This window comes from Ambystoma mexicanum, chromosome 11, assembly GCF_040938575.1.
Source record: "Ambystoma mexicanum isolate Mex_15411 chromosome 11, UKY_AmexF1_1, whole genome shotgun sequence".
In the NCBI taxonomy this organism is placed as follows: Eukaryota; Metazoa; Chordata; class Amphibia; order Caudata; family Ambystomatidae; genus Ambystoma; species Ambystoma mexicanum.
In genome coordinates, this window is record NC_090934.1 from 1,304,668,586 (window position 1) to 1,304,740,674 (window position 72,089).

Consider the following 72,089-nt stretch of genomic DNA (forward strand, 5'->3'; position numbering starts at 1 on the left):
AACTTTATGTTACGGAGTTGCACACATCAGGATCACATTTTCAAAATATGACAGCTACACAATTATTACAAAAAAGATGAGGTTTTACAAGCAAATCTTACTAATCTATTAGCAAATATGCATGGTACTAAAGAGTACTGGTTTCGACGTCATGGAGATGTACGTTGTATGATCAGAAACCTTGGCCCACCCACTTGGTTTGTTACATTAAGTTGTACAGAATATGCATGGGAAGATTTACATGCTTTCCTACGCATAGCAAACGAAAACAAAGCAAACATAGATATACTAACACCTGGAGAACTTTGTTCTCAGGATCCTGTTAATGTTTCAAGATATTTTCACCATTGCTTCATTGCAATGCTACATTTTATTTGTAATACAACTGTTCCTCCCCTTGGAGAAGTGCAACACTTCTTTTGGAGAAAAGAATACCAAGCCAGAGGAGCACCACATATCCACATGCTTTTATGGATTAAAGATGCTCCTAAATTTGGTCAAGACAGTGATGCCACTGTTTTACAGTTTATTAAAAAAATATGTCACTTGTGAAATGTCATCAGAATCCACAAATAGTGATCTTCATGCAAAAATTGTACAATTCCAAAGACACAAATGTGGCAAATATTGTCGCCGCAAATACAAAAACAAAGGGAAATACTACACCAAATGCTGATTTGGTTTCCCTAGACCAGTTACAAATACAGGTCAAGTGAACAACCTCATGTCTTCAGTTAGACATAGTGTTAAAGGTAAGTCACCTAAAAATACATATTGCATAAAAAGAAAAGAAGAAGAAAAATATATCAATGATTACAATGCAATCATTGCCCACTTGTGGAATGCACTTATGGAATACAAACATAGATGTGCAGTACATTGCAGACAATTCTACTGCAGTTGCACGATATGCCACAGCATACTTAACCAAATCAGAAAAGACAGAGCTCCAAGACCTCTGGAATGACCTGTCATCAGATAAAACAGTGTCTCAGAAATTAAACAGATTGGGCATAAAAATGCTGTCCCATAGAGAATGTGTATCCTATGAAGCAGCTGATCGATTAACTGGTACTGCACTGTATGGTAAATCTGCAAATATAGTATGGCTAAGTCTTCGTCCAGCTAAATCTAGAAAAAGAGTTCTAAAATCATACGAAGATATAGAAACAATAGCCAAACATGATCCCAACAGCCAAGACATTTTAAAAAACAATTTATTGTATACATACTACCCAAACAGGAGTACCACTTTGGAAACCATGTGTTTATACCACATAGCCCAAAACTACACATACAAAAATAATATAAAACCTGATTAACAAAACCGTAAATACAAAGTGACAAACTGTGAAGGCAGCTTAGTAAACTCACCAAACCAAATGTAATTAATCATATCAAATTGTCATTAAAGACTCCTCAACATAAAGAAGTATATTACATGTCCCTGCTACAACTCTTTAAACCATGGAGAAAAGAAGAAGAAATACTAGATAACTATTACTCATATGAAGACGCTTTCAAAGCAAATGAAAGCAGTATAACTGATGTAAACTTTGCACAGTACAATGAACAGCACCACGAAGAAGAACTCCAGGCCCAAATAGATAAGGACACTCCTGACAGTAGTCAACCTTCTGTCACAGGAAGTCAAGAACCACTGGGAGACCCACTAATAACAAATGAGGCAGAATTAGCTATGATAGAAGTAGAAAACACGATGTGTCAGTATGAAGATAAAGAAGACTTAACTATACTACAATCAAAGCTAAACAATGAGCAAAGTAACATTTTTCAAGAAGTAACAAAAGAAATTGCACATGGTGTACAACATGAAAACAAAGAATGCACCTGTCAAAATTACAAACCTATACTATTGTATGTCAGTGGTGAAGCTGGTTCTGGCAAAACATTCCTAATCAAAATCATCAGTAAGTTCCTTCAACAATTGACAAACAACAAACTGTCAGCTGTTGTCACTGCCCCCACAGGTTTAGCTGCCTACAACATAGGTGGTGTCACTTTACACCGATTACTACTCCTGCCAGTAGAACACCAAAACAAATTAGATTATAACAAACTTTCTGCAGAAGCTGCAATGGAACTGCACAGAGTATTGAAACAAATGAAAATGCTACTAATAGATGAAGTGAGCATGGTGTCCAACCTAATGTTGGCTTTGATTCACCTCAGATTACAAGAAGTACTCAAAACAAACTATGAAGAGCTCTTTGCAGGAAAACACATTATTGTTTTCGGAGATCTTCTTCAATTGACACCAGTAAAAGGTGAGCCTATTTTTAAAATATTAGGACACAAACTCTGCCGTAAAACTGTTGGCAGCATAGGAAATGTCAACCTTTGGCAACATTTCCAATACAGAGAATTAACAGAAAACATGCGCCAATCTGCAGATCTCACTTATGCCAACATCTTAAAAAGTATCAGAGTTGGTATACTTTCTAAAGAAGCAGAAGCAATATTCAAAACCCGGCACATTCATGCACTTTATGGTGATAATGCATGTGCACTATTATCAAACGGCCTGAACCGTGTAATGGGGGATCATACGCTTCTTACCACACGGTTAAGCTATATTTTCTTCAAGAAAGAAGGTATGCTGATATGTGTCTGAAACCCGACGAATTCCTATGACAAAGGGTATATCTGTTACCCCAAAATTCTCTTATAAACCTTAAAACATCTTTTTATTAAACACATAGATAATAATACTCATAAAATGATCACATTACATAAAACTCCATGAAAAAACATGTAAAACAGATTTTACACAAAACAAAGACACAAGAATATACACATGCTGTGGGTTAAATCTCTTAATCACTCGATCAACACCAAAAAAAACAGCAGTACAAATGAATCCTATGAAGATGGGGCTAACAAATTAATTTTGAAACTAACCGAGCGAGGCTATCCCAAACGTCTAGTGAAGGATGCAGCTAAAAGGGCATTTAACAAAAACAGGGAGGCCCTTTTAGACCAACAACTTCACAGAAATCGAGATAACAAGGAAACTCTGCTGGTATTTGTGAACACCTTCAGTAACCTATCATATAAGATCAAGGGTATTATAAACAAGAACTGGAAGAAAGTGATGACTAAAGAATGTGCAAAACCCCTCATAGCGTTCAAAAAAAGCACCACAATACGCAACCTAGTGATGAGAAACGATATAGGCAGCACTAAAATAAGGGAATCCCAACAGACAAGATTATGGGATCTCCCACCAGTAACAGGGCACCATCCGTGTGGTAATTGCACTATGAGCGCACAGACCAGGAAAACAACAACAGTAGATTTAGGTCTTGAAAGGGAATGGAAGATTACTGAACATACCAATTGTAATACAGAAAATGTAGTATATGTTATCAGATGCCCATGCCGACTTATTTACATTGGCCAAACAATGAGAAAATGTAAAACGAGAATGATCGAGCACAAAAGCTGCATTAAAAATAAGGTGGATCAAGCACCACTAGTTAAACACTTTGTGGAAAACAATCACAAATATAGTGATTTTAATTGGACCATCTTAAAGCACATAAAAGGCAAAACACAAGAACAAGTAAATAAAAAATTACTAAGCCTTGAACAGAAACTTATTTTTTTGACCCAGAGCCATATTCATGGACTCAACGACAATATCGAATGGCACAATGCCTAGATGGGATGCATGTTTTTGTTGCTCAATCTACCCGTTAATGTCACCTCATGTAATAGGCAAGAAAACATTTTTTTGGAGATAATGCAGGCAATACAAGAAAAAAGGACGAGACTGGCTTTAAGAAAGACCTGTGCTTTCACTGGGGCGAAATAAGGTAGTATCCAAATTGTTATATGATAAAGATGTTTCTCTAAAGAAAGACATATGGAAGCTGTGTACCTGTAGTTGTCCACCAACTATCTGAATAAGGGGATAGAGTTGTAATGTGAGTTGTGATATTTTTAAGATGCCACATGAAATTTGTTACAGCCTTCTTTAATGACCTATATTAGATTTAGTAACAATTGCTAATGATAATCATATTGAAACAGTTATAACTGGGGAACACATCTGCAATTCAGATTCTGCGATATTGCATTAAGTGTCCCACGACGATGAAATATGTGGAATGGGCGATTATGTAACTGCCCTGAATCTCGCCCGAATCTGGGGGATAATGACAGCACACAATACCATAAGGCCTCTCCTTCTTATACATAGCCCAATTGTGATATTGGAATTGTACAATGGCAGCATACAACACCATAAGGGTTTTTCTTATTTACATGGCCCATTGGTGGTTATGGTTTATTTTACGGCTCTTACGCGAGCAGTGAGGCCACGACGGCACGCGTCGCGGCGTGATGACGTCGTCGCGTATGTAACGCAATGACGTCATCGCGCACGCGCATACGACCATATTTAAAAGAGAGCGGCCACCCTGCTGTCGCTGTTGGCGAGCAGGGAAATTCAGGATTCATGGAGGTGGCCAAATTTGAGGTAAGCCATAGAAATGAGACTCAACACTATTTAATGGTGTTCAAAAGGCGTTTTTTTGCCTGAGTGAGACTAGTGAGCGAAGTAGCCCTAATACTAAAATGGAATACATTTTTGATGTTTTTAGATCTACACCGGGACAGATACGTGCATTTTCAATACAAGCTTTGCAGAAACTGTAGAAGATCAGTTACAGAATACAGACTAAATAAGCAGCCTAATAGTAAGTGAAGGGATTCTTATTACATCTTATTACATCTTTCATGAGTAGGACTTGTGATACAGAGTGGTTTTTGAATCACACACTGACTGGAGTTTTTTTGGTTTTTCTCATTTCTTTCTTTTAGCTGCCTTCTGATCTATCCTTGAGCCATTTTTTTCCCGTCTTAAGGGCACAGTGGAAACATTGAAGGAAACTTAATTTTTTACCTCTATCCAACGCAGGTAAGAGGACCGTGTTGGTGGTGATAAAAGAATTCTCTGGACTCAATATATAGTCTCCTTTTCTAAAACAGTATCCTTTGTATTTACCCAATTTTGCAGAATAGAAGACATTTGGAGAGATATTCCCAAAGAAAAGGAAATCTTTTTCCCCCTTTATTTACCATTTGGTGGTAATTTCGCTGTCTGTGGAACTTTGCCACCACAGTTTGGAAGGTATGTAAGAGATAAGCATACTTATCCCCCTAGGTGGATCGGGGGTGTCACTATCTTAGTCTATTTATAAGATTTCAATGATAGTAGATATGTGCTAATAAAAATAAAAAAAAGCCTAATAGGTTGTCTTTAACCCACAGGGTTCGCAAATCACTGAACATACCTGACAAAGAAAAAAAGTGATAGGAAAGAAGACTCTATCACCACCATAGAACACAAGTAACAAAATACCCCTGATGAATGTCCTACATCTATATGTGTGTTTAGGGACAGAAACTTGTGCAAGTTGGGTCTAGGAAACAATTAAAATATCAGTGTGTAAAAAAAGAAATACAACTCCAATGTGAAGTTTCACATGGTGTTGATCGAGTGGTTAAGAGATTTAACCCACAGCATGTGTATATTCTTGTGTCTTTGTTTTGTGTAAAATCTGTTTTACATGTTTTTTCATGGAGTTTTATGTAATGTGATCATTTTATGAGTATTATTATCTATGTGTTTAATAAAAAGATGTTTTAAGGTTTATAAGAGAATTTTGGGGTAACAGATATACCCTTTGTCATAGGAATTCGTCGGGTTTCAGACACATATCAGCATACCTTCTTTTTTGAAGAAAAGATAATGCATGTGCTACAGATGTTATGGAACAATTAGCCCACAAAAATGTCAATTGTATGGCCTTAATGCCAACTCTTGCAAGCTGTTTCAAATTCAATGAAATAATGTTAAGTAAAGAAATGCAACCAATAATGGAAATTAGCGCCACAGACAAACTAGATGTACATAGAATGACACTACCCATGTGTGACCAAACCACAACAAGACTAAATATTTTAGAAAAATCAATCTCAAACACAGCAGGCTTGGAAAAGATATTAAAATTATCCTTAAATTGCAGAGTAATGCTGAAACGTAACCTTGGCGTGGACCAAGGACTAGTTAATGGAGTACTGGGTACAGTTGTTGGCTTTCAAACATACCCACGTGACAACAAAATTCAGTTTGTCAATATTCTCTTTGACAAACTTTCATAAGTAAAAGGAATAGGACGCTCAACAGCTCGATTCCTTCTCTTCAAAGACATGTATGTACGCAGAGAAAATTTTTCTCTAACTCTTGCATACGCAGTCACCATTCATAAATCACAAGGTCTTACCCTAGACAAAGCAATGATAGACATTGGTAACACAGGGCCTCATTCCGAGTAGAGCGGTAAGTATAGGCGATTACCGGCATGGCGTAAAGAGCATTTCCGTGCTGGCACAAGACCGTAAAAATCGGCCTATTCCGACTTTGCGTGCATGCGCTTTGCGCCATGCCGGTAATGCACCTCAGTGCCATGCCGTAAAAGGGCCCCAAAAGCCCTTACCGGCAACAAGCGCACCGTACATAACACTACCGACATAGAGAAATTAGCGGTAACCGTAAATAGCGGTCCCCGCTATTTACGGTCACTGTTAAAAAACGAAACCGGAAAAAACGTCATTGCACAGGAACGGGAAGGAGCACGGCGGCCATCTTTAAAATCACAATCCATTGCCATCCTCTCCATACATGACCCGGAGGCATATAGTGATCAGAGAAATAGGCATTGGAGACCAGCATCATGCCCAAAGCATTAGAAAAGTGTGCTGCACGCATAAGAAAGGAGCGCTTTACCCAGGATGAGCTCCAGGTACTGGTCGACACTCTGCACGAACATGCAGACACTGTATTCAGCAGTGATATGCGGAGGCCCCCCGTCGTCAGGAAGAAAGAGATCTGGGCCTTGGTGGTACAGAGGGTGAGCGCCGTGGGAAACACCCCCCGCACCACCAAGGACTGCAGGATAAATTGGAATGACCTCCGTCTCAGGGTGCGGGCCATCCTCTCGGCAAACCGAAGTCAGGCCCTGGAGACAGGAGGAGGGCCAGGTTCCCCAATCAAAATGATGCTGTGGGAGGAAACGTGTGCGGCCATGATGGGCACAGAAGCTATAGAAGGTGTTGGAGAAATGGAGTGCGGTGCAGCGTCATCCGCTGATGGAGGTGAGTGTCATGAGTCAAGACAGAACATGCATTCCTAATGTAAGTCACTGCCAAGGGCTGGGCAAGGTGTCATGTCATGGTTGGGCAACCCCCCCACCAATGAAATCATGCTGTAACAAGTGCGACCCAGGATGATGTCAGGTGCAAGGCTGTAACCCATATGGGCCATACCACACAAAGAGGCTGAATCTGTGAGGCACACGGGGCAGTGATTGTAAACATTGTGAATGTGAGTCATCACAGTACTCCGCCAACATGAGTGACCCGGACATCTGCATGCATTGACCATCCAAGCCCAGATCAATGTCCCACTCACCACCCAAATGTCAACAAACCGCTGCAATCCCATTGTGATACCGTAGGCATGTAGAAATGCTGACCCCCAAATCATTGCTCATGCTGTCTCTCTCTTCCCCCCCACAGGCATGTGCATCGTATATGCATTCAGCAGTGTTGGACTGCATTCATTGATGTGTTGTGCGAGTTTTGGTGACAGGGGGGGTTGGCTGTAGTTAGTAGCATACTCATCATTCTTCACTGATCTGTGCCATGGTGACTTGCAGCAATCCTATGGGTGTGCAGGACCAGTCACATGCTGTGGGATCCCTGTTAGACTCACTTCTATGCACTCCCAGGGATGACTGTCCTGTGTGGTGAGATGCAGGAGTCTGCGACATGGTGCTATTGCACTGTATGGCGCAGGATGCCCTTACGGTGTGTAAGGGCCGCCGATGATTGGTGCATGTGTTTTGGTATTTGGGCAGGTTTCTTGTTAGTCATGTTGTGTTAGGTGCCGGCTCTAATTCATCACTGTGTGATTAGGTAGTCATGTGCCGTGTCACTTGCCTTGAGGCACAGTGTTCTGTGAGGTGCACATCGTGCACTGGCGTGAACATTCCCACACAGGTGAAGCAGGCATCCCCCCCCCTTTCCCACCCAGGTGAAGTAGGCATCCCCCCCCTTTCCCACCCAGGTGAAGTAGGCATCTCCCCTCCTTTCCCACCCAGGTCCAGTAGGCATCCCCCCCTTTCCCATCCAGGTGAAGTAGGCATCTCCCCCCCTTTCCCACCCAAGTGCAGTAGGCCTCTCCCCTCCCCTTTCCCACCCAGGTGCAGTAGGCATCTCCCCCGTCCGGCATGTCGCTCCATGTAGCGTGGTAGTGTGGAGTTCCGCAGGACCAAGGAGTCATGAGTTGATCCGGGGTATCGGGCACTGCAATGTGTGATGGCTTTACTGGCATTACACACCATCTGGACGTTGATGGAGTGGTATTGCTTGCGGTTGCGATACGGCACCTCCATGGCATGCGGGACCACCAATTCAACGTGGGTGCAGTCGAGGGCACCTCTGCAATTTGGAATGCCTGCCAGTGCATGGAAGGCAACTTTTGTATCATATATCTCCTGGGGAGTCCGGGGTAGGGATATGTAGTCCCTTGTGTGGTTGAGGAGGGCATCCAGCACTTGGTTGAGTATCCGGGAAAATATGGGCTGTGAAATGCCATGCACCCAACATTCTATACCCTGGCCACAACCACCGCAGCATATCACACCCATAGATTCAAGCATTGCAACCATTTTAATGTCCGTGGACAAAGGAAGTTCCTAGAACACATTCAACTTGCCAGAGGACGATACGGACAGTGTCCTCAGGACACCCCCATTTTCTTTATGTACGAACATTTCAGGACACCGCGAGTGTTCTTAGAACACTTTCAGCTTGACAACGAATGCATTCTGCTTATTTACGAACATTTCAGAACAGCCGTGTTGTCCGCAGACAAATCGAACACAACAAAAGTGTCTAGCACATAAAAAAAATACAACATTGCACCTATCTCATACTCCCCCACCCTCCCCAAACACTCTTACACACCAACACACTCCACTAAATACAATTTTTAAACCAAGTTTCACCTCGCTGTCCGCGGTCGTCCGTGAATGCAAAATGTCGGGCGCCACCAAAAATCTGACACGCTCCATGCCCCACGCCGTCCAATCAGCGAACACGTCGGATGTCCGCAGACATCGTGCAAGCTGCTCGGCCAATCAGGGCACTGTCCGCAGAGCAAACCGGGAAGTCCGTCCGCGAAGCGAACGGAGATATCACTATTTTTTTTGCCTTACATTTTGGTCATTTAAAAAAAAAACTACTGGATGGATTTACACCAAATTTGCAAAAGCACGCTTTCGGGACCAAGCCCCCGCTCCTGCCACAAATTTGGTGTAAATCCATCCAGCAGTTTGGGCTGTAGGCGTGCGCAACGTTTTTTCCCATTATGTCTATGGGAAAAAACAAAAGTTTTGGGACCCCCCCTCTAACTTTGCCCCCCATGGACCAAACCTCTCCAAAATTCAGAGTGGGCCATATACTTTTTTTGCAAAGTTTGGTGAGGATTAGTCCAGAGGGAGCAAAGTTATAAGCCGCCCAAAAAATGCTCTTCCTATGGAAACACCAACTTAACCATAACTACATGGACGCTACCGCGTCCAAGTAATAAGATGGTCAGATCTGGAACACTCTAAGGAAAGGACACTAGATCCTACACCATATCCTGAGCTTCTCTGAAGATGATTGAGTAGTGAGAAAGAAGAGTCTCCACCTTATGTGAGTAGGCTAAGGTTGTTACCAGCATGAAGACGAATAGGGATGATTACTCCTGCATTAGATAAATGAATAGTGGGATCCGACTATGGAATGGGTTTCTCACAGTTCCCCTTGCTAGAGAAGGGGCAAGCAAGACAGCAATATATTCCATGGCCCCAGATGGATAAGGATAACTTAAAATGCAAGCTCCCTAGTTTGACTTCTTGGGCTGGGAAATGGATATACAAATTAGAGAAAATAACAGGTGGAAACATGCTGGCCATAGGAGACATAAAAGGTCTATTGGCAGCTATTCTTGGGGAGAGAGCTGACGATATTTGGAAATGAGCGGGCTCTGCGGGTGTGACAGCACAAAACACATTTTATGATGGAGCACCATTTAATAATTGCAGGGTAGATGTTTGGAGAGCTCTCAGGGAGCAGTATCCCGATATATCAGATATGGGTGAAATTATGACACATAAAATTAAAGAAGATGAAGACCCTATTTTTTTATTTTTTTATTGTTGTTTTGATCAATAATATTTGATCTTTCAACATAAAACAATTTTTCAAAACATTTAAACTTTTTTTTTTTTTTTTTTTTTAAAAGTACATTAAACATAGAAAATTACAGTCACTAGAAGAACAAGTGAAAGTAAGTCTATACCTTTGTTAAGAACGCTATTTACGTAATACAATAGTTCTTAGCTCAGCTACATCAATAATCATAATCATTCCAAGGCAAAAAAACAGATAGTCATCACAGCTAAGCTGTTATAGTAACATCAATTTCTGGTAACTTAATTTCTAAAACATTGAGAAAGTTAACCAGTGCATACCGTAATTGTTTAGAATGACCTTGGAATATCATTAGCCAAAATTCATCATGCATCACTATAGGTTTGCTAATCAAATTCTTAAAATACATTATTCTAAGGGGTAAAAGGGTAACACATTCAACCACTAGGTGTTTCAATGTTTCAGCCTGCTGATGACAAAATCGACAGATTTGAGCTGAGGTGTTCTTCCATCTGAACAAGATTTCTCTGGTAGGCCAGAGATTCAATCTAAAACGCAAAAAGTCAGAACGATGTTTAGGGTGTGGTGACTGATTGAGATACTTTTCCAAATACCCCTGTTTTTTTATGGCAAAAGGATTCGACTCAAATTTAATTATTTTTAGGCATGCTTCACGGGTTTTAATCCAATCTGATTCCCATAGTTTGCTCTTTGCTTTATTAGGGTTTTCGATGAGTAAGGTTTCTGAAATATCAGCACCTGACAGAATTTTCAAGATGTTAACACGCCATTTTCTTGGGAAATGGTCGCTAGCCGCCAGTAAATAGTTGGACATAATATTAAGTAAACCATTAGAACTCTCCTTCATAATACATTTTCTGAATAAGAGACACAGCTTCCATTTAAATGTAGCATAGAGTGATGTAATACCCAATTCATGTCTAATGATTGATATGGACTCTGAGCTGGGAAGCATGAGCGCTCTCTTCCAAGCCCAGTATTTATATGTTAGACCTATCTCAACTTCAGAACCATATAAGATAGTAGGCACACATTTTTGCTTATAATAAATGATCAAAGGTTTAATACTGAATTTGCAATATTTTGCCCAAATTATTCGAAGTTGAGATAGGGCATTCTGAAGCTTCATTAATAAATGATGTTCTTGTGTTTTATCCGATAGTCTACTAGAAACACAAATTCCCAAATAAATATAGGACTTTACAACCAGCAAATTGGTGCCCTGTGCTTGCCAACGACACGAAGAACGCCCTTTGGTATTGCCAAATTGCATTACCTGAGTTCTTTTAGTATTAATGGTAATGCAATTTCGTTCTGCATATATGTCCAATGCACTTAACAGATTACATAAACCGGAGGGTGTCTTAGATACTAACACCATGTCATCGGCATACAAGAGCCATGGAATAGGAACACCTTGTAATCTGCATGAATCAACAGTTACACTCGTAATACATGCACCAAAATCTAGAAGGAAGAAGTTAAACAAGGCCGACGCCAAAAGACAGCCTTGCTTCAAACCCCTGGTGGTTTGTATGGGATCAGATAAAAGACCCTCATTATTCAAACGAATTGAGATCGATGTATTCGAGTGCAGCTGGATGATCCATTTAAGTATATACCAGGGACATCCTGCATCCATCAATTTTTTAAACAATAATTCCCTCGGGACTAGATCAAAAGCTGCCTTAAAATCAACAAAAGCCATATAAATTGTCTGTTTGCACTGCATGTTCAAATGGATAATGGCTTTTAAAGTTATCAAATTGACGGCAGTACCCAAACCCCGAACAAAACCCGTTTGAAAGGGATCTCGAAGGTGAGATTGATCCAGCCAGTTATTGAACGCTCCTAAGACAAGACGGGCGAATATTTTTCCAGGACAGTCCAGCAACGCAATTGGTCTATACGATGCTGGATCCATTCTGTCTCCCTTCTTAAAAATTGGTAAAATGATTGATGTATGCCAATTCACAGGAACCAAACCAGTGATCATGATGTGATTAAACATATCAAATAGAATATCTGCCCATAGATGTTTATGCTGTTTAATCATGACATTATGTAACCCATCTGGACCTGCTGCACGAGACACACTCAATTTGGATATGAGAAATAATATATCCTCACAATCAAAATTAATAATGTGATTAGACGCACGGCTGTCCCAGATTACACCAAGATCAGGAAAGGGTGAAGTGTAGATGGTGCCATAGAAATCATTCCAGGATTCATGAGTAATAGAGTTGACCTGTAATGAATGTTGTCTCTTTAATCCAGTGTTGTTTAATAAGGCCCATATACCAGCCGATGACTTAAGAATGATTTGACTTAGCATGGCCTCTCCATCTAATTGATATTGGATCGCACGTCGGGACCTAATCCAGTTCTTATACGTCCTTTTTAGTTGATTAATCTGATCTTGGATGACACCTGGGACTTCAACATGCCTATTTAACAATGCTTTAACCTTACTTCTCAATTCACATTTCTTATGTTTTATTTCTGGGTCAAAAGCATGCTGATGTAGCTGAGTATGACCCTTGAAACGAGATTTATGAGGAGCTATATGCCGAATAGCATGCACATAACAACCACTAAGGCAATCGGCATCATCATCATATTGTGCCAGCAGGGTGTTTCTAAGCTGGGACAATTTCCATTTAGACAAATGAACACGATTACCAACATTATTGAGTCGTAAGTTAGCTACATTCCTGTTTAAGGGAAGTTGAACTGTTTTAGGCCACTCGTATGTTAATTGTAGCCAGCTGTGGTCACTAAAATGGGAATCCTTAATTGATAAGTCAGAAATATTGTTTAAAAAGTTGGCATTAACAAAAATGTAATCCAGCGTGGCAAGGCCGTAAGCATTGTGCCTGGTAGGTTTGGGGGGAAGATCACTAGGTAATGAGCCATTGACCACAATAAAATTACGGTCAGCCATTAAGGTTAACCAACAATACTCATCTGATAAGGGGCACCATTGTTTTGGACCAAATAGATGCAAATTTAGATCCCCCATTATGAGTGTGTTTGTGATGGTAACATCTAAAGAAAGCTGGTCAAGGATCCTTCTAAGTGTTTCAAAAAAATCTTTTGAAGAAAGATGTTTTTTTTCCTCAATAGATGTTTATCAAGGCACAAAAGCTATTTGCAACACAAATCTTTACATATTGAAAACATGGTGAAGGAGTCTTATGCCAAATGATTTCAATATTGTTATCCTTACGGAAGGCCATAAAAAGCCCTACCATTGGGCGACCTCTAAATGCCTCCACAGCTGGGACCATCAAAATATTGTACTCGTCCCAAGTTGGAACATTGCGTAGCCAAGTTTCCTGAAACACTAAGATATCAAATTGTAAGAGGTCTTTAATTCCATTATTAAGGAAATGCTTATGCCCTCTTGTGTTCCAGGAAAGTAGTCTAACTGAGGCATACTTCCGAACTAGTTATGAATTCGCATGATCATTACCACGAGACCCAGCATGATGCGCGTACCCTTTCTCTGTTGTATTAACGGTCACCTTTGCACCATATATACGGTTTTTAACAAGATCATCGTATACTGGTGACAGAACTTCTTGCTGTACATCTTGTGTCACTATAAAACCCAGATGGTAAAAGGCAGTACGCGCCAGCCATAATGTGTTTAATACCACTCTTGACTGCACAAATATACGGGCTTCTGTAAGATCTTGATCATTGATAAATTCGACCAAGCTAATGTCCGCCGATGTAATGTCTTCAAGAGCAGGAATATCGGCACAAATATTCAAAATGCTCGCTCGATTAAGATCATATTTGGAAAAAGGTTGGCCACGACATCTTATAAGGAGACGGAAATGATTTTTATATTGGGCATGACCAAAATGCCTAGATGATCTTATTAGGGTCTCACTCTGTTGACTCACACTGGAAGCTGTGGAACTCCTAGTTCTTGCCTCCAAGGACTCGCATGGAGGAACATTTTGCGATTTCATTGGTCCCTTTAATAAGGGGGTAATATTTGGAAACCCTTTTTGGCAGTTCTGACTATTTAAATCAGTTTTATCCAAAAGCCCCAATTGAAATGACTTGGTAGCTTCACTTTCACTCATATACCTTTCAAAGGATGCACAAATCTCTTCCCGTAGATCCTGTAAAAGGTCAATGGAGTGCTGCGGCTGTGGTGTTTCCTTCTCCTCCTGTCGCACGATAGAATTAATTTGTTTGACCTTGTTCACATTAGGTAAAGCGCTATAGCGTTGTAGAAGTTCCTCATTCGCTTTGATTTGCTGGTCAAAGGAAGCTCTCAATTCAGCTCGCACTTCCTGGATAATATCCAAGGCTATTCTTGATGGATTGACAGCCACCTTAGCAGCAGAGACGTTGTCACTATCTGTGACCGAGCCCTGCAGACCTTGTTTGATGATTAATGGTTGAGGATCTTCACTGGACCCGGTTTGGAGGTCACGCTCCACTCGTGACAACTGGGTGCTGTGATGCGCATTATTAGTGGTTACAGAGTCTACTACGTCCACCAAGTCATCTAATGGCTGATATTTTAGGTTGTTCTGACCAATAGTCTGGGATTCAGTGTTGCCATGTAATTTTCGCTTTTTTCTGGCCGATACTGCTAATTTAATGATCTTCTTCGCTTTAACTTGTGTGTTTGAAGAAGCGGTAGGTTGAGATTTTTTTGATTCCAAATCATCTAGCACCCGGCCCGACGTCACTATATTCGAAGATTTAGGGTTAGTAAATAATGGGGCAAAAGTTACACCTGAAACTTTTGGGGTTATCCCATTAATCATTACAGAGGGTAGAGGTACGGAAGGTTCAGGAACTTTGGGCAATGTAATAAATCCATCTGATGTGGACTCAGATCTAATATCATTCAGATGAATGGATTTAGCATCATGAATGGATATTACAGATTCCGAACGTGATCTTGTCTGTGTGGATTGACTCGTCATCTTCTAAGTGCTAGGCTTGACTAACAAAAAGCGTGCCTTTTGTTCTTTCTTTAAGTGCAAGTGTAACATATGCAGTTCACTATTCTGCCTGCGCATCTTATTATCGAGTGTCTCATACAGTTTAGCCAGAGATAGGAGAGCGGTGTTCATGGCATTCAGTGTGTTATTTAGTGCCGGTGCCTCTGGAAAGGAGAATCTATTATCTTTGTATGGCATTTGACTATCGCGGATAAAATATGGATGACTAGGATCGGGTTCAGAAAATCTGGTACGCCTAGGAGTGGGAGCAACAAATGAGGTATTGGACATGGGAGATGGAGATTTATCAAATAAAGCCGGGGATTCGTATAAGTCAGGATTTTTGGACCCAAATGATGGGGAAGAGTTTGACTTATGATTTGGATCAATACAGTCGCCTATTTGAGGCTGAAAGTTGTCACTTGATTGATTCAAATCCCCCGTATTTGAGCAGATATAGAGTACATCATGTATTTCAGATCCATGGGGGCTAGAGGCCATAATGGAGGCCAGTGTAACCTCTCCAAACTCCCCCGTTGTTGTTAAATTCTCATGCTCTGCACGTGGTGCGTGCTGAGCTGCAACGGAGCACAGGGGAATGAGGGGGGGGGGTGTAGGGGACCGAACGTTCGCAGATACCACAGCCGGCCTAGAGGGTTGAGTGGTTTCTATTTCACCCGTGGCATAGGCCGAGGCAATCGAGGCGTCTGCTACCTCAATTCCCACAGAGGGAGGGCAACCAAGTGCAAAATCAACAACACAGGCCGGCACAATTAATTGAGAACAAGCTGGATTTGCAATCTGGTTGCGCTCACTGTCGTATGAGGCTATATCCACAGGTAAAATGCCTTTGTCGGCCGCTATTGAACCCTCTACCACCTCATCCATAATATCACCATTGGAATGATGAACCAGGTCCAAGTCGACCACCGGAATGGTACGATTCAGCGGCTGGATGCTATTCCCCAAGGCACTAGTCTCTGTTATACAGAAGGACCGAATGTCCACATGAAGTGAGGATGATCGGATTCTTTCTTTTTGTGCCTTGGAGCACTTACTTAAGAGGACCTTGTTTGTTCGAGGAGGCAATGTATTGTAGGTATTAACAAGGGAAGCAGGCATACCTGATGTCAATGAGTTGATCTGGCATGCCATGGGAGTATTGACAGAATAACAAGTAATAACTTACGAATCAACACACACCCGCTCTCTCACTAGGCAGCGAGACAGAGAACACTTTAGCGAATCACTATTTGCTAGTTAATCTGGATTTGAATAACTTATGTTAGTAGCTGTAGCGGCATATAAATGTACCTCAGGCAGTGTGGATAGGTACCACCTTCCGCCAAACAGCTGCACAACAGCCAGCGCCCTTTACCCCTGACGGGCTTAACGCCGCGAGGGTGCTTGTGTCTGCCTTTTGAAGATGCAAGGGAAGTCACGTGCGTTGTCACGTGCCCGCAATTCGGCTCCACCTCCTCCAGGGAGTAAGCACACCCAGCAAGAGCCTCTTGGCAGCTCGCAGTGCTGGGATGGGGCTAGCAGCAGGTAACGTTCGTTTTTCACACAAAAGTAATTTCCTCAGTAAAAAGGCAGTCGCCCCTCGGGCGCTTGTGTCTGCCTTTTGAAGATGCAAGGGAAGTCACGTGCGTTGTCACGTGCCCGCAATTCGGCTCCACCTCCTCCAGGAAGTAAGCACACCCAGCAAGAGCCTCTTGGCAGCTCGCAGTGCTGGGATGGAGCTAGCAGCAGGTAACGTTCGTTTTTCACACAAAAGTATTTTCCTCAGTAAAAGGCAGTCGCCCCTCGGGCGCTTGTGTCTGCCTTTTGAAGATGCAAGGGAAGTCACGTGCGTTGTCACGTGCCCGCAATTCGGCTCCACCTCCTCCAGGAAGTAAGCACACCCAGCAAGAGCCTCTTGGCAGCTCGCAGTGCTGGGATGGGGCTAGCAGCAGGTAACGTTCGTTTTTCACACAAAAGTAATTTCCTCAGTAAAAAGGCAGTCCCTATTGCTTATATTCAGGATATTCAGGAGAAATGGCAGCTTGAAACAAACGCGTGAACCATGGGAAAAAAAGTGGCACTATTTTATCATATTTTGTGTCAGGGATTGCCAGAACTGGTACAGAGACAGATGAAAATAAATGTAGGGATGGAAGCGAAATCATGGGCTGAGAGACAATTAACTAACAATTATCTGTTATTACAAGAGAAGAACACAAAGATGAGAACAGAAAGATTAGGAAGCCAAGTTAGTTCAGAAGAAATTGTCAACATTTGCTATAGAAGGGGCAGTATTGACAAGTGAAGAAGAAGTAGGAATGCAAGAGGTGATGGGTACATCAGAGGTGAATAATGCACACCCAATAGATCAAAGTGGGTATGGGCTTTGGCCATGAGGTAGAAGTATAGGCTTCAGAGGGAGAGGAGGTGGAACGCCCAAGGTGGATTTCAAAATGCCCAGAATGGAAGTCAGAATACCCAAGGAGGGTTTGCCAGCGAGCCACCTCAAGTATGTTGCAAATATGGGATGACAGGGCATATTGGGCATGTATGTAGAAGCCGAGCAAATGTCCAACAAAATGGACAACCTTTAAGAGGGGGACAGCACACAAACACAAGAGGGCTTCACCCAGGATCACACATCCTATCAGGCACAGGTGCAGCAAGCACAGCAGGCACAACCAAATGGGTCGTTGCAGATGTACCCACCGCAAGGACAATTGCAACAAGCACCTTTGCAAATGCAACAGAATGCAAACACAGGGAAAATACTAACGCCTAGGATAGGGGGTGTCAGTGTGGTAGGAGGAAACCCGTTCACAGGACCAGGGATGAATTTGAACCCTCGTAGGACAGCTCACAGTGTGACTTGATGTGTTCCCCAAGAGGAACCCAGGGTCGATGTGACAATAGGAGGCAAATCGTTTTCTTTTCATGAAGACACTGGCCGACTCGCTCTTGTATAAGCGAGGGGAAATATCCAATGTCAGGTATTGCCATGAATGTAGAAGGGTTCTCTGGAGCTATCAATTTCATTCCTTTTACTGAAGAATTACCTGTTTCTATAGGGGAATGTGACATGTCTGTCCCCTTGCTATATTCAAGACAATCACCAGTTAACATTGTGGGAAGAGATTTAATGATGAAACTTAACATGAAAATGTTATTCGCTGATCAAAGAATAGTGGCTCCACTCCACGAATAAACTATTTAAATGTAGGAGAGTTTATATTGGCCTTTACACGGCAAGTGGCTCTACGTGGAGTCCCGGTAGATCTGGAAGTCTTCATGTATGGGGTGAGCATTTTATTGGCTGCGCTACCTGGATTAGTAGGGAAGGTTGTGAGGATACCTGACAATTTCTTGTTTAGAAGACAGGTACCTATGGATGAGGAAGAGGGAAAGACTATTCCTATAGAATTGGTAGCATCTATAGTACGAGGACCAATAGCAATGCTTGAAGAAGTAGATGATGAAGGCAGAGCATGGAGGACAGTGATAGCTCTTGAGGAGGGATACAGATTGACTGACATAACAGATGACGATATGTTCAGACATGAATGTATAGACAATGAGATAGTGTTTTTTATAAGCATTACGTACTGGAAAAAGATTGAGAAAAGGGGAGTCCCACAGTGAATGGCAATAATGCAACAATGACCAGCATTCTTTCAAGAAGCCCTAGAAAAAGTGCCAAGTGTCCTCTGGACTATGGGCCCATATGTTGTAGGCTTATTAAAGGGAATATGAGAGGTTAGTCAGGAGCAATTTTTCCACAAGCAAATCAGTACCCTTTGTCTAGAGAAGCTGATGAAGGTATATTTATTTCCTAATTCAGCACTGATGAATCAGGGAATTCTAGTATCATCGGAATCCTCATGCAATACTGCAGTGTATCCGATTACAAAATCTAAAGAAGGGTCATGCAGATTTATCCTGACGTGTGACCTCTCAATCAGATTGTAGAAGCTGAGTTTCCCTTAGTTCCTAATCCTGTGACAATATTATGTAGCATTCAAGTTGAAGCTTAGTATTTCATGGTGATCTATTTGAAAAATGTATTTTTCTTGATCCTGTTGCACAAAGACTCACAAGACCTTACTTCCGTTACGTTCAGACAAAAGAGACTAAAACATACTCATTTACATCAAGGGTATTTTGAGTCCCCATCAATCTCTAAAAGGGTCCTACAGATGGATCTAGGTAACATTGAACTCAAGAGTGCAGTAATTCAGTATGTAGATGACATATTGATCTGCAATGAAACAGAGGATGAATGTAGACAAGACTTTGTTCAGTTAATGACTACATTAGCAGACAAGGGATACAAGGTAGACAAGGATACATTACAGTATTGTCAAGTAGAGGTGTTGAACATAGGTCATTTAATTTCACATGAAGGAAAGAAAGTGACACCTGAAAGAGCTGAGGCTATCATGAAAACACCAAAACCAAACACAGTGAGGCAAATGCAGCAGTTTCTGGGCTTATGCAATTATTGAGGGCCTGGTGTGTTCAACTTCAGCACATATGCCAAGCCACTTTTGCAAGAAAGCACAGGTTGGTAAGGAAAAGATGGAATGGACTGAAGAAATGGAGGAAGGATTTCAGGAATTAAAAAGAGCAATTTGTGCAGCTCGAGTTTTGGGAATCCCCAATTATAGCAAACAATTGTATTTATTTTCACACACCAATGGGACAGTAATGACAGCAATACTCACACAAAGGACAGCATTAGGGTATAAACCTTTGGAATACTATAGTGGGATTTTAGATCCCATTATCAGAGGACATTCTCCATGCATACAATCTTTGGCTGCTGCCGCATTTGCAGTTGAGAAGTCCACAAGTATTACTATGGGCGTTCCATAACTCTCTACGTGGAGCACACCTTTTTTGTCATTTTAGAGCAACACAAGGGTACATTGACATCACATAGAGCTTGAGCTTATGAGGTAATGATTTCCAACCCAGCGGGAGGGGAAATTCACTTGATTGATGGTTCTTTGAAAATTGACCAAACTAGTGGGGAGACGCATTCAGGCTCTGCAGTTGTAAGATGCAGATTAAATGGTAAATTTGAGGTAGTGGTGAGTGCAAGACTACCGTCTCATTTTTCAGCACAAGTGGTAAAATTGGTAATACTTATTGTTGTGCTCAAAAAACACAAAGTGCAGGAATTGACAGTGTACAGTGACTCCGCCTACGTGACATCAACCGTACACACAGGGCTATCATGCTGGAAAATGAGGGGTTATCTCCATGCAGAGAGCACTCCAGCGCAACATATGTCTTTTTGGACAGGCTCATTAAGGCACTACAACTCCCAGTAGCCACAGCAGTCGTAAAATGCGCAGCACATACTAAACAAACAGACTTTATCTCTCATGGAAATGAAGCCACAGATATAGAAGCCAAAAGCGTGGCCCATTCTTCAGAAATTTTTAGTTTTGATACTGAAGATACTAAAGAAGTTTGGAATTGAAGCATGCTAATACGAGAGTGGTTTAACATGCTGTCAATTAAACAACTAATAGAGATTCACAGTAGAGCGCCACAAGAAGAGCAAGATCTATGGAAACATAGGGGGTGTTCTTTATCCCCCCAAGGAAGCATTATGGAGACAGGAATGCTCTGGAAACCAGTGATGCCAGCAGCATTGTTGAAAGTCGCGCTTGAGCAATTGACTTACCCTGTGCATATAACCAGAGAAAGTCTTGCTGCCACAATTGCAGAAGACTGGTTTGTTCCCAATTCATTGCAACACGTGGCACAGTTCGTTGTGAGCTGCATCGTGTGTCAAAGGTTTACTGCTGAGAATACACTGAGAAAAATTAGAGGAGTAATACCCCAACCAAATGGTCTGTTTCAACATTTGCATATCGATTACATTGATATGCTGCAGACATGTAATGGATACAAGAATCTATTAGTGGTGGTGTGTCCCTTCACCAGGTGGATCCAAGCCGGTCCGTGTACACACACTGATGTCACAAGCACAGAGAGGTTTCTAGTGAACAAAGTATTTTCAAGATGGGGTGTGTGCGAAGTACTAATGTCCGATAATGGTCCACATTTTGTCAATGAGCTATTTGAACAAATACCACTCCTATTGCGCATAAAGCATACATTTTCTTCTGCCTATCATCAACAAGCAAAGGGGAAATGTGAGGGACTCAAAAGCCTCCTCAAAGAGAGGATAGCCAAGATCAAATTAACATTGAAAAAGGGATGGCTCCATTGCCTACCCCTAGCCTTATATGCCCTTCGAATTCAGCCAGGTTGGGACCACCATCCTACGCCCCACGAGTTAGTGATAGGCCGTCACAAGAGGACAACTCTTACACCCTCATCTTGAGTCAGGAGTTATGCCCAGAGTGTAGTGAAGGCTCTAGGTGATGAAATGCATGATTATTTGACATGTGTGAATACCATTGTTCCTTTCATTGCAGATCAAGTCAAGCATCGGGGGTAGGGGTCAAGGAACACGGAAGAGGACAGTCCAGGAACCAATCTGAGTGAACCATTGCTACCTCCAAAGTTATATGTTGGCGAGCAGAGCCTTATTAAGAATTTCACCCGTAAATGGCACATGCCTAGGTTCAATGGTCCATTTTGTGTTGAGGAAGTCTCCCCTTCTGCAGTTAAGGTATTGGTTACAAGAGCTTGGTTGCATTTAGGGGATGTAAAGATTTACAAAGGCGAGACCCTCCCTCCAGCACTCATTGACCAAGAAGCAATACAAGTAGAAGAATTTCCACATATACAGACTCAATCGATTACCAAGAAGGGCGATAACACAGACTGTTGTTAGCACATATTTCCTTTGGACTGGAATTCATTGGACACCTCTTAAACTTGTAGCAGAAAGTGCACAGACTTGCAGAGAATTCCAGAGGCTGAAAACTTACTTTATAGAAATTCTTTGAAGGAGTAAAAAAATGCATTAGTGCTATGCCTAAAAGTCAGTTTCAGATTAGAAATTGGAAGATAGATGAATATCCAGATTGATTTTTAGGAGAATATCTGTTTCAATTATAATATATGATACCCGTCGACTGTGACACACATCGGCTTGTAGTTGGTATTTTTGTGTTTATACTTCAGACCTACCCTGCTCTTGTTAGGAGAGATGTTAATATTCACACCTTTCTACATGATCCTAAAATTGGTCCAGTGATAAGGAGACTCTTAATTACTATAATTGAGCAGATTGTGCAGCTACTAATGTGAAATCGAATCACTGTATTAAAAATGATTTGTGAAGAGGATAATGTGATTATAGATAGAGCATGAGTTCAACGGGTATTGGATGGCACACCACATTTTTCTCCAGACTGTTATGCATTCAATACGTATGCTCGTTTATTTTCTTTATCTTTCTGTATCTTACATTTCAAAGTCTTTATTTTCCTAATGGTCCCATTGAAAAACAAACTCCTATGATTATTCCAAGTATGAGTACAAATGATGATAATTACTTTAAGCTCTATGGGCATGTCAATCGACATAAGAAGAATGCAGAAGAAGATAACCAGGGAGAAATACCAATCTTGATAATTCAGCTCACCTGGAGAATAATATGTGATACCAGCACATGAAAAAGGTGGGAAGAGAGCATCTGATGAGAATTGCTATGTCTGCTCTCTCATTCCCTATGCCATGAATACAGTAAAAAGCTTCATTTCAAAAGAGATGTCAGCATACGATGTGAAGGGCCTAAGCCATCTAGCAGCATGTACTACAAGAGGACAGTTTCAAGGGAGCTGGGCAACCTTGCGATGGAGATGAAGACAGTAATTTCCATACCAGGATGATTATATCAAGACAACACAAATGGAAAAAGTACCTGGATGGACAGACAGGATACTTGTGTATCCTGCGGCAGGACAAGACAAGGTGATAGTAGAAGAAATTAAGAGGATGAACTGTTCCGACATGACGGAAAAGACTGGAATGCCTGGATGCTGGGAACGTTCACAACTACTGATCTATGGACTAGTAAGTACAACCAACGCAAGGGAAGATGGAATTATGTCCTGTGCAGCTCATCTGCTAAGGAAGGAAGCAGTGCAAGGAGTACAGAAGGTGAATGATGAGTGTCTGAAGTCTTTGGCCAAGTACTCCAAACTGCTGACATGGGTGAAACATGAAGCAGGCCCAGTGTCTATAGTTCCATTGTTTAATGCAACAATGTGCTTTCAGAGTCAGGGAAACAAATTACGTTGGGTATAAGGGGTGCAAGAACACAATTGATGTTCCAGGAATGAGGAGAGGGACAGCTGTAATAATGTATCGGTATTGGGCCTGCAAATCTAGAGCATATATGAAACTGCCCAGGAATTGGGGTGGAGTGTGTTCCTTGGTACATATCCATGTTCCAGCATTGGTGATTCCACCAAGTGACCTGAAAATTGAAGAATTTACAAAAGTGGGTGACCACTTAAGAAAAAAGAGGTCACTAGAACTCCGGCAGATGAAGAGATTGAATTATTTGTCACAAAAATCATGAACGGTTTATGAAGGCATTCCTGGCAAGCATAAACTGTTCAGCAGAACTGCAGTGATGTTCACATCTATGTTCATGCCTGGAATCCAAACAGCGGGGAATGCCAAATGGCTACAGATCACTAGGTTGGAGCAACTGCAAACAATTAAGGCAACTACAAAAGGATGTAATGCCATAAAAGAAGACCTGAGGGCCATAACGTTGATGACCCTCCACAACAGATATGTCCTAGACATGATTACAGCAATGTAATGAGGTGCTTGTGCCAAGATCGAGCCATCATGTTGTACACTCCTACCATCTCATGACGGCGAGAACGGTACCTTGACAGAGGCTATATCGATGTTGACAGATCTACAAATAAAAATGGTGGATGAGGCAGAGGCCATTGGAGATGACAGTTGGTTCGAACTGTTTTCCTGTTTTCCTGGATTCCTTATTTGATGGCCAATATGTTCAAGTTCCTTGAAGCAATATTGGTGATAATAATGTTTGGATTCTGTATAATAAGGATAATAATTGGACAATGTTGGAAAACTGCAAAGAAAGCAGTGGAAATGAAGATTATGAATGACAAAAAGGATGAACCAGAAGATAAGGTGCTGACTGATGGAAAGAGATACCCACTGAGACAACCCTATCGAAGGTACCCCCAAAGTGATGACAACCTACAGGAGGAACTCCCTGAAGGAATATGACAAAGAGATAAGCACATGAATTGATGACGTGATTAGAAAGTGTGCACAATGTCCAGAGATACTGAATGAAGACAATGTATGGATCCTAGAGGACAAATGACAAAGTAAAAGATCGAGTAAACTAACTAATGTGGCAAAGAAGAAGATTACACATTAAAAAAGTGCTGCAGAAAACAAAAGTTCAATAAATGTACAGACGCTGAAACGCAAGGTAGATCAAGTCATTATATAGGCTAGCTATGGGTAGTAAATAGATTGCAGGTAAAGCCACCATTGTACAGAAACTGGACATTGGTATCATGAAATAAATAAGCCAGAAACTATGAAGGGGTATAGAAAAGCTGTGTCACAGCAGAATAGCAGGCTCATGGAGCTGCATGGCGAGGCTGTCTGGCCTAAAGTTAAGATTGTAGAAATCGAGGTCAGCTATCTACTCTGAAGAAGAACGAGTCTGCAGAGGATGAACCTTCTCATGTTAAGGTGTAAGAAAGAACACAAAGGATGCCAAGTTTTAATTCATTTTGAGCATTTAAAGCTGCATAAAGGACCAGATTGTGGTCTTCTGTCACGTGAGCTAAGGATGGAAATAAAGCTTGAACTTGAAGTTCTAGACACGATAGCAAGTGCCCTCACTCCCGTGTATTTCCCAAGATGAGAATACTCTACAAAGCAAAGTACAAAGACAATTTCATGGCAGAAGGCATGGGTGATGAGAGATGCTGGGCTTATTGGGTGGTGAGGTAGCTTCATGTCCTATCTCCCTGCACCTGGGTCTGGGCTTACATGCTGCTAAATTGACCGAATGTTCCAGACATGGCACAAGCACGCCAACCAATTGTATTTGTCCATATAACAAAGGACCTTATAGCTTGTAAAACCAATGAGAAACTGTGTATCTAATGTTTCTGAAATGGCATGTTTTAACAGGTAGGTATAAGTTGTCCATCTGATAAAGGACATCCAATAACAATCCTAATTCCTATATCATTTTGTATAAAGATGTTTCCTTTAACCCATCCTGACCCTTTATAGGCTTTTCATTATTGCCACACAGTATGAAATCACTCTGATGCATAACGAGTATAGGAATTGTATTTTTTGGGGAGATTATTGAGAGACTGAGCGTACGTCTGTTGATGTTTGTTGTGAACTCCCTGTTTTAGATAATTGTTATTAAAACAGTAACTTGCCATCTTCTTGAGTTTGTCCAGTTATTCTGGTGTAATCCCATCCAATATATATGCATGTTCCAAAGGGACATAAGCTCAATAGATTGTTCAATTTCTACCTCCTGTTTCAGGTCCCACTCTCTCTGCCCCATGCAGGAGCCACCAGATAGCCATTTCACAATTCCCTAATATGGGCAGTGGCATCTATGGTGGCAATCCGACGATCCCCAACCTCCCATACGTGTCATAGTGAGGTTAACAATAGGATCCTGCTAATGCCACCAAAGATCGCAGCATAATTTTTTTTGTGGTGGCATCTGCCCCATTGGTGACCCCACCATCCACTATCAAGGTCAGACAAGGGACTGTGTCATAGGGTGTAAAGGTGGAGCGAATGGGGGCTGGTATCTACTGTTTTGACTGGGTGATATTCTGCCTCTTCTATGATCAGGAAATTGGGAAAGTTAAGACAATCAGGATCGGAAATTGTCCTTCGAGTGCCAGTCAGTCTATTTATCCCACCTTTCGATGAGGCACCCACCTATCCACAATAAGGTTTAGCAGTATAGGCCTGCAATCCCAGACCCAGAATCATCCAGTCAAATTGTGGGCAATATTATTTGAGTCAACCTGCAAAAAATGTCACAACCATCTAGCAACAGTTTAATTCCAGACAAGACCCAGAATATATACACAACCATTTACTAATAAACTCATGCACGCGCAACCACCTAGGGAACAGTTTATTTTCTGGTGATGACCCCAATCTCAAGGCCCATGATTTTGGGATCATCTTTGACACAACCTTAAAATCAACTTGTCAATATCTTCATCTGCTGTTTCTGCTGGCCCCAATCTCCTTATTATTTGGGAAATTCATCTCCTCATATTTCATGATACTAAAACTCTGGTTGATTTCTGATCTCATCCTCAGAAGACTTAACTACTGCTCCTGCCTCTTTAATGCTCCTCTGCCCTACTGCATCAAAAACCTCAACAAAGTCTTTGCAATACTCACTGTGTTTGGTCTTCCTCGCTCTATTGACTCCAAGGCTGGCTATCTCAGTTTGGTGCATATAAAGCTCACCTGATGATATCCAAAGGAATTCATGGCTCTTCTCCCCAATCCTTTGTTCTGCCTTTTCACCACTACCCATCATCCCACATCCTCCACTCCAACTCTAGACTACATCTTCATATTCCATGCCCCCTCTGTACAGCCTCCAGATTTGGTTGCTTCTCTCTCCATCCAACTTGGCATTAGGTACATTTTCCTCAGTTCAAGATTTAAAAATCATCTTCTCTGTTTTCAATCTACTAATATCTTAACCCCTTCCCTCGACAACTATCCGTCCATTGCCCCCTTACTCCACACTGCCCACTATATTACCCACTATGGTACCACTGTGTCCCCTGACACTTGCAATCTTTTACATTTCCTTATCTTGTCCCATAGCACTATTGCCTGGTACCTTGTGCAGTTCTCCATTGCATGCCCACACATAGTGTATCGTTATGTTCCTCCATCTGCACCGGCATTCGGTGTGCCATTCGTATCCCACCCATAACCTGGATGTTGCAGCCTCATCTCACACCCCTTATTTGGGGAGTCCTGCTTCAGATGGGATTGTCCCACTTTTTGTTAATCCCTGTACAATGGCTCTGATCAGTGTGTTAATTGCCTAGTGCAGATAAATACAAAACACAGAGACAAACTTATATGGCAAACAGGCAGCAGCCATAGGCATCCATCTATGGCAAAGTTTAATACTAGGCCCCGAACCCAAAGAGACACAGCCATCTATGAAACTGGTTAATTTGAGGCAGCAGAAACCTCCTGAGGCAGGTCTGTGCATGTAACTTGCATTTAATGCCATTCCTTATAACAGTAAGCAATATCAAAGGCAGGTTGTAGCTGTCCTTTGGTATCAGGGGACATGAGAAAGGAGGCAGCACATGATTCTGATTGCTAGTGGTGCAGGCAGGCATTGTGGTTTGAGATTATTGCTTGACTGATAATTGTGTCCACTCAGGGATTGGTGGCTGGGGTGAGCATCTTAATGTCATATATTCTGTATTTCTATTGATGTCAGCATTGGATGTTCTGTGCTATTTGTTTCTACAAATCTGATCTAATCTGTAGAAATCCATGTAAAACATATGGGGCCAGATTACAGAAACTTTGCACCGTCATTAGCACTAGGGCAAAGGTTGTCCTATTTTTAAAAACCAATGGGACATATGAGAAAACCATTGCACCATGACATGAGTAGTTTGGAATGTTAGGAGCACGAGGGCAAAAATTGCAATACTGCAAAAAAGATAGAAAACACTTTGCTGGCGCAAGTGCAAAGTTTCAGGGTATTAGCACTAGGGCAAAGTGTGCCCTCGTTTTAAAAACCCTAGAACATATTAGAAAACCATTGCACCTCCACAAGTGGAGTTTGGCATGCTACAAGCACCATGACAAAAATTGCCCTACTGCAAAAAAGATACATTTTTGATGCATTTTTGCTCGAGGCCAAAGTTTACCATTTCGCACACTTTTCCCTTTTCCCTAAATGTAATGAGGATATATCTTTTTTGCACTGGGCATTTTTTGCCATGTTGCCTATACCATGCCAAACTGCACTTCTCATGGTGCAATGGTTTTCTAATATGTTGCAGTGTGTATAAAACGAGAGCACACTTTGCCCTAGTGCTAATGCTGGGCAACTTTTGCACTTGCACTGTTGCAGCGTTTCTGTAATCTGGCCCCACGCCAATATTACGCCTTTCTTTCGGGTGATTACCTTGGTGGACCCTGACCATGTTCTGGCCCTGTGAATTGATTGCATATCTTCACCGAGAATGATTGATGGATTTACTGAGTACCCTGATTTTTGTAATAACATAACCCCTACATACGCACGGCCTCCGCATGGCAACCTAAAGAGCATCCCTGGCTAACCATTGGCTTAAAGATGTTACTTGATTGCCACAAAACATATTTAAGAAACATATATCTAACAGTACAACAGGTGATATTTCACACTGTGTTCTGGTAATAATTAAGAGAGAATATCACTTTGTGTAGGCGCAATAAAGAATGTCAGCGTTATGATCAGGATAGTTGTCAGCACACAAGATTCCGGTCCTGCTAGTTGAGTGCGTTGAAGTCTGCCATTTGCCATGTGAGCGCTGGAAGACATTTTGAGACTGGGCGCAGTGCATCCGGCTGCATCGTGGCCGTGCTGTGGATGAAATGAGGGATTACTGATGACAGCAGAGAGGATCAGACGTCCTGTTAACTAGCAACCTAGGCCTGTGTGCACGTTCAGCTTGAGCAGGCGCTGCCGCTTGTTCTGCATGATACAACAGAACCCGAAGAAAGGCCGAGCCCTGTGCGAGATACTGCAGATAACATTTGACAAAGTCGCGCATTATAAAGAGGCGTTTGCTGCTGTCAGCCACTACCTTTATTTAATATCGCGCCAAGTGCTGAACTAAAGTGCTCGCAAAGCAAAGAGACGATACACCAATTATTTGAACACAGTACTGATGTTCACAGTTTGTGGCTTAGAGCCAACACATGAAATTAAAAATAGCAAAACAGCCTTGGTAAAGGCAACAGTTTTGGTTTTTACCAAAGGAAACTCCGGCTGCCAGGCAGTGGTAGAAGTGTACCAAACAAGTAGTAGAACTGTGACTCCGGTGGTGGAGAGTAAGATGGAAGGGAGCAACGCGCAACACATGTTTCAAGGGGTGCAGTCATGCTGGTTTCACAGCCAATTGAGTTGAAACAGATTTCACTTCACCTGTAACTGACATCGGGTGGCAAAGTGGAGAAGTGTGCTTTAACTTCACAAAGAACGATTCCGGAATGGTGAAAATGCTTGCAAAAATGTAGTGCAGTCGTTAACAGTAAAGTAGTGGAAAACCGCTCTCGGCTGTTCCCGCTCACTTCGACCATTGGTACCACGAAAAATATAGCGAGGCAGTCGCCATGGCTGCAGGAGCACTGCTAAGAGAAGGGTATGATGTGCACGCAGTCCCCCCATACCACTACCTTTCCAATTCCGAAGTGCACACTTTCTGTTGCATGCCACATCTGACTTGCCTATAATGGCCTACTCTGTGTGGTATCGCCTCTCATAACAGGTGCATATGGAAAATGAGGCAGGTTTGCGAGCTCCGAGTCTGTTGTTTATTATTATGTTTCTGAACAATTTCTATTTGTTGTTTGGGGCAAACTCTGGCCCTTGCAGGAACGAGTGATCTGTTCTGACATGCCATATAATCCTGGTTTGTTGCTACTATCAGGGCTTATACATCTTGGGAAGGCCTGAAAAGAAATCTGTAAGGAACAAAGCACCACATGCCTGGTCCTACACCTCCGCAAACGCCCCTTTTACGGTCACGACTCCTCTGAGGTGTGGAGTTTCTCGTTTTTCTGTGACGTGCTGACACAAATAGTGCAGTGTTATACGGCATGACTACTCTGTATGGTGTTCTTTCACAGACTGTTAAACGGCCCTCTCCATTGGGATGATCTATTATGTCTATGGTGTACTCAATGCCTTACAGTGACATATGCACAAGGTTCTCTTTTTTTAATGCTTTTAATTGAGCTATAGCATGTTACAGAAGGATCGCCGCCTGGCTTTTTGGTGTAGCAGGCCCGGTATTACAGCTCCTGAGCATAGCCTGTCGGGCTCCCCTGAATCCGGAAGGCCTGACAGGGTGGATAGTTGTGGTCAGGTTGTTTCTTGTCGTCTGCACTCTGAACTGTAGCTGCACCTTATTCCCTGGCGCTGGGCAGCTGGTTCTTGTGTTTGTGGAGCTGGTTTAGGTTATAGACAAACTGGGTGTCAAATCTGTTTCCCTTTCCGTGTGTGTGTGTGTGTATTGTGTGATTTGTTTTTTGTTGTATTACATTTGTGGTAGACTGCAGCTACCAATGAAAAAGGTGTATTTGTCCTCAAACAACCTGTTTAAGTAAGGTTACTGGATAACTCCTCCAGAGTTGTGTACACGTGTATGACACCCCAAAGTACTACAGGCTTAGTAGCTGCTGCAGCACTTTATTAATTGTGAGAGATTACTTGAAGTTGGTAAATGACTAGTAGTCCTATGTTACTCATATGAGATATGCATCTATTTATTAAACTCACTGTTATATAGCAGAGCTCCTCGTTGTGGGTTTAGCTGTGTTCAATGCCAGTTATATTAATGAGCTAGGTGTACGTTATTTATTCCACCTTGTCCCTGGATGAAGCCAATGAATGCCAACCTATCGAATATGCATTGAAAATTCTACCTCTGATTGGGTTTAAACAGTAATGAAACACACCCAAAGTTGTCTCCTCATTTGAAGATGAGCAGACATACTATGGAGTGCATTTTATGTCTTGCTAGAGTTTTATTTCAGGATTCACAGTTTTACTATTACTGTATTGTTGAGAATTATGTTTGTATTTAATACTTCTTCATATAAAAAAACTACCCAGTTATTACATCAACCTCAACATTGTAAGTTGTGTTATTCTGCTAACGTAGGACAGTTGATCTATTCCCGTTCATATAAACAGCTTGGCTTCCTAACTTGTTTTTTTCAAGGGTTCAGGGGCTAGCCCATTTAGTCACCCCAGCGTAGGCACTCATTAATTGGTTCTCTTATGGTTGGTGTTGCGTCCATAGCCATACCCTGGATTTATCTACCCATATGTGTGTGGTGTAGGAGTAGGGGCTCTGAATTTTAACAGTTTGGTTCATCATTTCAGCATGCACATGTTAGCGTGGGTTTGAACTTCAATTGGGGTCCAGGGTTTGAAACTCATTACTGGACTCCAGCATGTGAGTCTCAGGCAGAACTGAATAGATGCCCATGCACAGAGCACATTCTTGAAATTGCACTTTGTTTCAGGATGATATTTCAATCAACCGAGCTGCACTGCATATAATACTAACATAAAATTAATATACTAATTTAACCCAAACCCAGCTAACATGTAACTGAATCCCTTAATGATATTTAGTGCAGATCAGTCCATGATGAAATAAGCTGAATGCAGAATGGGAAAATGCATGAAGCTCTGGAAATGGGAACTTAAATGTGCACACTGAATCTGCGCTGGGTGGTAAACTTGAACAATTTGAAGATCCTTTCTACTGAAAACATAGCTTTTTATTAGGGCAGGAATCGCAGGAAAGATGTATCTTTTGCACTCCAGTAATGAAATCACGTGCCATTTCAGTAGAATTATCTGCTCAAGGGTAGGTGTTTTCACTGAGTGATAAAGGGTTTGTCAAAAAGGGTTTTGAGATAGACTAGTATTCATTCATTTTCAGGCACAGGGAGACAAAGGAACAGAAAAGGCTAGGCAGACAGAATCCAGTGCTGGCAAGCTTTCTGATGCTGAAGCGGTCCTTATCTGGGTTGACCCTGGGCAAGCCCCGCAGAAAGATTGGGAAAGATCTCCATGCCAAACTGAATCAGAAATACTGCCAACCTATCTATGTAAATATGAAGTTAAGTGATGTGCTGCTGTTGTGAATGAAATCAAGTAGTCGAGGTTAAGAATTCACTTCATTTTAGGTGCTGTCTTTTTTAACATGCATGAAATACAGCATTTATATTTTTAAAGTCTTATTGTGTTTTTTTAAAGCGTATTTCTCTTGCCAAGTTCCATGATGCCAAGGACAGTTGGCAAGACTCTGAACAGATAAAGTGCTAAAAGCTATTGCATTGTGAAATACAATGTGGGCAGAAGTGTCATTCTGTGTAACTTGCATATTTCTATTTTATGATTAAAAAAAACTATTTCAAAGTAACTTTTAGTTGCATTACATTCATTCCACATTCAGTCCCTTTCATTTGGCATGCTTAAAGAGACAGATGCACAGTAAGAAATATCTCAAAGTAAAGTATCCACCGTGAGCTGTTTATCTAGAGAGATTGAATGAATGTGCAGTATTTCAATTGCATGCTTTGCAATTGTTGAAACTCAGCCAAAGGGGCATAGTGTGGTATTGTACATAAAGTACCACAGGAGTGCATGAGCCATCCATACAGAGTGTATCAAGTCCAGTATTATGTTGTTAGATACCCTGGTAAAAATAATGATTATGCAGCATGCTGAAATTAGTTTCACCACTATAAAAATACCCCAACAGTTACCACTATATATTGCCAAGGATTATAAAATACCACCATAATAAGAAAAATACCACAAAGTAATAGATATAACCCCAAAATATATCCAACAGTGGTAGTTGTGTGCCCATTCTCAGGTTTACCCACAGGTTGCCGTTCAAACATACATTCCCACAGGCGCGCAACATGCATTAGTAAGTAAGTGCCGATTCACCTTACACTTGCTTAGGACTGTCTGAATCCTTTTGTGGCTGTGTGGTTTCAAGAAGCCAAGCAGAACTCACAAGGAGGCAAGAGACAGAAGTCTAGTTTCACAGGTTTTGTTGACTTGAGTTGGCCGACATGATATAAATTCAAAAGTAAATCAAGCTAAGAGTCTCTTCAAGTTCTGTCTTTTTATGTCAAGGTTCAATAGTCTCTGTGGGAAACTCACAGTATTTTAGTAGGGGAGCATAGGGGAAGGTTTGCTCCTCTTCCCTCCCCTTTGAAAGGTCCAGCAATACTGTGTAAGTGCCCTACAAGAGGCCACACAAATCTCCCAAATGTTGTGGCTTGCCACTGGTCTATATCTGGCTAGGGACTCTGGGCTCAACACAGCTCCTTTTCTAGGGGAAGATGGGTAGATGGGTTGGCATGAGATCCTCCTATACCACCCCTGGGTCCAGAATTGGTAAGTGGCAGCCAATGGTCCCCTTGGCTAACTTTTTACACACAGTAAGGATCTGACTGGTAACTTCATCACAATGGACATAGGGAATGGAATGCTGCTTGTTTCATATCTTAGGTCCATCATGCCATCTTTGGCCCTTACTCCTATCCCATCTTAGGTCAGTACACTCAGTATATGAGAGGAGCATTACATTTTTCATACTGTCTCTTTTCATATGTCTTTGGAGATATCGTTGCCTGATCGCTTCCAGGGCATTGTACATGAATATTTGGTCCTTAATGAAGATGATTTAGATGGCCTTTCTCTTTTTACTATCGACATTAATTACCTGCGGCTTGTGAGGGTTCCTTATGACATTTCCCTAAAGTACTTTTATATGATGTCCTCACCAGAAAGGATTCAAATTTCACTCAAATCTTTTGGAAGGAGCAACCATAGGACGGACATTCCAATTTCCAGAGTGTCTAACCCTCTGTTACCAATGCCCAAATTCTTCAGAGAAATGTTATTTCATGTGATCGCTGAACTAAGCTGCACTTGGCTTCCCTATTCCATATGTACAATTTTAACCCCACACGGTCTTCGGACAGTTTGTATGTTGCAAGTATAGTGGCAATAAAAAGTATATAGTATACCTTATGAAAGATTCATTAATTAACAGGGGGTCCGTTTTATAGATTGAGCAGTGGGGAGTAAGTGCATAGGAGCCTTCTATATACTGGAGGGTCCTTGATAGCAGCACTTATTTCTACTAGGTCTGGTGGAGACAGAAAAAGGAGCCTCCAAGAGGAAGCTATCATAATAATCTTATTCTGGTTGCTACTCTTATAATCACCCCCTTTCTTTATACTCTTTGCACTGTGCTGTATTTTTGAATTGCCACATTGCTGTATTGCGATCTCTAGCAATTATGCAATCCATACCTTGTATTTCCTTGCAGCTGTTTTTGCTTAGTGAAGCAAGGTGCTCATCTTCCTCAATAGTGCAATTTAGTGAAATAGCACCAGAAGGCTTCTCACTTCTCCATGTGCGTGGAGTGGAGAAGAAATGGTGCGACGTGGGCGAAAGGTGGCCAGTATTTTAAAAAATAAATTACCATCTAAACAAATACACTTTACAGCTAACCTCTTTGCCAGTTGCTGCACTGGACCATCGTAATATTGCTTTTCATTTAATGTATCATCTGTTAGATACTGATACGAAATAATTAGATGGAATTTTAGACTTAGCACTTTACTTTAAGGTGACCTTGCAATATTCAACCAGTTATTTTCCTTGGGGACTCCAATTTACAAGAGCCATGCGCTTACATATCAACTCTGAAGGAGATTCTCACAATGAATAATTTGTATCATTTTTTTAGGAGCCTATACATTTCAAGGGAAAGAGTTGGAGCTCATTGCAGCCACAGACTCTCTTACTTATTGCTCCCCTCCCCTGGTTCTTGATTGGTAGGATTACTTTCTCATTCCGTTTAACAATTTTAGCCACCATACTTTCTAAATCGGTCAATTGGTTGCCGAATAACTGCTAGACTGAATGTTTCTAATCTCTCTACAATGGAGCTGTCTCAGGCTCTGGCATCTTCGGATGTTCTGCTGCATACATGGAGCGGAAGAGATGTGCGCAACAACTGTTCCTCAATTTGTGGATTCCATAGTCCGATTATTGCTCAACAATGGTCATAAACCCTCATCTAGATTACAGTAAAAAAACTGTTTTTTGTCTGCTAACGACATCTGATAAGTGCAGCAGATCTCATCAGCATATAATGCAAATCTAGAAGACTTTTCAAAACTATTTGACGCTGACTGAACGCTATTCCTTGGCCTGTAAATGTGCACTAACTCACTTGAAAAGTGTTCTGGGATAATACATTTTTTACTGAAAAAAATGCTTCAGTTCAGAAAGAACCTCTTATAAAATCTTCCTCCAATATAGTTTCCCTCTTCTGTCTTTGAGATGTCTGTCATTGGGAGATATTTGCCCCTATCTCATGCAAGGATTTCCCATTCTTGACAGTATCATTAAGATCAATGTTCTCTGTTGATGTAATCATGCCAGCCACAATTGAAAGAAGTTTTGTCTGTAGCTTTAATGTATTTATGCATCTTAGCTTATGCATGATTGGCACACGTGACTTTTGCATCCTGCCTTAAAAAGAGACAGATTTTTTCCCCTTCCATAAAGCGAGGTAAGATTCTCGAGACGGTAGTAGCAACTCAACTGCTTGAACATACGGATTGTATCCATCTGCAGCAACATTCCCCATTTTTGCATGCTGTTCAGTTAGCAATCACTAACTGTGCAAATTATTGATGAGATTTTTCAAATAATCAACACTGAAGATGTCTGTTTGTTAGAGCTTGTTGATTTATTGGTGGAATGTGAAACAGTTGCCATGTAAGTGATGAACAGTGTTTTTGGAGTGAATGTACCTTATGGGTATAACCCTAATTGCATCAAGAGACCGCCCAATGAACATTTGACCGCAGTTTTGAGAGAAAATTGAAGGTAAACACATGGGTTACGAGTGTCAAGCATTGTGTATGTGCATGGATATGTTTACCTCGTACATGAACTTGGGATTTAGAATTATTTTGCAGATGTAAATAAATCTGCTAAACGGTTGAAGTTAACTAGCATGCCCTTGACTTTGACCTCTGTGAATTTGGTTAAGCCAATTTTATGTTTCACCCTACGTGTGTTTTGGTTTGTTACACTTGCATTGCTGTGGGGATTGATTATTGTCTTTGTTTATTGGTTTTACAGTATATTTGTTCAGTTGTGGTCCTGAAGAAGACTCTTTATCAGATGGATTGATTCCAACATAGTCGAAAGTAGCCTCAGATGGTCATGCCCAAATAAGATGCAATGTATGGTCACTTTGATGACCTACGCTAATTGACCAGAGAGTGTTTTCCACCTTTTCAATATTTTTCTACATTGGGCCAATTGATTTATTGATTTAGGTGAGGAGCATACATTTTTCCAGAGCCAATTAATAAATGTGTCAACGTCTAAGAATCATGCATTTTGTATATTGACGTTGCTTTATTTCTCCTTGCCTTGTATTGAATGTGTTTTGTGTTTTTTCGATACCTATAAGTAACTGCGAATTTCAAATACATATGTGTTTTTTTCTCTACAGTGTTTTTGGTAATAAAAAATTCTAACTTTTTTTGTCATATCAAACAAATGTGCAAACCTTTTCCCCCTGCATGGAGAGTGCTTTGATGATATGATGCACTATTCATATTTGAATCGTTGTGTGATTGGTCTCATGTGATATTCCTTTCTTTCTTTTTATTCTTAAGATCATTTTTGCCCCAGGTGTCAATGAGTGGTGGGGCTTACCTGTCTATTTCAGTGTTACACAGTCAGACATGAAGCCGTGATCTCTATTTGTGACCTCCCACTTTGAGTTGGGGGGCAGGCTTTGAACTAGCTGTGTTCTTATCTCTCTTGAAGATTACAGGCAGTGTAGGTTGCCACAGGACATGTGGGATCCTCTCTAAGGCATGTCCCCCTCCCCCCCTGAATAGCCTATATATTGAACCTTTGTGGACTCTCGTGCAGAAGTAGTTTAGCATTAATACACATCGGTATGGTATGTAGCCCCCTCTTCAATTATAGTTTGTGGAAGACATTCACAAACTCTTACACAGATAGAGAATTGGAGAGAGATTACCTACTCAAATGTAATTCTGTAAAAAGTAGAATGTACCACTTTTTGCCTATCCTGGCAAGGAAGCAAAAGTTCGTCCCTGAATTCCATTTGGGGTTTTGGTTGGACAACAAATTCTCAATGAAAGATCACGTGGTTAAGATATCCCAAACTGCATACTTTCAGCTGCCCTTTTGTGGAAAATAAAACAATTTCTTTTCATAGTGTGCTTTTGAACGGTGGTGCAGGCAGTGGTATTCTTAATTGTTGACAGGGCAATGCCATATTTACAGACATTTTCAAATGTGTTCTTCACCCTTTTAGACATGTGCTCTGTGTACGTTTTCATGGATAGTGGTGGGGAAAAGGAAGTTTAATATTTGGGCTGAAGCTCACTGGCTTCTTCTGGCAGCCTGCATCCATTTTAAGATGTGATGGAAGTCTAGAAGACAGCCATCACTTGCCAGTCTCTCTCTCCGGCAAATAAGCTATACATTGCAGGTGGTTCCAAATCTACTGGCAGAAAACATCTTTTGTGTTTTAATATTCCCTAAGTTCAAAAATGTCAACCCTCTAATCAATCTTTCCCTATGACCAAACCTTGGTTTGGAGTAGAACTTATGTTTGGCTCCACCCCTAAAATGTTTTAGAGAAAACTCAAAACCTTCTTGTTTCTGAAATAGTGAGGCACTGGGCTACTTGCTCTATTAAGTTGGAGGAGATCAAACTGGTCTGAGATGTTGTCAATGCTGTTAGTGGCATGTTCAGGGTCTGACTGTTCTGCTCTCTGATACCTCTGACATTTCTGAGACAAATGGTGCATAATGCAAAACACGCTTCAGCATCGTTTTCCGTTATGAAAGCTGCACAGAGAAGAATGGTCTTCAGAATTCAATGCATTGACGACAGTAAAAAAGCCTGCGCCCCCTCTACCTAAAGAGGGCCTGCAAGCAGGCTGAAGGGAGCTGGTGTTTGACTATTGTCACCCGGGCACTGACTCAAACAAGCATATAGACATAATACAAAATGGATGCCTGCAAGATTTTAAAACAGCACATTAGGTTGCTTATTTTGATTTCTTTAATTACCTGCAACATTTGGACTCATTAAAATTAAGGTATGTTTTTCTGTGTTCAAATGACCCTAAGCAGTAGCATACCGGGTGGGAGACCAGACCGGGACATTTGTCAATGGGTCGCCACTCCTGTTTAGCACCTCAAAGAGGGTGCCCGTCAGGAAAGGTGGCAGGAAGATGTGTGCCAAGCAATTCCTGCTCAGCACGCTTATTGTCCTGGCAGGTACCTTACCCTTTCCAAATGGTACAGTTGTCCTGCTGCCAGGACAATGTCCCAAAGAGCACGGAGAAGCAGAGGGTCTTCACGTTGCTCTGTGCCAACAGAACATTACACTGTGAGCCATTAGGCATTCAACAGAGTGAAGGGGCGACTATTTGCAAGGAGTTTTGTCCCTTTAGAAATGTGTAAGGGAGTGAGTGATCAGAAGTGAAAAGGATGCATAATGTTGCATGCTTTATGAAATAATTACTATGGCATTAAAACCCCAGGGGGATTAGGCTCATGTTAATCTGCAGGATGCTATTGTGACTTTACATGCAGGATGGGGAGAATACAAATAAAGCCATGCTCTCATTCCTCAACATATTTCTATGACAATGTATATAGTGTACAGTTAGTTTACTATGAAAGGCTAGCTTATTATGTAATGTGGTTTTCTTCCAAGGCATTGAGAGAAATAATTATATAAGTTCATGAAATGTAAAGCAAAACCTTAATAAATATCTATATCCACTACACATGAGTAGATGTGCACAGTTGCTTAAGGTGTCCACATCCCAGTTTCACTTTTTAACCAAATTGTGTGAACCTGGGCAATTAATTTAAACACATTGGGCCTCATGACAAGTATGCAGTAAAGCAAAAACGGCACCTGTAGTGCTTCCGGCACCGTTGCTACCGTACCGCCATACTAGGAGTTTTGCTCGTGGGTGCCCTTGCAGCCACCAGGTCTGACCTGGTGGCCGTACCGGCACCCGCGAGCAGAACATGATGGTAGCACCGGTACCGTTATTAACGGCACCGGTGCCACCACCCTCCCCATTGGGGCTCAAATTGGAATGGGGATGTACCAGGCCTGGCACCCGCAAAAGGGCAATTTCAGGGTCCAGCTGGGCTGGACTAGCCCAATAATTGCCCATTCGCAGGTGCTGGACCCGGATGCGAGTTTGGAGGTAGCCTTGCCGATAGAACCGGCAAGGCTACCTCCCACTTCGCAATGAGGCCCATTGTGTCTTATCTGAAGCTCTGTACGTGATTCTGATTCACTTTAAAGAATATGTTTATATATTATGCTATTATAATTAAAAAAAGCCTAATGACTATAGAGTTGCTCCATATAATATAATGGTGCAATTTAGGTATTTTGCACCACAAAGTTATTTGCCCTTGGCTTACTTATGGCAACTTATTATAAAGTCACTTCCATGGTGCCTCCACATATCAAAGACTGAGTATGCTCCTTGCAATGTCCTTGTCTGTGATGTCACTTCTGAATATGCAAATTGGAAGGTTTCCATGTATTTTGCCTCAGAGGGCCTTTGCCAGTGCTCTAATAGACGAGTTTGCTGCATCTGCAATGATCCTGCAGTTTTTGTAAATGTGTAAAATGCCATCTGCCACTAATGTTAACAAAAAGGTAGATTGGGGCAGGAGTGGGCGGTGTGGGGGTGTGAATGAGACTATTACATGCACTGAATTTTGTGGCTCACCTCCCTTTCCACTCTTGCAATGCTGGATACTCCCCTGACCCCAAATGTGATTTTCCAAATGTGACCCCTCACTAGGATCATAGAATCTTCACGCAGCCCAGCGTTCAGCCCGCAGCCCAGCCCTGCTCAGCATTATGTAGAGACAGCGCGAGCCAGGCTGGGCACCTCAGCCAGGATTGCGCTGACCAATTACATGATCAGTGAATGCAGAGGCCACAATGTGGCCACGGGTCCTCCCACCAAAAGATGGGGGTGGACAAAAAGGCATGCCACAAAAGCTGAGGGGGACTCTGCCCCCTTTAGACCCCCCATTAATTTTTCCCATGTCAATACACCTGGGCGTTGTTGGCTCTCATACAATCAGGCAGGTGAGCAAGGAGGTCTGGGGATCGCAGGTGACCTCATCAGTGGCCAAGCCTGGCCTTGCATGTTGATCTTTCCTCCTGTGTTGGACCCAGGCTTGATCAGAAGGTAATGGTGTTATGCCTCAGTTGCCTGGGATCAGGGTATGTATGGTTTCTCCATGCTTCCAGATTCTTCTCTGCACGGAACGTGGGAGCCGGAGGACTGGAGAGGAAGGACATCGAGTCCCTCATAGGTGGTCAGGCTCGGGAAACAGGTATGTCTGCAACAGTGCTGCATGTTTATTTAAATGTGTATGTATGCATATGTGCGGGTGTGCAAGAGTGTGTCGGTAAATGTGTCGGTAAGTGTGCATTTCAATAGTGTTCAATGTGGGTTATGATGTGTATGTATGGGTGTGAGGGAAAGTGTGAATGAGAAAGCAGGGCTAATGTTCTGAGTGCGTAATGGAGAATGCAGTGTAAATGTTCTGCGTGCGCTTGTCAATGTCTGCGAGAGAAACAGTATGGCTGAGTGACTGGTGTGTGAATGGGTATGAATGTGTGCTGTGTGAGAAGGTTATGGAATTGATGGGAGGAGGGTAACCCAAATCCGGTTCTTCTCCTCTGGTAACAGAAGGGAAGCTCAAGTTCCTGATTTTTTAACTTGTTCCAGAATACTTGTGTGCAGAACTATGTCTCTTACCATACCTCATAAATCACATGCTCGCCAATTTTTCTGTTCCTGCTGCAGATCAACCGTGACACCAGAATATCTAACTGATCGAGCAGCCGTAACAACACCCGTGCCTTGAGAGAAGAGTCCCGCCGAGGGACTCCCAAGCCAACCCAAATGAGTGCAGAGTTGGCCGGAGAACCTGCAAGAAAGAGAAAGACGCAATGAGAATCTGTAAGTGTACACAGCAGTCGCAGGGGTGACACTGTCCTGATGGCGTACTGATGGAGGCTACCTCATAACTCGGCTAAACCACCAGAGATAAACCCAAAGAATTGTCAACATCATTGGGGACAGGGTTCCCCATAAAACAAACAGATACCAGAGACTCAATGCACCACCATTATGTGGCGAGGGCCCGAGGAACCAGTTGGAGGGGCTTAAGCCCCTTTTATAAGATTCCCTTTGCACCCATATATCCCTGGCGGGGAGAGTGAATTAGATTGTCTAGGGAAAGCAAACCAATTCCGGAGGAGAGACGGATACTTAAGGGAGAAAGAAAAAAGGAAGATGTAGGCCAGCATTGCAAGTGCAAGATGACCAAGAGACCAGAAGGAGAAAGGAGGGAACAGCAGATTATAGAATAGATTGCTGGAAAAGGGGAGGTATTGGTTCAAGAGTGATAGTCATACTGCAGTGTGCGTGTGTGTCGCTGTAAGACACGTGCGTTGTGAAGATAGAGTAAGAAGTGGCTGCGAGAAGACAGGTACTGGGTGACAGTGGGTGTGGGAGTAGTAGTGGTTGAGGTTAGTAGTAGTGCATATGGGAGAGTAGTATTGTTTGGAGGGATAGTGGTTGGAGGGGAGTAGATTAGTTTAAGGAAAACAGTAGTGGTTGAAGGGGAGTAGTAGTGCTGGAGGAGGGTAGTAGTGGTTGAAGGGGATTAGTAGTGGTTGCAGGAGAGTATTAGTGGTTTGGGGATTAGTAGTGGTTGGAGAGGAGTGTTAGTGTTTATAGGGAGAAGTAGTGGTAAGAGGAGGAATAGAGGGGACTAGTAGTACTGTGGGAGATGTGGTAGTGGTAAGGAGAAAGGAGAGAAGTAACATCAAAGGTTAGAGACAAGAGATAGGAGAAGTGAAACATCAGAGGGAACGGAAACTGGTGGGGCGTAGTGAAGGGAGAAGGATCACATAGAGTAGAAGGGAAAAGTGGGACTGGGTGCAAGTGGTATAGAAGATTCTTACAGAGCAATTGGAGGCAATGTTCCCATTTCCAGCTAGAAAAATAATCTGTGGCGAGAGTATGGAAAATTACTTAGTCCCAGAGGGAGTAAGTGAGCCTGCATTTAGGGAAAGCACTTCTAGCACACAAACTAGAACTGTAGAATGGTAGGGGTTACCATTCAGTAGCACTAATCTGGGGGTTCAGATACCTGGGCCTAGGGTGGAAATCCACAGGCAGAAGAGAGAGAAGGATGGCCCTGGTGCCACTTCCCAAACACATTTTCCAGACGGTGCATCTGATTAATGGTTGTCCAACTCTGGGCTTCAAGGGCCAGAATCCTGATGGGTTTTCAGGATATCCCTCATTAATATTCATGAGTAAAAATATGCATATATTCAGAATTATTGCATGCAAATTTATCTCATGAATATTAATAAGGGGTATCATGGAAAACCCTGCATGGACCTGGCTCTCGAGGCCAGGAGTTGGTAACCCTAACCACTTGCCTATTTTCTATACTAGATTATCTATGTACAAAAGAAAGAACAGCAAACCTAGCTTTTTCTGTAATTCTAAAGGATATATGTGAAAGTTTGTGGCTACTCTGTAAGGTAGTCATGCCCTCTGTGACAAAACGTAAGTCTGGGGCCCCGGCAGTGGCACTGGTGTAAGGATGTTTTCTTACAGTGAAATGGCATGCTTTACTGGAATTTTTGGGCAAAACCAACATGATGGGCCTCATTACGACCCTGGCGGTAAGGGGTTTACGCCAGCGTTAGCTGCGCCGACCCCTTACCGCCAATTACGAGGTCCCTTAGCGCCATGGAGGTTTTAACACCCGCTTTTAGCGGGTGTTAAAATCCATGGCGCTAAGGGACCATGGAGTTAATTACGCCACCGTAATTTACGGTGGCGTAATTACCGCCTTCCCCACTCCCATTATGCCCTATGGGGCAAAAATGGGAATGGGGAAGGGTAAATGGGGATTGGGGACTTACCGCCCCGCCAAGGTCGGAATGGGGCGGTAAGTCCGCCAACCACCATGGCGTAAACGTAGTTTACGCCATGGTGGTAAAGTGACGGCCCAGGCGGTAACTTACCGCCTGGGTCGTAATGAGGCCCGATGAGTGTTATTATGCGGGGAAGCATTTGGGATGAGGGATTATAGTAGAATGGGACAGGCAGTCTTGACATTTTCTGTCGGTGGCATGGAATGTTTTACCTGCATTAAGAGCAAGGCCAGTGTGATGCGTGTTCTCACATGGGAGTCGAGGGCATTTGTACAACCAGCAAAGAAATATGTCCTTACTGTGACATTGCATGTGTTACTGGTGTTATGGGCAAAGCCAAATGTCAGTGTTTTTACATGCAGGGGAGGGCAGTTGTCCAGCCAGTAAATACATGTTTCCTTAATGTGGCATTACATGTTTTACTGGCATTAAGAGCAAAGCCAACCTGATGAGTTCTTACATGATGAGGGAGGCATATGGGAAGCCAGCAAGGACGTATTTCCTTTCAGTAGCATTGCATATTTTACTGGTGTTAAAGGCAAAGTCAACACGAGGAGTGTTCTTACACAGTGGCGGGGGAATATTGTGCTACCAGCAAGGAGGCAATATTTTCTATCTGAGGCATGGCTTTTTTACTGACATTGAGGGCAAAGTCAACATGAGTGTTATTACATGGGAAATGGACATTTATGCAGTTAGCACAGAGATATTTCCTTACTGTGGCATTACATTTTCTACTAGTGTTAAGGGCAAAGGCAACATGAAGAGTGTTCTTACATGGTGGGGTAAGCCTTTGTGCTGCCAGCAATAACATGTTATCTTACTGTGGCATGAGATGTGTACTGGTGTTAAGAGGAAAGCCAGAAGGAGTATGTTCTTACATAGGGATGCTGGCATATTTTAGCAGAGCCAACATAAACATTTTCTTCTGATGCAATCATTACTGCACATAATGTTACCGAACATGCAGAGAAGCGGCTGGCACACTGGATGCCAGGGGCCAGGCACATCCCCCTTGTTTCTTCGCTAGGTTAAATATTTAAGTTTTGATTAAAACACATGCATTGTTCACCTAGCTTAGCGTGTGTCATGCACGTGCAGCTGCATCATTATCATGTGCTTTGTGCATGCATGGCTTTCCACGCTGCCTGGAGAGCAATATGACCCATGCTTTGTTGACAAGCTTGGGCCCCTCCCATACTTGCCCCCTCAGCATGTCTTGCAAGGGAACTCTCATATTTTGTGTTACGCCACCGTGGCCAGTGTGTGGTATGCCAAGGGTTCTGTGTCCTCGTAAGGGTCATGGAAGAGTTCCTGCTGGTGTGTGCAGCTGGCTCTAACAGGGCTAATGTAATTGTGCATGTAACAACGTGTGGTTTTGTCCTAGTATCATGCCCTGGGTTTATTGTGGTACAGTTCTGTCTACATTGTTCTTCTGCTGTCGCAAAGCATTATACTGGAGTGTCATTGACTCTATATTGTGTTTTGTGAAGGGGAATTTTGGTTCCTTATGTCTTACTGGAGGTATGCTGATGGGTTGCTAAAATGTCGGAATTGACATTGTTTTCCATGCTAAGTCATGTATTTGCTTGTTCTTTTTGTCCAATTCTCCTCGATTGTTGTAGATGAGGTTTTTGTGTTTTCTCAGTTGATAGTAAAGATCATTTTACAAAGTCTCATATGAATTTCATCAATTGACATCTATATGCATTCATCTTGGGTTGAAACATAGGACTGCCCAGTAGACTATTATACATATATGTTTAATCAAAATTAGCCATTTCAGTCAAGTCACACACAACACAATGGCACCCAGCTGCCATCACAGGGAAGTTCACTTCCAGTTCAGTGCCAGGTGGCAATGCATTGCGGATGTGTGTGTAAGCAATGTTAAGGTTCCAATGTAGCAGGGTCTCCTTATATGCCAGCCATATGGGCAAGTTATTGCCATGTTATGTTATATTACATTGCTATGCTTTTGCACTGACAGAGGTAGCAAAAGAGTGAGATGAAGACAACACTTAGATTAACAGACTCTGTCCAGTGTGTCCTCATATTACCCAGATAGAACATATTGAATGAGGAACTAATCAGCACAGCCAAACTGCGGGAACATGCTGTATTTCTAATGTCTGAGAAAGGCTACTTTACAAATGACTGTTCTAGCAATATTGAATATTTCTCAGATGAAGGATGAGAAAGCCCACTAGGCACAAGCAAGCAGCTATTGCTTTCCAATCAGATATATTTCCGGTGGAAGGATGGATACAATTGATTGAGCCTCATTACAAGTTTGGCGGTAGCCTTGCCGGTAAAACCGGCAGGCTGCCACCAAACTTGCAAATTTTTCCAGCCCCTGGCAATGGGGAAATACAGGACCATTACAACCCTGGTGGACCCTGTATTTCCCAACTGCCATGGGCTGGAAACTTTTACTCCCCATTCCCAATTGAGCCCTGTAGGGCTCAATTGGAATGGGGAGGCCGGTAGCACCGGCACCATTCAGAATGGTGCTTGTGCTACCGCAGTGTCTGCTCGCGGGTGCCGGTACGCCCACCAGTTCAGACCTGGCAGGCGGGAAGTACCGTTGTTAACGGACCTGCAAACTTGTAATGAGGCCCATTGTGTGGATATCAGAATCGGATCACAGAAAAAGGTGCTGTCCACAGTAACAATTTCAAATGTTATGCACTGTTATGACCTTACTAGTCCCAGGCTCCCCCGCCAGTCCTGCACTTGCCTCCAGGCCTCTGCACTGTGCTGGCACTGCTGCAATATGCTCCAGGAGAGAGGCAACAACTCTGCATTTAACCCAGGCCCCTGCAGGACTGGGCACACTTGTCCCCCTCCCACTCCCTCACACGTCCTGTTCTGCGCACTTGCATGATCTTGAATGTACTGGGCCTAGCAAGTCTGTCTGTCAGGTCCTCCCGCTGTCTCCGCTCCCTAGCTTGGTTGTGCCTGAAATACTAATGAATATGCGCATTGGATGACCAACCACAAAACAATATGTAATGTCGACAGGCCTAGTACTGTAGTTTATTATTCTGTATGTTCCTTTCCTTGACCCCCCACTCCCTCCTCCCCTCACTCTTTCTCATGCAGTTACAATAGTAGATATGCCTCTGGCCAAGTATGCTAGTTATTGTTGTTTGATCATTCTGAATCTTCAAGGCCTAAGAATGACGACTGTATTCCCTTGTTCCCTTCCCACCTTGAAGCACTTTGATGCACTTCACTTGTGTTTAAGCGCTTCACAAATAATTACAATTATAATTACTGAAAATAACCAACTCATGAGTGTTGTCTATTGGCGCAGTGACATGGAGGTGATATTGCTGTTGGGTCTCTCTTCTGATACAGCAACATGGACTTTGAAAAAGCACTTTGAACTTTGGAGCTAGCACTTTAAAGTAATTGTGAGAATAATCTGTCTTGTCTTTACTTGAACATCCTTGAATCATCACGAAATCTGACTTAGCAAGGTCAGGATTCATTTGAAAAAAGGGCACTTTACCCAATGATCACCGCCGCCTGGCGTTGATGGGGGAAACATGGTTGGAAGCTGACATCCCGGGTGTTTGATGTGTGCTGATTGGCTGCTACAGAGCAAGTTACTTGCTGAAACTGTAATTGGAAACCCATATGAATGGGAGACCACGTTAGAAGATGATCAAGAGAAAATAACTCCAGGGAATGAAAGCTTGATTGAAAAAAGAAAAAAAAAAGTTATCAGCAAATGTGGAATTAAAGAAGTGAATATCAAACCCTATCAAAGGGGAATAAAAGAGTGAGATTGGGATCTCATTTAAACATGTAAAACAAGATGAAGTTCAAGTGTGGACAATTTCACAGATGAAACAGTGTACTTAGCGTCCCAGCCTATGTGCCACAGAGGAGATAATATTATGCATTGCACGAAGTGGGAAGCAGAGCCACATGGGACGCAAAGGAAGGCCAGCGAACACAAAGATACGGCTCTTCAAAACGAGGACATGTTAAATAAAATGTAAAAAGCAGAGGCAGTATGTTTCAAGCAGGCCGCGAAAAGGATGTGCATGGCACAATACGTCGGTTTTCCCAAGCTAATGTGTTTTTAGCTTATCAAATTGGACTTCCACATTCTCACCTGTGAATGGCTATGGGAGTTGTAGTCCAAAGCGCCTGTAGAGCCAAAGGTCGCAGACCCCTGAAATAGAAGCTATTGTTTGCATGAGAATGGAAGAAGGGGGTGTGTTGAGGGGCATAACAAATAATCTGATTGACACCATATTAATACATCCCAAAATCTCTTCCAATATGCACCGAACAAAGCACACAAAGTTAATGAGCAAGGGAAAAATCTGTCTAATTCGTATTGACAAATCTCATATTGAATTCAGACTAAAAACAGCGTGCAACCCTCTAATTTAAGCTATTTCCACATTGAACAAAATGTCAAGTGGATCGCCAGAGGTGACCACCATTTGATTTCTACACATGCAGCTGCCTATTTCTATTAACCTTTATCAAAAAACAAAAACATAAGAGCAAAAAAAATAATCAGTTGAATAGACACGCTTAAACCGTGGATGTGAGTTCTGGGCACGCTGCCATAAAAAGCGCTATGGGCAAAAATCTTCTAGACGTCGTAAAATCCATGCCTTTTTGAGATTTGATGTTCAGTAGGCTAAAATAAAGCGTGTAAATAATTAGCTATTGCCACTTGCTGTTTTGTTTAAGCTAATTCCGAGGGCCATTAGTTTGTGTGGATCATTGAAGAATATTCTTGCTTTCTGCCTGAATCTCCAAATTAGTGGTTGCAGGGTTTTTTTTCAGTGTTATTTTACATTTACCCTGTTTTTCCAAATGTAGCACCCGACTCTGAATAAGTCTATTAGAAAATAAACCATTATACAGGGGAGGGGGGCGCTAGAGAGCCCAGTCAAAATGGCATCAGGTCTGTGAGGTCCCGAGCAACCTGAAATATTCAGTAAATATCTTGACAGAGCCCGTACTGCCACGGTCACTACCTGCGTGCCAAATGGTGTGTGAATACATGGGACCTAAGGACGAAGTTGTAGACGCTTGTACAGATCATGCAGAGTGGAGAGAAGGCCCTCCACCATTGAACTCTGCATCAGACAGCTGGATGCTGCCGCAGCTGAGCGAGAGACTGAGAAGCACCTCACGAACCGACCGAGGAGCGGCCCAAGGTTGGTGCATCTGACAATCCCACGCTGAAGCTGGAGCTGCCGCTGTGAACCGGCGAGGACTGGGGATGAAATCCGGTGGCGCCTGCAAGTGGCACCGGCATTGCTATATTTCAGTGGCTCGCCGCAGAGTCTGGTGGCTGGGCTGTGGGGTGGGCCGCCTGGAGGCGGGGCCCGACGGGGAACCCTGGTCCTCTGCTGATATCTAGAGGTGGATTGCACACGAGTGCACCCGGCGGTGTACAGGATACGCCAGAGGGGAGTAGAGCAACAAGCCCAAAGGTGCAGTGCAACAATAGTGGAAGGGTGCCACAAAGCTCCCCGTCGAGGTGACATCTCCAGTGGACATAGGGAGATCCAGGCCAGTAGAGGTAACCATGTCGAAAACACAGAAGGCTGGGAAACAGCAGTCCAAACTACTGCAATTTGAGTCTTCAACCCCAGCCAAACAACCAGGACCTTAGTATTGGATCCAAGTGGGGCACTCAGTGACATCAAAAGGATGCTTGGTCAGGTACAGACAAGCATACAGCCACTAGGCGGCTAGATGGTCACCCTGGCATGCAAAGTGGATCATATGCACATCCGCTTGGATAAACATGGGGAGCGCTTGGATGAGGTTGAGGGCCGGATATCCACCGTAATTGACGAATGTAATGCAGCCACAAGAGACCTAACTTTGATCAAGAGGGCGATCAAGGAACTGACAAACAGACAGGATGACCTTGAACCCCGATCTCGAAGGAATAACCTTTGAATAATTGGAGTGCCCGAGACAGTGGATCAACGCAACATGGAATCGATGGTGGAGAACATACTGAAGGAGGTCCTGGGTGATGGGAATTTTGCAGTGGTGTTCATCGTAGAGCGGGCGCACCACATCCCCAGTGGGAAAAGACCAATACCAGGAGCGCCAGGCAGGCAGGTTGATTGCTTGGCTACCCATCTATCGGGATAGGGACCTGGCCCTGTGCAAAGATAGAGAAAAAGGAGCACTGGTGTATCACAATGCCCCGATTTGTCTCTTTCCAGACTTCTCAGACAAGGTACAGTCATCTAGGAAAACGTTTGTTGATGTCAAAAAGAGTCTCAGGAAGAGAGACATGAACTATGTCATTCTATTGCCAGCCAAACCTAGAGTGGAGCAAGATGGTTGAGTGCTATTTTTCAATGCTCCAAAGGAGGCCAATACATTTTTGGAGTCCCTGCACAGAGCACCATGCCACAGGGAGACCAATGAAGGGGGGGAACTCCCCATAAGGTATAAGATTCAGGGTCTCAGTGGCCTATGGTAAAAATGGGTTAGCACACCGAGGCAAGCAAGGCTACACAGGTTTGAATGTGACCCAAAGCGGGAGTGCATGTTTGTTGCCCAAGAGAGGGGAGAGTGGGGGTAACTGGCAAGTTGGGGTTGCTGGTGGGGTTGGGCGGACCATGGTTGAACTGGGTGTTTGGGTTTTGCGGTCTTGCCGGGAGTCATTCTTCCTAACCGAACAGTGGAATGGTGCAGTGCTACAGGCTGTGCAATGGTCAAATGTCGAAGTTGTGAAGTTGCTACTGAGACACTATGGCCAAGGTAATTATAAGCATGACTTGGAATGCCCTAGGGTTGAACTGCCCAACCAAATGTCGTAAGGTACCATTGTATATGCAACAGCATCAAGTAGACATAGCATTCCTTCAAGAAACTCACTTTACTCTCGTGGGAGAAATGGAATTTGGGCGGGGATCGGGGTGTCATCGCTATTTTTCATCCTATTCCTCCTATTCCCCGTGGGTATGTATCCTGTTGCGGAGCTCGGTTGGTTTTTGTCTGACCTCTCTGGTAAAGCATCAAGGAAGACAGGTCCCTACTGGTGAATGGCGCTATACAGGACTGGATATTCACTTTGGTTAACTACCATGGTCCTGATCAAGACTCGGTGGACACCTTGGGAAGGCTCTATCACCAACTAGAGGGCAGTTCACCTGGGCAGATAATATGGGCAGGGGATTTCAATGTGGTCATGGAGTCAGCCCAAGATACAACTGAAAGGGCTCCCTGGGCCACTACCAAGGGTAACTTGCACATTGGGAGATATGTGCTGGACATGGGAGGTAAACGACGTCTGGAGGACCAGACACCCAACTGGGGTGGAGTATATATTTAATTCCTCCGTCCATGGGTCAGCCTTGAAATTGGACTATTTCTTGGTGTCTACTATGATTGTAGGATCGGTGACCAAAGTGGCTGTCCAAGCGCGGACGCTATTGCACCATGCCCCTGTGCTGTTGGAACTGGAAACACCTGGCTGGGGGATGGGGATTCTGGGAGGGACGCCACCCTGGGTATTTAAGAGCGAAGGCTTAACAGATGGGTGTTTCGGGAAGGGCTATCCAAAGCCATAGACACCTTTTTTAATCTAAATGTGGGGTCAGTGGAGTCCTATGCGACACTGTGGGAGAGCTTTAAACGTGTAATTAGGAAAAAGTGCATTTCACGGGAAGCAGGGGTGTTGAAACAAATTCGTAAAAAATTGGCGGAAATCGAACCTCGAATACGACTACAGGCAGTAGTAACTATAGTTACCCTGACAGAGCAGGCTGAGGTCAAAGAACAGCTGGCACTATTTAGGGTATTAGCACAGAGAGAGGTGAAGTTTCTCCTGGAGAGAACGGCAGTGTGACAATATGGGGAGGGGCAGCACCCAGGCAGACTGATTGTGAGAGCCGCAAAACCAGCCACAACTAGGGGTCGTGTTATGTCAGTTAGAAACTAACAAGGGGAAGAAAAATTCAGGGGCTGTGATATTGTCCAGGAATTCTGTGCATTTTATAGCCGACTATTCTCCTCTCACATTAAGGTCTCTCACTACGAGATGAATGACTATCTGTATCAAGTGGCGGTGTACTGGTGCACTGAGGAGGGAAGGGAGTGGCTACGTAGATCACTGTCACTGGAAGAGGTTATGTCGGCAATCACTTCACTAGCGTCAGGGAAAGCCCCAGGGCCATATGGATCTACTGCTGAGCTTAACAAACACTTTACTAAGATACTGGCCCCACACCTATAGGAGGTATACCACCAGAGTCTGAGGGAAGGCCACCTACGGGTAACACTAGGGAAGTGGTGGTCGTGGTTCTACTGATACCGGACAAAGAGGCAAATGACTGCTCCTCCTACTGCCCTATATCTCTTATTAATTTAGATAACAAGATTCTGACTAAAATACTGGTGTCCAGACTGACTCTGCGGATACATAGATCAATGAGAGTATTCATACCAAAGCGCTCCGCCTCCTATGTGCTATGCAGAATGTCAGTGGTTCAACAAGACTACTCGATAGTGGCGATATTGTTGGACGCCACGAAAGCCTTTGACTCAGTAGATGGCCTTTCTGCGTTTCTGCGCAGGATGGGGATGGGGGAGGGGTTTATTTCCTTAGTCACGTTGCTTTACACGCTGCTCATCACCAGGGTCAGGGTGACTGGCCAACTGACATTATACCATGAGAAAGAGGCACACATCAAGGGTGCCCTCTCTCACCATTGTTATTCTCATTGGTGATTGAGCCTCTAGCCAAACTGATCAGGGATCGTCATCTCGATAGGGGCATACAGCTGTGTCGACATAAAGTGGTTGTCTCCCTCTATGCAGACAACATGATCTTATATATCAGGTACTGGCACCGCAATCTCACCCAGATCATGGCAGATGTAACGATCTTTGGGGACTTCTCTGGATTGAAAATGAATGGCATGAAATCTGTAATTTTCCCACTCATGGATAGCACAGTTCGCTTCCCAAATAGATGGGGGTTTCAGTGGCACGACACTTATACTCAGTACTTAGGAGTAAATATAGCATGGTCTCCAGAAGAATTATACGCACACAATTATCAGAGGGTGCTGAGGGAAGCTAGGTTGATGATAGATAGGTGGATGGGATTACAGCTTAGCCTATATGGGAGGATATGTATGGTTAAAATGGCGTTGTTACTGTGCTTCCTATATGTATTTCTTAATGTGCCTCTACTGTTACCTAAGGCATATTTCAAGGAATTATGATCTGAAAATACTGCAGTTTATTTGGGTTGGGGTACAGACGAGAGTGTTGTGGGATAGAAGCATCATTGAGTAGAGGGAAGTAGGTGCTACTAGATTTTGAAACCTACTATGAAGCCGCTTAGACGGGGTTCCTCCTTTATTGGTTTGGGGACCAAACAGACAGACAGCACGTGGAAGTGGAGAGGGCCCTAGAGACCCCTTCTCTTTTGAGATCAGTCGTGCTAATGGTGCCTGAACGGACCTCTAGAGTTACCAATATGGTGGAGCTGGCGTGCAGGGCGTGGGTCCTTATTGAGTGGAAAACAAAGGGGGAGGTTATCTATTCACTGTGTCTCCCAGTCAGTCACATCCCGGGAGTGCCCATTACTAGCGAGCGGTTCTTTATGAGTTGCATGATGGGCTTGAATGTATCCTGCTTCTGGGACCTCTTCCCGGAGGGGCAGTTTCTAAATTGACACTCCCGGACATATTCCTTTACTTCAGGTTGAAGATTTGAATGAAACTGATTTTCCCCACCTCCCCCAAATAGCCAGCAGTGGCCCCCTATTAGACAAAATACTCAGGGGGGTTATGAATAGTAATGTGGTGTCCACCCTAGATGGCATGTGTCTAAACACCAGAACAAGAGTGGATGACTCATGTCGGAAGAAATCGGAACGTTTTCTGGGGTGCACAGTACCAGACAAAACGTGGGGTTATTGTTGTGAAGAGACGAGAAAAGTAGCCCTTAGTACTAGATTTAAGTTGATACCCTTCAAGTACTTGCAAACATTTTACAACACACCGCCCCAACTGCATACATTCTTTCCAGACACCCCGGAGGGCTGCATGAGATGTGCCACCACACTGGCAGATTTTTTTCATGTAGCTTGGAGTTGCTCGACGATTCGGCAGTTCCAGGAGATGGTCTTAGAGATATTACGTGAAATTGTGGGGGAAAGAGTAGACCCAAGACCAATAACTGCATTGTTGGGTTATACCAACAGATCCAGAGAAGGGTGAGGAAAATAGCTGGCCTGCTCTTGCTTCTGGCCAAGCGGCGGGTGGCAATACAGTGGGGGGAACTCAATCCCCAAGGATAGAACAGTGGAGGGAAGATATCCTGTATTGCAACGAGATGGAAATATAATACGGCAGGACAGTTCACCCTTGAGCTAAACCTAGAGATGTCTGGGGACCATATGTACAATACCTTATCACTAAGGCCCGGGCTCCAAGAAGTAATGTATAAGCTGGATTCTGATAAAACCACAGACCCCCTGCCGAATGCTGGGGAGAGACACACCGGAAGAGGAGAAGAAATTAAGCGGTGAGGCAATTATGCACTGCCAAAGCTAAATATGATTATGAGTTCAGGAGCAGATGACTTTACCGAACAACAGGGTCAGAATACACAGGCAGATTGGGAGGGATGGGTAGACCGTCATACCGAACCACTGCACTGTTTTTCTTTTTTCCCTTTTTCTTGTGGTTTCTTTTTGTGTTTTGTTGATAAATGTTGGTGTTCAAAAAATGCTACTAAAAAGAATTTTAAACAAAAGAAAATAAACAATTTTACACCAGAAATATGGAATTTCTACATCAATTGTAAAGCAAGGTAATTGCTCTAACTCCCACAGAAACAAAAATACCACATAAAAATGTGTGTGTGCCTGGGAGGTAGTCCAGCCTGAGGAAATGACGTTATTCCTATTGAAGATCCAGGTTCTTTGCTGATAGATGTTATCAAAGTATATAAGCTACCGGAGGATATATGTGAGAGAAAATGGTCAAAAGTAGAGGAAAGGCAGAAGGACAACATCCACATGGATTCCAACACCACGAACAAAGTTTGTATATGTTTGATTGAACCCATAGAAGAATGATCTCAAAACCTCTGAACAAATAACAGACAAGATTTGAATACAGAAAAGGGCACCTGATGCTGAAAAATCCTAAATTTAAGTGAAACCGTGTAGCTTAGCAGGGAGGTGCCATCCCTTAACTGTGGCAGGAAGAGCTACAGAACAATGACAAAGCCATGAGACTGGAGATGCCTCTGTGGTATGATTTGAAACCCTGATAAACACAAAAGGCAGGAAATGCCTCTGTAATATGATTCTAATCCCCGATAAATACAAGAGGCAGGAGAAGCATCTGTAATATGATTCTAAACCCTGATAAACACAAGAGGCAGGAGAAGCATCTGTAGAATGACTACAACCCCTTATAAATACGAGCGAGAGCATCAGCAGAAGCGTCTATAATTTGACTCTAACCCCTGATCAACACAAGAGGCAGGAGATACCTCTGTAATATGACTCCAAACCCTGATAAACATACGAGGCAGCAGAACTCTCTTTAACATGACTATAACCCCTGATACGTACAAGAGGCAGGAGAAGCCTTTGTAATATGCCTCTAAACACTGATCGAAAGGAGAAGGCTCTGAAATATTAATCAAAGCACTAAAAAACACAAGAGGCAGGAGAAGCCTCTGAAATATGACTCCAACCCATTTATGAATACAAGCAGCAGCATACTTTTCTATAATATTCAAAGTACCCCCTTAAGTGGGGGTTTGAGTAAAACTAATTTGTGCTATATCACTTGGGGAGTCCCTCCGGAAGCCTAGTGCTGCAGACCCAAGGGATGTTAATGTTTCAGCTGTACCTCTAATAAATACTCAATCTGATAATGCCCAAAAAACTTCTCTGCATTTTTCCCTACTCAATACTTGTTCTTTGGTTAAACACAGGGTTGAAGTCTTTCAGTACTTGACTGACACCTCCTGGGACCTTCTAGCGATCACTGACTCATGGCTATCAGACTCAATTCCCGTGCGCTACGTTGACTGTTCCCTCAAATTACATCAGGCTTAGGTCAGATTGGATGGGCAGTAGAGGGGGAGGGGTGGCGATTATCATCAAAGCGGTATCGATATACATGTAAATGCATATCCCCGCATGAAGGGTGCGATAGTTTGGTCGCCAAAATTAAACTTAATGCTACTTCTTCACTGACTGTGGTCTTTATTTATTGACCACTTTCTACTTCTCCTCTTTTCAAAGAGCAATTCCTAAGGCAAATACTCCCGTGATTGTCATGGGTGATATCAATCTACGGACAGATGACTGTAAGGATACACATGCAGTTTCTCTTCTTCAGCTTTAAAAGCAGTGGGCTTTACCCAAAATATCCAGGTGGTACCCATCCATAAGGATGGACACACCCTCAATTGGGTTTTCAGATAGAGGCCTTGGATACTGAAGTAATCGTATGTCCGTGGTACGATCACTCGTTTGTAAATTGAACCGTCGCAGTACCCCTCTCTACCTTGTCTGGGAAATGTAGCAGGAAAAATGTTGTGACGGCACAGAATTTGAAAAAGGTGACACCTTCTCTGTTGTGTACTCAACCTCAAAATAAACTGTTTCCAGTAGATACTTTTACTAACCCTGATGAGCTATCTGAGCACATCAAGGATACTTTTAACAACATTATGGACATTCTTGCCCAAAAAAAGCACAAATTAGTGAAAGTGAAATCTACTAAGAGTGCCTGGTTTGGTAACACTATTGTTGTCTCTCAACATTATAAACGGAAAGCAGAGAGAGATTTGCAAAAGTCCCCTTCACCTGTATCTTTAGCTATTTATAAGCAAGTTGTAATTGACATAAAACAGGCAATAATGTATGCCAGATCTGAAAGTTTCAACGAAAGAATTGCATTGGCTAACTCCATTTTACGTGAACTCTTTCACTGATGCCGGATGATACATAATGAATTTAACCATAAAGTTACTGGGCATCAACATGCAATTGCGATCAAACAAAAAAATCTTTACCAAAATAAAAAGACTAAACCCTGTGTTGTTGCAGATTTGTTAGCATCAGGAGTGAGGGAAGAGCCGCAGGTCCTCTATTTGAATTCAGCCCTTGCTTGGAGGCGCAAAATGTAAAAATTGTGTCAAGTATGAAGCCCACCTTCTGTTTGGGGGATAGTTGTCCCACCAGCATATTAAAAGCATGTATTGAAACCCTTGCTCCTTGGGTGTCACAATTGGTAAATTTTTCTGTTGCAGAAGCCACCGTTCCTATAAGGCTTAAAGGCATGGTCCAGTGAAATTTTTTATTGTCCCTACGGGTCGGACATGTTTTTTTAAGCCTAAGTGGCTCGATTTTAGAAAACTTTCCTATGGACCTTACCCGAGTTTTCGTCCATTAAACGCAAGTGAAAACAGGCACCAGGGAGCCGCCATTTTGTGATAATCCTATCACTTGCCGCATCGCCCTGGCTGACCTGCTTCTGCGGCACTAAATCAAATCCCCCGCCCCTGAGCCTGTTATCAGCAGACTCGTACCGCCCATTTCCCAACGCCAAAGCACGTCTCGTGTCAACAATCGCTGCGCCTAGGCTAATGACGTGTCGCCATGGAAATGGCAGGAGGCCTCTTTCCTCAATAAGTGTAAACAGACTGTTTCCCAACACACAGCAGCAGATTTTCGATTCCATTCCGCTCTCTCTGCTCCTTTGAGTACTCTGTGACTCGTTTCTGTGCTCTGGTCAGCTACCTTCGCCGCTTGTAGCCCGTGTGAACACCTGTACCATCTCTGTAAATTATTTTACTTTGTTTACCACACAATGGCTACAATAATGCCCTACATGTACGAGCCCGAGTATACCGAGGAGGAACTACTGGAAAGGGAAGCACGCGAAAACGATGGGGGCTCGGACGGCAGTTGGGAGGACGATTCAACAGATGAAGAGCCTGGGCCTAGTCGCATGGACGGCGTCTCCACCTGTTGCACATGCAATCGGTGCAAGCTAATGCCAACCGAGGAAGAGAACTGCTGCTGCCGAGAAAACTTGGGATGCCTGGCCTACATTTCGGAAGGCGAGCCACGACCGCAGTGCATCACCGAGCTGCCAGACTTCAGGGCAGCCTGCCTCACACGGGCCGTGTTGAGAATAATGATGGTGCTTATGCACGAACTTCACGCAACTGTTCGTCCTCGTAATCCAAGTAACGAGTAAGTATACTCTGCTTGTCATGCCACTTCTATTTCATGTTCTTCTACTATATCCAAAATTATATATTCATATCATAGTAACGCATGAAAGTCGTTCAGTAGTGTGCATTGTCTAGATAGCATTTGTCCGTGCAGAATGCCATTAGTTACAAGAATTTCCATTGACAATAAACGTTTATTAAACTTAACTTTGTCATTTAAAAACAGTTTGTTTCATTCCTTTTCACAGGTGGTACAGGCTGGTGGCCTATCGTTCCTTTACATGGTGGCTCCACGGGAGGCTTGGACACCGCGTTCGAAGAGTAATACCCGCCTGTGCCGTTCATGCCATAAGAGAAACGTTCCCGAGTGACAGCGGTCAGTACAGGGGATTTTCTCTCGCTGTGCTGCAACCTGACCTGTATAATCTTTAAAGTCTTGTATTTTTGTGTCATGAAAATAAGATACAAAATAAAACACCACATATATTTTAACGACGGTTGTTTCGATTTTTTAAATGAATCAAGTGTGTCTCCATTCAAGGATGGACGTCAGACATCTGTGCTCCGAATGGGTGAAGGTCTGGTCGCTGTGAAGCAGGGTGGTCACTATCTATCTAAGCTAACATAACATATTCTCGATAATGCATGCACTAAATAACACTTGTTCAAGGTCTTTCAGTAGGTTATGTCTCTATAAAAGTCACACATATATCTATACTAACAATTACCATTGGATTATACAGGCCTTAGGGTCTTGACCACTATAATACACCGGTTGAAGTGTGGGTCTGTGCTCACAAGAATCTCCGGTATGTGGCATTTGTTATTGATAAGCAACAATATACTATCAAAGGCAGTTCGCACCAGTGTATGAGCGCTGGCATTTGGGGCTGTCACGGGCGCAAACGGCCAAGGTGCCAAACAGCATGTACACTTCAAAAGGTATCCCACGCCCAGGGGCCATCGGTCACATGGCCTCCTCAGACCCTGTGTCTCCAGCCAGGCCTCCCCTTCAAGCAGGCCGCCCCCCTGCAATCCACATAAGTGTGTCTCCATTCAGCAGTCTTCCTGTGCCTTATCTGCACACCCCAGGCCCCTCAATCCCACCCACCCTCTATCAAAGGCGGTTCGCGCCAGTGGATGCGCGCTGTCAGGGGCGCGAAAGGCCAAGGTGCCAAACTACATGTACACTTCAAAAGCTATCCCACGCCAAGGGGCCATCGGTCACATGGCCTCCTCAGACCCCGTGTCTCCAGCCAGGCCTCCCCTTGAAGCAGGCCGCCCCCCTGCAATCCACATAAGTGTGTCTCCATTCAGCAGTCTCCCTGTGCCTTATCTGCACGCCCCAGGCCCCTCCATCCCACCCACCCTCTATCAAAGGCGGTTCGCACCCGGGGATTAGCGCTGGCATGGGGGGCTGTCACAGGCGCAAACGGCTAAGGTGCCAAACAGCATGTACACTTCAAAAGGTATCCCACGCCCAGGGGCCATCAGTCACATGGCCTCCTCAGACCCCGTGTCTCCAGCCAGGCCTCCCCTTCAAGCAGGCCGCCCCCCTAAAACCACGACATACATACCTCATTCATTCACAAACACACCCCTGTTTCTAATACTTTATAAACCACTTGATATGTCTCATGAGAACATCTTTGTGCTTTGCAAGTCAACTCCTGAACGTGCTACCTGGCAACCACTGAGATCTACGCTAATCTGCTCATCGTCGTGCTATCCGTGAACTTCTGTGACCGCTTAGAGCAAACCCATCAGTGTGCTACCTGTGGCCACCCACCTATTCTCCTGCAACATACTGCTCTGCTTGCTGAATCCAACTGTTTGTTGGTCAAGGTAAGGCCATGTATCCTAGTCATATTTCGCAGATTTTTAAATTTCTATTTGCGAGTAGAGTACACAATAGTGCTATGTTCATTGGTCTCATTGCTATTGACTTGAATTTCCATTGCTATGCTATCAATAGATCTATTTATTTTCATCTTTGTCTATTGTCATCGAATTGCATCCTTCGGGGGTCCAGTCTATAATGTAAGCATGTTTCCTTCTCGTGCAAGACAGAACACCCAAGGGACAAGTCACATGTTCAGATTTTAGTCACATCATTTATACATTTCTGCAACTTATGCAAATACTAAGCCGCACATAATGAACTGGTATAGTTCCGGCGACCAAAACAAACCTTGCATTGATCATTGTATGATTCATTTACTTTTGTATCAAATCTTTATTCATGAAGATTGTATAATAATGTCGATATTTACTTTTCAGATTTATCAACAATGCCTGCCTGTTCGATTAGCGGTTTCCCTACGAAGACCCATGCAAAATCTGAAGGCACTACAATGCATGTATTCCCGAAAACTGTTGATCGAATAAGAGAATGGGTCAGACATTGCAGATATCGGAAAGTAGAGTCCAACAAGTCTTACAGGACAAGAGGGGTGATCAATACCGCATCTGCAGCCGGCACTTTTCCTTGGACATGTACACAACATCTTGGGTAACAAAGAAGAATAAACGGCGAACGACACGGAAATTGCTCGAAAACGCTATTCCCACTCTATTCATCCACATTCCGCCACTGGTGAGTGTCCGAATTTAGTTTTAGGCCTTGCGGTAGTGTGTAGGTAGCCGAATGGATTAATTGATATTGTAGGTGTTCTATCCCTTGTAATAATTACGATATTGATATGAGTGTATAACTTTTTGAATAATGACATTTATCAATATATTCTTTTTCGATTTCATAACCCACAAACGAAATGTATATATATGGGAACAGGGAACTGTGCTGTATTGAGCATTTTTCAAGTATTCTGTCGCCTTACATGGCTATTTTTAATATTGGCATTTCATTATCAATCATTAATTTACCTTTACAACTTCTTTACTATCCCTTGAATCTGAAGCAAGAACATTCTACATCCTTGACGTGGTCGCAGTTATTAACCACCTCTAGCACGTATCAGGTAATTTTACTAGGATAATCCGCTACAGACTTGTTTTATACATTTCAAGTAATAGTTTTATTCTATCGTTTTATTATTTTACCGAATGTTTGATTAGTGCTTTCCAATTGATATACACCTTAGTTATCGTCCGCTGGTGTTTGTTTTCAGTTATAATTAGTGTTATCCAAACTAATGCAAGTACTGTCTTTCAGGGTGATGCTGAAGCGTCCGCCACATCTACAACATTTCTAGATGATCTTCACCAGCAGGAGGTATGGATACTGACAGCTCCATCGTTTGATTGTTCTACACAATGTTTCATTCGTGGTTAGCCGTTGATATGTACCTGTGCTGTCGACGCCAGGTGTGTGTTATGTTTTCACTATTGTAATCCTCACTAATGCAAGTACCATGTTTCAGGCAGTTGATGGAGCGTCAACCCCTGCACTTGATGCGGAGCCTGACATTCAAGTAATTCCAGGGGAAGTGGAAGCGGGACCATGCGTATACGAACCGGCGCAACAGCTTTCGGAAGTGCGCACTACATTTGCAACATCCATAGATATTCTTCAGCAGCACGAGGTATGGATACTGACAGCTCCATCATGCGTGATCATATAACGTGATTCCATTTGCTATACTTTCTTCCCTATCGCAAGTGCTGTGTTTCAGGGAGACGACGGAGCTTCCACTACAATCACAACATCCCATTTAGATGATGCAGATGTAAATAAATAGGAGAAATAACTCGATGAAATGTGATCATATTTAGATTTTCCTTGATTCTTTTAGACAATGCATCATTTGTGGTTATCTCTTTATATGTACCTGTGCCGTCGACCCCAAGTGTGTGTTATGTTTCCAATATTGAAAACCATACTAATGCAAGTACTGTGTTTCAGGGAGATGCTGATGCCTCCTCTCCAATACAATCATTCATGGCAGTCCATGCAGAGCCAGAGGTATGGATACTGACAGCTCCATCAAAATATATCATCACTGGTCGAATACTTGTCGTTTGATTGTTGCACACAATGTTTAAATCGTGTTTGGCTATTGAGATGTACCTGTGTGTTCGTCCTCACGTGTGTTTTATGCTAACAATATTTTGATACATAGCAATGAAAGTACTATGTTTCAGGGAGACGATGGAGCCTCATTCCGTGCTGTCTATACAGAAAATATAGTCGTTGCAGCGCAAGAGGAATGGAGGACATGCGGAAACGAATCGGAGCTACAGCGTGCAGATGTTGAAGGTCGAGTCAAAAAAGTTGCAAAGACAAAAAAAACAAAAAAAGATTAGTTACAAACAGTTAATAACTTTAAAAAAATGTTTGTGCTGGGGACTATTGTATGTTTTTTTCCAGTCAATTGGACTACACTTTGTCTTGTGTTTAAACTGAACATCCCTTTTCCAATCTCTCCTCTAGTTACCCATGGGTGTCAGAACTATACATACACAGACAGTGAAGCGAATGAGAGATGTTGCTTGCCAGACCATGTACACTATGGAGGAACTATTAATTGAGACGAGGCGTTTTCAGGCTCGAGATGCTCATGTCCAATGGCCAGAACATGAATTAACTGTGTTTGGAGAATACAGCAAAGTTGCATTGGACCATTGCTACAGTGCGACCGCACCACTACAAGAAGATGATATTGAATGTATTGAAGATAGCTCTGAAGTAGTTACAGATCAATTCACACAATCTACACCCGCCAAAAAATTCCCACCCAAAAACATGTCGACATTGTTGTGTTCTCCCATCAATGTTGAAGTAGCAGATGTCGAAATGACAGAGAATGAACCAGCCGCAGCATCCAGAGACGCATCAGAACTTGATAGCAGCGATATTACTTTCCAATGTCTTGAAATCTCTGCAACTTCACAGTCCGAAACAACGTTGACTCAGGATGACAGTCTAATGAAAGAGAGCAAATACATTGTATTCGACAGTTGTTTGATGGAAATTATAAGTATGCTGAAATGTGGGCATTCAGTTAGAGGGAAAGTATGTGGGAAGCCATTGATTAATGTAACTCGTCAAATAAAAGGCAGTAACGTCAAAATAAATGCCGTCTGTCAATTAAATCATAGGTTCTCATGGTCTGCACAAACGATGCTGAGGAAAATGCTAGCAGGCAATCTACTGTGTGCAGCTGCATCACTTTTTAGTGGCTCCAGTTCTAGAAAGTTAGAGGCTTTCTTTCAGTTTGTGGGACTCCATTTCATTTCTAAATCACTGTACTACATATACCAACGTGATTATCTGTTTCCGGCCATTAGTGATGCTTGGAAAATTGAACAATTGTCTCTAGCAAGTACATTCGAAGGGCAACGTTTCAGGCTAGCCGGCGATGGACAGTGCGACAGCCCTGGAATTTCTGCCAAGTACTGCACCTACCACTTTCAGGACATGGATAGTAAGACAATTGTGAGTTTGGTGGTCGTGCAGGTAACACAATGTACATCCTCAGTGGCCATGGAGAAACTAGGATTTATAAAATCAGTGGAATATCTACAATCAAGGGGAATGCACATCGACCTCATAGCCACGGACAGACACGTTTCAATTGCCAAGACAATGAGAGAGCAGTTCCCGCTTATTAATCATCAATTTGACGTATGGCATCTTGCTAAATCAATCAGTAAGAAAATCTCGGCTGCAGGAAAAAAAAAGGTTTTGAAAGTATTTTGCAGTGGTCCCAGTCTATCACCAACCATCTTTGGTGGAGCTCAAAAACTTGTGAAGGGTCAGTGGAAATACTACTTGAAAAATGGCGGTCACTGATGCACCACTGTACCAACGTTCACCGCTGGTCAGAAAACCTACATTTCCACCAATGTGAACATGACCCTTTGTCCCCAGAGGAGGCAAGGAAGAAGAAGTGGTTGATTCCATCTTCACCGACACACAAAGCCATTGAAAAGATTGTTTTCGACAAAACTCTATCAAGAGATTTGAGAGGACTGACAGAATTCTGTCAGACAGGAGATTTGGAGGTGTTCCACAATATGTGCCTAAAGTACAGGCCAAAGCGCTTGCATTTTAGCTTTCGGGGCATGAAACATCGCACTCTACTAGCGGTCTTGGCCCATAACAGCAATGTCGGACGTGAACAATCTAGGACTAGGGGTAAAGTAAGGATGCCTCGCTACACTAAGGTGTTTTCAAAACGAAGTAAGAAATGGGTGATCAAACCAGTCTATGATGAAATGCAGTTCGACTTTGTGAAAGGCCTTATTGTAGCTGTGTTAGAGAAGCACAGATATGGAATTGTGGACGTTTCTGTGCAGAGCAGTGATCCATTGCCACCGAACATTGCAACTGTGCCATGTCCACCAGAAGCACAGCTGGTTGTGAAGTACAAATCCTGGTTTAAATAATTGCAATGCGATTGTATTTTTGTAAATAAATGTTATTGTACAGTGTACCTGTAACCCTAACCCCTACCTTCACCATCATGGGTGGCGAACAAGCTGGGTGTCATCTTTGAATTCTCTCTATTCACCTCATATATGTGTATGTATATATTTTTCTCATGTCTCATCTCATGTAAATGTAAATGCTGCACACTGTTGCGTGCTGTTAACGGAGGGGAGGCTTGCGTATTGCAAATAAAATTTAAAAAAAAAAAAAAACAAACAAACAATAAATCTCACTTTTAACTCAACTCCTGTGGTACTTTATACTTTCCCTGACCTTTTGCCAAAAATTAAATGTCTCCATTTGGGCTCCAAAGCTCGCAGACAACGGGGACAAAATTGGGGGCCTTAGAACGCACCAAGTGGGCCGTGGCATTTGGGAGAGAAGCCAGTTCGCATTTGCACATTGTGGCGCACTACATAGAGGGATTCTAAACTTCAAGTTCTCACAGATGCCTTTACTACGGGATGTTGCAAATAAAGAATGCGAAGGACAGCGGCTTTGATTTTCAGCTCGCGCCCAGAAGAGGCCCACAAGTCGCACTGGAAGTATAAGGGTCTATTGTTTTTTGACCTTGAGACAGGGACCATGCCGAAAGAACTTCTTTTGAAGGGGGTGCATAATAACGTAAGAGACGATAAGGCAGAAAATTCAGAAACTAGACCGAGTTTCATTTTAGTTCAGTATACGAAAAATCGTTGTCAAGAGCACGGTCCGATTTACAGACTGCATTACGCAGAGACACAATGGAAATTTCAAATATAATGTGAGTAAATCTTTAGACGCTTTTAAACCGGAATGAAGAATTAATGAATGGATGCATGAATAAATGAATGAATGAAGAGCTAGGAAAAGCAAGGAAAACGTGTTCGTAGTGGGCACATGGGCATGCAGGTCCACTGGTCTCACCGATCTCGGTCCTTGGCCCAGCCACTTTTCCCTGCACTGCCTACCTGCACTACGGGACTGTCTCTGTATCCTTCAGTCCCTTCTCCCAGCATTTACCTTGCACTTGCCACCAGCTGGCCCTATTATTTATCTTGTATTCTACTAAAAATGTACAGCACTTTTACCCCCCTCTCCCGTTCCCCATGCGCGATCTGAAAGACACCTGGCCTAGTAGGATCGTTGTCTGTCTGCCCTTGTTCCCCCCCTGCCTCGTCGCGCCTTGAAACACTTGTGTATAGGCGTGTTACAAATGCCATATCATATATCATATAATTCCACACGCATGTAGACTAACTGTCGTTTCTCATTGTGTGTTGGCCTCGATTTATTTCGTTACTTTTTGCATTGATTTTAGAGCCGAACATACTCCATTGAACTATCCTTGCAAGCAAATAGTTTCTGATCGGCCGTAATAAATAAAATAAGTAATATTAATGAAGATCGGCTGGCGAGACTAATTAAAATTTTTTTGTTTTCATAACAGGTATTTGCTCCCCTTCTGCTACTGTCATCGGTTTGAGACACCGGCAGACGGATTTTTCAACAGACACCTGCAGCTTCGTGTGAACAACTGGAGCACGTTAACCATATTATGGGATGATCGCCAAGGGCCCACATGCCCTTACGCTGTACTAGTGGCTAGAAGCAACATATCAACCTTTACGGTGGACTAGTGCCTAGTTGATGGAACAGCCTTGCGGTTCACTGTGCTTCCAAAGTGCTTCTTTTAACGAAAAGCAACACCCTGTGTACCATAAAGGAACAGCGCGTGACTCAATATTAACTTAGACGGATTTGCGGATACAGATAAAAGAAAATAAATGGCTTTCGGAGTTCATATGGCAATTGCTGAATATTCTCTAAACATTTAATGTCAAATAAATGTACTTTACCAAATGTACCATGTTGCTGTTTGATTTTAAAGTACAGTTTCATATTCCGAATTGTGGCGCACTGTGTTGTGAGATGGTCTGTGTTGGTTTCCGGGTTCTGTGTGGAGTCGCGTAGAAGATGACTGGGCGCGTTTGCCTACGCAGCACAGAAACGTCACGGAGAGAGGCGGGGAATATGAATGTTTTGATAATGTCAGGCTCAGGGGCGGGGGATTTGATTTAGTGCCGCAGAAGCAGGTCAGCCAGAGCGATGCGGCAAGTGATAGGATTATCACAAAATGGCGGCTCCCTAGTGCCTGTTTTCACTTGCGTTTAATAGACGAAAACTCGGGTAAGGTCCATAGGAAAGTTTTCTAAAATCGAGCCACTTAGGCTTAAAAAAACATGGCCGACCCGTAGGGACAATAAAAATTTTTACTGGACCATGCCTTTAAGGAAGCATAGACTGCTCCCCTCTTGGAAAAAAAACAACTCTGTTCCCAATAATGCTAAACATTATTGGTCAATCATGAACGTGCTATTTTTGCTGAATATTTTGGGTCATGTTGCTTATGTTCACCTGAGGGATTGAAAAGAGAATAGTCACCTACTCAACCTTAGACAACCAGGTTTTAGAGCTGAATATGGGACAGAGACGGCAGTGTTGGACCTTAAGTCCAACATTTCTGGCATTGTGGACCAAGGTAAGCCAGCGTTGCTTATGTTGTTGAACCTGTCTGCCGCGTTCGACCTGGTAGATCACTCGTTTTTTATCTCTACATTGAGCGCCCAGACACATTGTTCCAAGGAAGCCTCCCAGTGGATTGCCTCTTTTCTGGGACAAATGAATGCAAGATTTGCTGTGGAAAACAGCAGTTCTTCTGCTACATCCATTACCTGTGGAGTCCCTGAGGAATCCTATATTTAGCTGCTGCTCTTTAATATTGATACTATGGGCCTCATTACACGGAAGGCGGTAAGGGTTAACGGTCACCGGTAATGGTACCGGTGACCATTAACCCTTACCGCCTTACTACGAGGTCCCTTTGCGGTTCCCAACCTTAATGGCTGGTGTAGACCAGCCGCTAAATTTGGGACCCGCAGAGGGACCTTGGTGCTAATTACGGTACCGCAATTTGCGGTACTGTAATTACCACCTTCCCCATTCCCATTAATGGGAATGGGGAAGGGCCATGGAGAAACGGGGAATTACCGCCCCGCCAACCTTGGAATGGGGTGGTAATTCCCCTTTTCTCCATGGTGGTACCGGTATGGTACGGCGGCGGTTTACCGCCTTCCGTGTAATGAGGCCCTATGTCTTTTCTTACACTTTTGGATGACCTGCTTGTCCAGTATGCAAACTATGCGGATGACACCCAGGTCGTCTTTGAACTTTCAGGCTGTTATACTAAAGTTATTGTGGCCATCAATATGGTATATGAGGCGTTTCAGGGGTGGAGGTGCACTTATTCCCTAGCACTAAATGTGGAAATGACATACGGCCTCATTACAGGTCCAGCGTTAACCGTGCCGGTGATACTGGCTGGCTGCCGTCAGACCCGTAATGATTTACCAGCGTCTGACTTCCCAGTAACACCGGGGGATTACAACCCCAGAGTACTGGAAAGTCAGGTACCGGTAAATTGTAAGTCCCCATTCCCAAAGAGTCCGGTAGGACTCTATGGAAGTGGGGACCATGGAAGCACTAGCACTGTTAATAACGGTGCAGATGATTCTGTGAAAACACTGCAGGCGGGTGCCGTTCCGCCTGGAAGGTCTGACCTGCCGGGCATCATGGCACCCGCCCACAGACCTGTAATATGCCGGTCTGGAAACACTGATGCCCCATAGTTGCTGATCAAAGCTTCTGGGAAAAATATTAGTAAAATGCCATCAGAATATGAAAGCTTCCTCATAGCGGGGAATTAAATCAATGTATCTAAGAAGGTGAAAACCCTGGGCATCATCCGAGATGCTGAGTTGTCTATGAAACCACATGTGTAACAGGTCCGCACGTTTTGCAATATGTTAATAAACTCTTTACCATATTCACTGCTACATTTCATTAAAAAACAGCACTCTCTTGGCTTCAGCCTTGATTAATTCACGTCTGGACTATGGTAATAGCCTACTATTGGGCACAGCCAATACTAATATTCAGGCATTATAAGTTGCCCATAATGGGGCAGTGAGAGCTGTTTGTGGCCTTTCTAGAAGGGAACATGCCATGGAAGCCAGAAGAGGGTTACACTGGCTTTCCGGTTATACACTGGATCATGCATAAGGCACTCTCCATCATCTTTAAATGTCGTAATGGGGTGGCGCCGCAGTATCTGGAAAATTGTCTCGCCAGTCTCGTCCCAGGCCGCTGTTTACGATCCTGTGATCCGTCGAAATTGGTTCAGCCAAGATTTAAATTTAAAACCTTTGCCGGTATCATGTTTGATTGTCAGACACCATCTCTGTGGAACAAACTCATACCTGAGCTTCGGCAAGTAACTTCTCTCACTGATTTTAAAAAGGATCGTCAAGACTCTTCTGTTTAATAAAAAACCTGACTAGCTTCTATTCAGTGCCCGCTATGTGTTTCTCTCATCCTGACTTTTCTAGAATCCTACCCTTTGTTTGTTTGATTACCTACCCTCTTTTACTTGTTTTTTTAAGCGCACTGAGGCCTATGTGCGATGTAGCTCTTTACAAACAATTCAATCAATCAATCAATCAATCAATCAAATTGCCTCTAACCCTGATAAACACAAAGGGCAGAAGAAGCCTCTGTAATTTGACTCTTAACCCCTAATAAATACAAGAGGCAGGAAAAGCCTCTGTAATATGACTATGACTCTAAGCCCTGATAAATACAAGAGGCTGGAGAAGCCACAGAAATATGACCCCAACCCATGATAAATGCAAGCAGCAGGAGAAGCCCCCGTAATATGACTCCAAACCCTGATAAACACAAGATGCATGAGAAGCTTCTATAATAAGACCCTAGCCCCGGATAAATGCAAGAGGCAGGAGAAGCCTCTGTAATATGACTGTAAACCCTAATAAAAACAAGAGGCAGCAGAAGCCTCTGTAATATGACCCTAACTTCTGTTAAATACAAGAGGGAGGATAAGCCTCTGTAATATGACTCTAAACCCTGATAAACACAAGAGGCAGGAGAAGCCTCTGAAACATGACTCCAAACCCTGATAAACACAGGAGGCAGGAACATCCGCTTAAATATGACTCCAACCCTGCAGCAAAAGCCTCTGTAATATGACTCGAACCCCTGATGAATGCAAGAGGCAGGAGAATCCTCTGTAATATGACCCAAAAGCCTGATAAAGAAGAGCCAGGAGAAGCCTGTGAAATATGACCCTAACTCCTGATAAATACAAAAGGCAGGAAAAGCCTCTGAAATATGACTATGGCCCAAAAGCCTGATAAATTCAAGAGTCTGGAGAGGCATCTGAAATATGACCCTAACCTATGATATACACAAGAAGAAGCCTCTGTAATATGACTCTAAACCCTGATAAATACAAGAGGCAGAAGAAGCCTCTGTAATATTATTCTAACCCCTGATAAATACAAGAGGCAAGAGAAGCCTCTGTAATATGAATATAGCCCCTGTTAATTACAAGAGCAAGGAGAAGCATCTGTAATATGACTCTAAGCCCTGATAAATCCAAGAGGCAGGAGAATCATCTGTAACATGACTCCAAACCCTGATAAATAGAAGAGGCAGGAGAAGCATCTGTATTATGACTCGAACTCTGACAAACACAAGAGGCAGGAGAAGCCTCTGTAATATGACTCTAGACCCTGATAAACACAAGAGGCAGCAGAAGCCTCTGAAATATGACTTGACACCCTGATAAACACAAGATGCTGGAGAAGCCTCTGTAATATGACTCGAACTCTGACAAACACAAGAGGCAGGAAAAGCCTGTGAAATATGACTCGAACCCCTGATAAACACAAGAGGCAGGAGCAGCCTCTAAAATATGACTCCAACCACTTATAAATACAAGTGGCAGCAGAAACCTCTGTAATATGACTCTAACCCCTGATAAATACAAGAGGAAGTAGAATCCTCTGTTATATGACTCTATCCCCTTGTAAATAAAAGAGGCAGGAGAAGCCTTTGAAATATGTCCCTAACCCCTAATAAATACAAGAGGCAGGAGAAGCCTCCGTAATATGACTCTAAACGCTGACAAATACAAGAGGCAGGAGAAGCCACTGAAACATGTCCCTAACCCCTGACAAATGCAAGCAGCAGGGGAAGCCTCCGTAAAATGACTCTAAACCCTGATAAATACAAGAGGCAGCAGAAGCCTCTGAAATATCACCCTAACCTCTGATAATAACAGGAGGCAGGAGAAGCCTCTGTATTATGACTGTAACCCCTGATAACTACAAGAGGCAAGAGAAGCCTCTGTAATATGACTCTAAAACCCTGACAAATTTAAAAGACAGGAAAAGCCTCGATGAGATGGCACTGAAGCCAGAAGAAAAATAGGCAGGTACGCCTCTGAAATATGACTCTATATCCTGACAAAGCCAAAAGGCAAGAGAAGCATCTGTGATACAGTACTACATTCTTACAAAAGGCAACAGCCAGTAGAAGCCCCTGTGAGATGTCACAGAATTTGTATAAAACTGCTGCCAAAGCTGAGCGAGGGGGGGGGTGGTTACCCTACTTTGGGTCAAAGAGTTCAAACACTCGTAAATGTATGCACAGCCATCAGCATGTCCACAGGCCTGGAATCATTGCTGCTAGTGACATCTCACTGAGGGACACCAACACACGCTCAGGGCACTGGGAGTCACTCTGCTGGCATTGCACAATACAGACGATCGCTGACAAATGATTCTAACACGTGTTATTTTGGGCTTCCCGATTTCCTGGGCACATTTCCTGAACAGCCTGAACCACCTCTTAAAACAAGTATTTTGCGCCATGAAGCCTCCTCACCAACCCATTTCGCTTGCTACTCTGATCCTGAAATGGTTTTCCAGCTAAACCGTTCTTATCAACTTGCCCTCTGACCATAACTCCTGGGCTATGTGTGTGCGAGTCAGGCTGATCAGCAATTTGCTTGTTTCCCATCTGTCATGTGCTAAACATTATTCCATAACTTCACCGTGTGAGGCTTTTCATATCTCTAAACGATAAGGGTTTGTTTTTGGTCATGTCACTTAGGGAAGGATTTTGTAATTTACAATAGATGTTGCACTTCGAGTAGGTGTGTTGAAATGTGTGGTCAGTGTTTCTGCACGCGTATGCCTCAACTTTGCAATGTCTGGAGAATATATGGTCATATCGGGCCAAGTTCTCAAAACCTTTTATGGCGCAAATTAATATGTGACGATAAAGAATGTTATCCTTGAGATTATGGTGACCCGAATATTTCTAAATTGAATGCAAATGGAAACATGCACATTGTCTGCACTTTTTTTCATCAGTGTTAGTGTTTGAGAATCTGCCCCTTACTTCTTTGAATATAACCACAGTAACGTGTCCCACCTATGAGGCTGCCTTTAAGGCCATGAAGCATGTTAGAGAATGTTATTTCATTTCCCGGATCATCACGCTGGTAATAGACACAATTTCTTCAAAAGCTACAGTGCTGATTGAGTGATTGATCCATTAAGTATCCCGTGACGCTGAACATAGAAAATCCTTTTTCTTACATTAATCACAGATGGGTTCGCCCACTCAAAAAGAAATCAGGGCCATTGGGGCGCTCGGGTTTGTGGAGACTGTCGAATATTCATGGGTTTCAGTAAAATTAAAATGCGCGTAATGCCATAACAGGGTCCAGTCTCTAAGTGCTGGGCTGGGATTCGAACCTGTGTTGCTCTGCAACTAGTGACCCAGTAGCTATATTCCCATTTTTTGAAAAGCAGACTGACTATATTTACAGGCCATTTTGGGGTGGGGGGCAACCCCATGGATGAGAAAACTGCTACTGCTTGGCTTTCAACAATATATACTGCATTGAACTCCTAAGAGACTATTGTAATGTATTGCAAAGGATGGACAAACAGGCGGTTATGTTGAGTCTTAACCTAAGTTGTGAGCACCCCATGAAATGTATACTTTTAAAGTTTATAATCAGCTTCAAAATCCACCGTACCATTACACAGGACATTTGAAGAGATAAGGTTTATGCAGAAAGGGGGTACCTAGTTAGGGGGTACCTAGTTAGAAACCGCAGGCACCACATGCGACCTGTCCATCTGATGTTCAGGCAGCAGGGACATGTGAAAATGTCCCTCTGAGTTGAAAGCCCAGGGCTTTGTAAAGTATTCAACTCGATCCTGAGTGTACAACCCAAACACATTCCACACATGAAACATCAGAAAATCTAATTGTTTATAAACACGTTTGGAAACATGCTAAGGGAATGGGATGAGACCTCTCCTGATCAGTGGAAGTTCACATGTCAAACCCAATTCATGAGCTGTC